Here is a 72,089-nt window from a genome sequence, read left to right on the forward strand (position 1 = left end):
ACTGGCATCTGGTGCTGTCCATCAACAATATAGCACTGTTGAGCTAGAGGCTGCCCCAGTTCAGGGAGCAGAGGGTCACTGAAGGTCATTTTATTTTAGAACTGTAAAGGATATAGACACTGCCAAGTTCACGACCTCATTTAGAACCAGGGCATTGAAGACCCAGCACCAGAGAGATCTCTCCAAATGAACATAGTGACTCACTCAGTTTGGGTTTGGTGTCCGCTGAGTGACCCCGGAGGTGGCGGCTGCTTCCTGCCTTTTCCGCTTCCTGCTCACTGCTGATGGCCTGTTTTGCTCCCCAGTTGGGAGAGGGCTTGGTGAGGCTGCAATGGGACACAGAACTTGGGCTTTCTCTCATTGTCAACCTCTGGAACCTCCCCAGCCTCTGGCTGTTCACTGCTGCCCTCCTGAGTGTTTCTCAATCTTTACAAGCAGAGGAAGGCTGAGATGAACTTTACTTCTACTAGGGACTCTTTGTAAGAAACAAAACTTCACTGGAATCCATAGCAACAGGGGCCGTGGTAACCTGGAGCCCTAGACAGGTTCTCCAGAGGTAAGAACCAACATGATGCAAACCTTTTACAGGAGACCTGTTAGACTGTCCTAAACAACACAGGTCGGGAAGTCCAACAATGACCATCTGCTTAGTTCATGAGGCTGGTGCCTCAGGGGTCTTGACACACTATCAGAAGGTGACAGGTTCCCTAGAGAGTCACTGATTAGATTGAGCTGAGGTTGGGAGTCTGAGGAGGCTGGAGGCTGACTTTAGCAGAGGTTGGAGTAATGGTCTCCAGACGCAGGCGAGCTCTGCTTCTCCCCCAGACCTTGTCACATCCCGGCCACCCTTTGGAGGATGTCACCCACTTACAAAGTGTCTCTTCCTGCCTCAGTTAACCCATTTGGAAGTCACTTCCCAGACCTGCCCAGAGGTGCTCTCTTCAGAGACTCCAAACTTTGGCCAGTGCCCATCAGTGTTGCCCACCACACCTGGGAGGTCTCCAAAAACTTTCATCTCCAGCTCTGCAGCAGGAAAACCTGGGAGCCACAGGCAAGTCTCACCATGCAGGTACGTATGTCTGTCCATCCCAAGACCCCGGTGAGCTCCTGCATGTGTCAAGAGATCCCAGAACCAGGAAAGCTTCGATCGTCTTTGCTCCCGTGGTCTGCATGCTAGCTAGCTCTGTGTCAACTCAAAACAAGCCAGAGTCAGCGGAGGGAAGGGAGCTCCATTTTAAAAATGCTTCCATGAGATTGGGCTAGAGACAAGTTGGTGGAACATTTTCATAACTAGTGATTGATCTGGGAGAGCACAGCCCGTTGTGAGTTCTATAAAAATAAAAGCCGGTTGAGCAAGCCTCGAGGATCCAGCCAGTAAGCAGCGCCCCTCCCATGTCCTCTGCATCTGCATCAGATCCTGCCTCCGAGGTTCAGGCATGCTTGAGTTCTTGTCCTAACTTCCTCCAACGACAGATAGTGAGTAATACAGAAATGTGTGGTGCTCAATAAATCTGTTCCATCCCAAGATACTTTTGGTGCTGGTGTTTCATCCCAGCAATAGCAACCCTCTTAGAGACATATGAAGGGTGTCCTGCTGGGGTCCTGTGGGGGACCGCCCTGTACTGGGGAATGTAGGGGAGAGGTGTCTTGAGTGCTTCAGGAGGCTGTGGGGTGAGGGGAACTGTGTGAGTGAGGTAAACACGGGAGAGAAGGCACTTCAGAAGACAGGTGCATGATCGGGGGCAGGACTCCGGGGCAGGAGTGGGGAGGCTGTGGGTAAGCCTCCCGTGTCCACTACAACAGAGCACTGCCACTCGGGCACTGGGAAACAACTCAACTTGCGCTGTTTTCTCTCCTGAAGCCAGAGTCCAAACCTGAACCTCCCAGCCCCTCCCAGACTCATCAGGAGAGTCAGTGCCGAGCTTTGTCTAGCTGAGGGTGGTGCTGCCCTTCCTCTGGGCAGCCTTGGCTGTCTCTGCCCTGTGGTCACTTCCTCTTCTTTCTGCCCTCGCCCTTGCCCTCTGCACCTTGTATGAAGACATGGGAGATAGTGGAAGCTCTGAGAGCCCCCTCCTCAAACACCTTTCCCCCAAATCAAGCCATAGTTTCTGGAATTAGGGTCTAGCACCTGGAGACATTATTAGCCCAGGCCAAGATTCATGGGTGGGGCCAGGATGATAGGAATTGGGCGGGGCCAGCTCAGGGCACATGCAGTCTGGGGTGCTGGGAGACTGAGGCAGGCAGGTTCCAAGATCTTTAAGGAGCAATCTGGTTGATCCTGCCCTGAGCAAGCACCTGCCCTCTGGGATGTTGTTACATATCTAAGGACAGGAAAAAGATTTATTTCTTCAGGGACATTTGTTTTTAGCCAAAAAGTAACTTTCTTTCAACCTGTCCTTTTTCAGCGTGCAATGCAGGGATGACTCCCAGGTCAGACTGAGCCGGCAAGAGCAGATCTGCTGGCTTGCCGTGCTCTAAAGAATTAACCTCTGAAATAAAGAGCAGCCACATGTCTTGAGGCCACTGAGGAGTCTCTGGGATACTGCTTTTCCTGCCCGTCCCTTCTGGGGCCTGGTCAGCTGCAGGCTTGACCCCAAGCAGGATTGTCAGACACTTCCCACTTGACGGGAGGGTTCAGACCTTTGGAATACAGTCATCGGCTGTTTCATGGTGGCTGGGAGCCATGTTCCCTACCCCTCATATCTGCCCCACACTCCCCACATACAAAGGCTACAGTCTTTTCTTTCTGTCTGCCAAGATGCTGTGTACTGGGCTGAGGGGGTGGGTCAGTTCAAGTGCTTGTCTGGTGTGCAGGAATCCCTGGGTTTGATGACAGGTGCCTCATGTTCAGTTCCGATAGCCTGTTTTTGCCCCATACCATGGAGATCCTGAAGCTTTGGATCCACAGGACTGGCCCTTGTATGTGCCCCAACCATTGGCAGACATTATAGATTTTGGAGTGAGCCAACTCAGAGCCCTGGATCAGGACCTGGGTGGCCGCTGAGCTGGTCCCCCTCGGGGTTTCCCTTATCCACACCACCGGGGTGCGCTCTCCAGCTCTGACTAGGCCACTCAGTGCTGCCACCAGCAGGAGGCGGGGTCAGCTCTCCCCTCCTGTTAGGGCAGTCTCTTAAGGGAATTCCACTTCTGTCCTGGGATGTCCTAGAAGAAGCAAGGCCTAGATTAAGTATGTGTGGCCATCCATGCCAAAGGACAGCACCAGAGACACCATCACGGTGGCACAGAGCAGGGGATTTGTGAATGCCAGGAAGAAGAGCAACCAGAGTCAGGATCCAGACGTGGCTGCAGAGGCGTGCATCCTGAGTGGAGTGGACAGCACACAGATGGAGGGTGGGGATCCTAACACCCCGCAACCCCGTGCAGAGCCGCAGGGCAAAGTCAGGCTTGGTTGTCATCTGGGAAATTCTGTGGCTTAGCTGTGCCCAGCCATGTTAATTCAGGAAGAGTGCACGTGTCAGAAAGGTAGTGTCAAGTATCACAAGTCCTCCTCCCCCTACTGTGAGCCGGCAATGCCAGGCCCCATACCACCCTCCTTTCTGCCAGGAGGAGTCCTTCACTTGGGTGTTGGGCTCCTCCTAGAAAAGAGACAGGGGTCTTCAGGCTGGGACATTTAAATAAGAAGATATTCTGTTTCTAATTTAATGACATCTCTGCCAGTAATTCTGAAACCATCATTGGCTCACACCGCTTCTGAAAGGGCCTCTCAAAGAATTTAAACCCACCATTTAAAATTCTCATTAAGGAAAGGAAATGATCCCTTTGGGGCCCAACCATTTTTTCCTTTGGTTTTCTGGTCCCTCCAGGTAAGGATTTCAATTTAGAGTTTTCCACATGGAAACCCGGAGCTGAGCCCCTTGCAGGTGGCTCCCTCCCCTGCAGTGGGGGGGGGGGGGAAAGCTGGGGGGGGCACCCGAATTTCCACATTTGATGAGAGCGAGAAGCCATTTATCACATTTCTGCAGTGTGATGTGTAGATTTTGTGCAACAGGCAGCTAGAAACGCGCTCTGTGTACATTTATTGGCCCGTCTCTGCATCTGTTGAAGAACATCAGGACCAGCGGGGACAAACTTTCTCCAAATATGCAATGTGCAAAACAGCCCAGGGCCCCTCACCCATCCCCAAACGGTGATTGCTTTCCTCCTTGGGAGACATTCACTTTCAAATGATCTTGTTAGATATTGTTAGGAATCTATCCATTTGCATAGCATGAATGTTAAAACTCAGAAAATACTCAACTGCCAATTAGCACCATCGAGTCTTTCCCTAATTAATCAGTCACGACCCCGAGGTTCCAGGTGCACTCCTCTAGCCGAGCACCAGCCAGCTCTTTGGACTTTGAGATCTCCAGAACTTCTCCAGGGGGTGGACAGCCAGGACCACGGCTGAACTCAAGCCCTCAAGCCAGTGTCAAGCCACGAGTCCCTGGGATGGCTGAGCACATTACTTCCTATTCTGTCTCTACCTCCTGACTCTTGAACGTTAGAAATTGCTCAGGGCCCAGCAAAGTCCAGCAGCTGGGCCTATTGGTGACAGACCAGCGTGAGAGTGACAAAGAGAACCTCACTCCATGGCTTCTGTCTAAATACTCACTCAGTGCACACACAGGACAGTCTGGTCTAGGGCATAGCTCCCTGCACAAGCGCAGGAAGGCAACAAGGCTTAGTGCTTCTGAGGGAAGCCTGGAGGAGTCAGGACACAGAGAGGAGGGAAACCAGGGAGGGGGGAACCCAGAGAGGGGGGGAACCCAGGGAGGGGGAAAACCAGAGAGGGGGGAAACCAGAGAGGGGGGAAACCAGAGAGGGGGGGAAGCCAGAGAGGGGGGAAGCCAGAGAGGGGGGAACCCAGAGAGGGAGGAACCAGAGGGGGGGGAACCCAGAGAGGGGGGAACGCAGAGAGGGGGGAAACCAGGGAGGGGGGAACCCAGAGAGGGGAGAACCCAGGGAGGGGGGAACCCAGGGAGGAGGGAAACCAGGGAGGGGGGAACCAGAGAGGGGGGAACCCAGAGGGGGGAAACCAGAGAGGGGGGAACCCAGAGAGGGGAAACCAGAGAGGGGGGAAACCAGGGATGGGAGAACCCAGGGAGGGGGAAAACCAGAGAGGGGGGAAACCAGGGAGGGGGGAAACCAGAGAGGGGGGAAACCAGAGAGCGGGGAACCCAGGGAGGGGGAAACCAGGGAGGGGGGAAACCAGAGAGGGGGAAACCCAGAGAGGGGGGGAACCAGAGAGGGGGGAAACGGGAGGGGGGAAACCAGAGAGGGGGGAAACCAGAGAGGGGGGGAACCAGAGAGGGGGGAAACCAGAGAGGGGGGAACCCAGAGAGGGGGGGAACCAGAGAGGGGGGAAACCAGGGAGGGGGGAAACCAGAGAGGGGGGAAACCAGAGAGGGGGGGAACCAGAGAGGGGGGAAACCAGAGAGGGGGGAACCCAGAGAGGGGGGAAACCAGGGAGGGGGGAACCCAGAGAGGGGGGAACCCAGAGAGGGGGGCACCCAGAAAGGGGGGAACCCAGGGAGGAGGGAAACTAGGGAGGGGGAACCAGAGAGGGGGGAAGCCAGAGAGGGGGGAACCCAGAGAGGGGGAACCCAGAGAGGGGGGAACCCAGGGAGGGGGGGAAACCAGGGAGGGGGAAACCAGGGAGGGGGGAAACCAGAGAGGGGGGAAACCAGAGAGGGGGGAACTCAGGGAGGAGGGAAACCAGGGAGGGGGGAACCCAGAGAGGGGGGAAACCAGGGAGGGGGGAAACCAGAGGGGGGGAAACCAGAGAGGGGGGAAACCAGAGAGGAGGGAAACCAGAGAGGGGGGAACCCAGAGAGGGGGGAAACCAGAGAGGGGGGAACCCAGAGAGGGGGGAAACCAGAGAGGGGGGAAACCAGAGAGGGGGGGGAAACCAGAGGGGGGGGAAACCAGAGAGGGGGGAAACCAGAGAGGGGGGGAAACCAGAGGGGGGAAACCAGAGGGGGGGAAACCAGAGAGAGGGGCAGATTCTGTACTCAGCTTCTTGCACAGTGAGTCCAAATTCCACGTAAGGAAGTAAATGTTTAAAAAAAATGCTAACCGAGCCTTTAAGGATTCCAAATGGACAGAGCCAGAACTTTCTCGCTCCCCAATTCATGTCTGTATTCTGAACACAGGTTGCACACACTTGTCACCGTAAGGGAGCAAAGAAGGCTGCTTGAGACACCTGAGCTCAGAGAGCAGGGTGCCGGGAACTTGCCGAGTTTCTGTTGTCCGCACCAATTTTCTTTGTTCTTGCAGAAACATAATGGTTTAATTACAGAAAACAACGGCTTTCAATATTTTCCTACTGTCGTTTCTCAGCATGTAAGAATCGAATTAGTATCTCTTTGGATTAGATTGTGTTAGAGTATTTGATTTCAAAAATGGATGCATTGAGCCTCTGACTTGAGTCTTGCAGGGAATCATTAAATGAATTTTGGATTGGAATTAGGATAGATTTTTCAACAGTTTCTGAAATGGCCCTAAATATCCATCTTTGTGTTAGCTTAGAGTGCCATTCTCTGTATCAATAATTATGAAATTCAAATATCTATCAATTCTGAAAAGATGTCAAGAATCTATGGCCTGAAGTATCAAATACCCAGCAAAGAGACTGGGGAGTTAGCTTTGTGGCTGAGAGCTCTGGTGCTCTGATCCAGGTTCATTCCCGGCACCTACAGTGTCCTGGAACTCCAGTTCCCATGAGATCCAAGGGCCTCTCGTCTCCTCAAGCACCGGACACATGTGGCGCATAAATATACACCAGGGCAAAACACTCAGACACACAAAACAAGATCATTTTTTTAAAAATCCGGCCAAAATTTAATTCTTCATGTGAAATTAAGCAAGAACCTTCAATTCATTCTTACACAAATCTGTTTTTGTCTTTAATATATGGTAGAGATTATAAAGATATGCAGAGACTTGTTTGAAAGTTTATGGTTTTTGGTTTTTTTTTTTAATCCATTTTATATATCTGTATCTATATGTTTGGGTTGCCTAACTTCTCAAGCACGCAGTGGTCCCAAGGAACCTGACTAAAGCATGAAGCTTCCAGAATAGAAGCCCAAGGTAAATGCTCAAAGAATTCGCTCAGAGAAATGGGTGCTGTGCAGATGGGCGAACATTGACCTCTGTGCACCTGAAATGGAAGGGAAGGCATCAGTTCAAAGCATAGGTAAGACCCCTAACCCCCTTATCCTCAGGTGAGACACAGGCCCAACTCCCAACCACCAGGACTCTACTGTCCGAACAAGACTTTGCCCCCAAGCTGGTGTCCAAGATTCTCCTTCTGCTGCTGGCTGAAGCTCCTTCCTGACACCATTTGTACCCAGAACCTGTCTCCAGCTGGGTCTGACGTTAAGGACTTAGGTCTTTGGCTGACTCTGTTTGTGTTCAGAAGAGGAAGTTTGAACAGATGGGCTAATTGGTCATTGTTCCCCAGAGACTGGATAAAGAATGAGCAGTCCCTTAGTGAGGCCTTCCTTGAGGCCCAGCAGCCCACCCTCCTACAACACCCAATTAGTGGCTCCTGCCCTGGAGCCTGCCAGCTGGGCGGGCTTAAAGTTCATTAAGAGTTTAAATAAACCCATTCATTTCTGTGAGCCTTAAAGAGTTTCCTGTAACCACCTTCATTACGTTTTAAAATGAGATCGGGGAGGGCAGCAATTAGAAAAATGTGGGCTTCAGCCAGGGGCACTGCACAGGAGTGCACAAATATGTCACCCTTTGCCCTCCTGTAGGATCTGGAAGAGACTGAGGTGTGAGCCCAGGCTAGGCTGTCAATCACAGCCTGTGGGGACCCAGAGGCCTCAGGTTCAGAGAGCTCTGGAGAAGGCCCAGTAGCTGAAGAGGAAGCAAAGCTTCTGCAATGGCCCCAGCAGCGTCTGTTTCTTCCCAGTCTGGACCAGGTATTCCGTTATGTTCAGCCAGTATCGCTCCTGGCCCATCGCCACATATCACTACACTACCACACATGGCCACAGTCTGTGCCCATGAAGATTGGAATATCGGCGACACAAAAACTTCCATTAGGATTCTTGGTGACAGATGAAGATACTGGATAACTGTCGCATTCTTGGCCTAGTCTTCGGAAGACACAGTCAATAATATTCCAATGTGGTTAGTTTAGACATTTCATTAAATAGGATATTGTCAATGGAATTCAGAAGACGGCACGCTTTTGCAAAGACAGTAACGGATACAACTTGCTTTTTAAATGCTCAGCAATAAAACCCCGCATGTCACTGATTCTGCCGCAGAGGCAGATAGATTCTTATTTGCTTTGAGTTCCCCAGCATTGCATAATATGTGCCGTAAACTACTTTCTAATGAAATCTGCAAATAAAATTTCCGACGGGGACTGCCTGCTGCGCACAGTGGAAATTTCCTGAGCTTTGGGGTTCGACTTTTCCTAGCTTCGACTTGTGGCCCTTCGGTTTCCTCTCCGGTGGATTGGGAAGCAGGCTCTGTAGTGCACAGAGGAAGCTCCCCAAGTGGTCCCTGGTTGCAGACTCATGGAACTCTGTATCATGGCCTCAACTCTGCATCTCTCGCACAGACACAGACTTCGAGAAGCGCCCTGCCCTCTGTTGATTTTGTCTTCCACTTGGGAAGAGTCTGCCTGTCCTCTTCAAATCCAGTATTCGCATATCTGAGACACTGAGGGTAACGCACCACATAGCTGAGTGAGGGCAGTGCCCCACCCCTGGGTGCCCCCAAGCAGATCACAGTGGAGCTGTGCCCTGTCTCCATGCACTTGGGATGTGCCAGCTTTTCTGGGTTGCTCAGAGCATGGCTTGAACATTTCCTTTCCTTAAAGGAAAGACCATGGCTGGGTGCTCTTGAAGCAAGCCACTAACAAGCCCCCCACCCCACCCCCAGGACTTTCCAGTCGACCTTATCCCACTGAAGAGCAGAGGAGACTGTCACCACATCCTAGGTGACAAAGCATCACCATGTCTTCTCTCGGGCTCATTGCACCTCATAAGCCCTGGATCTTGACCTGAGAGGCACTGCTGAGGAGAGTGACATAGAATGTGTGGGGGTGGTATTCTCTTTCTGTGAGGCTCAAGGTTCGAATCCCACCTCTTGAGAATTTCACCTCCCACAGGAAGGGGCTCTGAGCACAAGACTCTGGACAACTCTGCTGGGCTTGCCGCTGGCCGACCACTCTGGGTGTGCTGGCTGGTTTTGTGTGTCAACTTGACAGGAGCTGGAGTTATCACAGAGAAGGGAGCCTCCCTTGAGGGACTGCCTCCATGAGATCCAGCTGTAAGACATTTTCTCAATTGGAGATCAAGGGGGGAGGGCCCATTGTGGGTGGTGCCATCCCTGGGCTCGTGGTCCTGCATTCTATAGGAGAGAGGCTGAGCAAGGCAGGCGAAGCAAGTCAGTAAGTAATGTTCCTCCATGGCTCCTGCCTCCAGGTTCCTGCCCTGTGTGAGTTCCAGTCCTGACTTCCTTTAGTGATGAACAGCAATGGAAGTGCACTGGGCTAGCCCCTGGACGGAGGCCACCCACTGGAAAAGATCAGGCTGGATTCTTATGCAAAGCAGGAAGCAGATTAGGGCAGGAAGGTGGGAGCTAAGACTGTGTGTGGTGAGAGAGGGTGATGAGGTCCCTGGGCAGTTAGACAGGTAGGTAGGCCCCGTGTGTCTTCTCTGAAGGTCACAGAGAAGACACCCTGACTAACCATCTTGTATGCTAAGCTTGGAATGTTTTCAGAGACTTTTCAGATATCAGCACCAGCGTGTTGCCAGCTCTACATGACCCTTCTGTTCACAGGATAAAAATTCCCCATCTTTGCTTTACCGCCCTGGTCAGGTAGGGGAGCAAGCCCATGGCGGGCGACCGACAGTCTGCCGAGCCTGCAATCCCTGTGATTTAGGGTGATTAGGGCTTGGCTGTAATGAGTGCGTATTAAGCCTTCCTTCAGAGCCTACAGAACATTTGATTCATAAACAAATTACTCCGAGCCTGTAATGCAGGGGAAGGAAATAGCAGCTAATTTAACCAGTGAATCAATGGAGACAGCTCCCTACGCCTCATGCATTTCCGAGTACAATGGAGAAAATGAAAGTAATAAGAAGTGTAAAGCCTAATGAGCTAGGCCCAGCCCATGCCCTAGAGCCAGGACTCCAGGCCCAGCCCAGTCTCTCAGAGCCAGGACTCCAGGCCCAGCTGTGGAAGGCACCAGAACACGGGGTGACACAGTCAAGACAGAATTTGATTGTTCTGGAAGATGGTGGGCAGAAGAATCCAATGCTGGAGGAGGACAGAGTTGCTCATAAGGCCTCAGGACTGACAGAGACCCTCAGCAGTGGACCCTGCGGTCTTTCCTTTAAGCAACTGTGCTGGCTTCCTGCACTGGTTTCCCTCCATGGTGCACTGTGTTCTGTGAGATACACATGTGCTTCCCTATGTTAGCATTGGTAAATATGGTGATCACAACAGCAGAAACCAAACTAGGACAGACATCGTAGGACAGACGTCATTAAGAGGGCAGGGTGTCATGTTGATGGACCTAACCGTGTTGATTTGTGGGAGGAATGTGCGGGAGGCCTTTGGAACTTTGAGCTGGAAAAATCCCATGAATGCTCACGGCTCAGTGTCTGTTATCAGGAGCTGGGAAGATAAGAATGTTTGAGAGAAAGGCAGATGTTGGGAACCTGGAAGCACTGATTCTGATTTGAGGGAAGGAATTAGCACCGGCAGCAACAGGGGAAATCAGCTAGGGGGTGAGAGGAGGCGGGGGCGGGGGCGGGGGAGGGGGGCTGTCTTCCTTCTGCTGCTCCTGTTTTATCTGTCTGCTAGCAGAAGGTGTTACCTGTTGTTGGGTTGGGACTTCCCACATAGAAAGGCAATCAGCACAACCCCTCAGCTGAAGCTCCAGACTCAGTTGATTCCAACTCCTGCCAAGTTGACATTAAAACCAACCACCGCAGGTGTCTTTACACTTGTAACGATTATCAAATGTCAACTTATCAGAATCTAGAATGGCCTGGGAGAGGCTCCATCTTAGTGGTGCGTGGCCCTACTCCTGAAAGAGGCGCTTTCTGGACTGTTTACGATGGAGAAAGCCAGGTGAGCGCATCATCTGTTGCTCTCTGCAGATACAATGTGATCAGTTGCTCTCTGCCTCCAGAGTATGGATACAATGTGACCAGTCAGCTTCTGCTCCTGCCAACAGGACTCCCCTCCCTCCCTTCTTCTCCACTAGGTTGCTTTATCAGGGTATTAGGACCCCAGCAATGATACAGTAACTAAGACACTATTGAACGAGGAACCTGGGCGGTCCTGACCAGATCCAGGCTGTCAGTGCCAGCGGCCCAGGGTGGACTGGCAGACTTATGTCCTATGGAGAGCTTGAACGGTTGGCAGTCAGGCAGAAGTGTGGACAGGAGGTCCTTCCCTGCCACTGTGGGCTCCTGGGCAAGGACGGCACTCTTCTGAGCCTCCAGTGCCGTTTCTAGAAAATGACTGAAGCACCCACTGGGTGAGGGAGGGGCCTGTAAATCTCTGGCAGCCGCATCTAGAATTAGGAGCAGTCTCAGTTGGGTGCCACTTGGATGGCTACCCAGGCTCAAAATGAGCTGGTGGAAGGATTAACAGTACAGGGCCGGGCCTGGTGCACAGCAGGTCCCCTCCTCCACGGCTGTGACTGTTTCCTCGTGAATTCTGAACAGAGATGCTACATGGTACTTCAGGCTCATCCTGGGGACACCCCAAAATCCAGTGTGTTGCTGCACACTGCTCCTTGATGGTTGTCTTTCCTATAAATTAGATGTTCCTGGGATTTTGAAAAATGATACCTTTGAATCTCAGGACATTCACATGATTTGGTGTTTTGTTTTGCTTGTTTTTTGTTTTGTTTTGTTTTGGTGCTGGGATTGCATGCTGGACCTCTACATCCCCAGCCTGCTTTTTTAGCTTTCATTTTTACTAACCTGCCAAGGCTTGCTTTGAACTTTTGATCTTCCTGATGAACCTCAGCCTCCTGAGTGGCTGGAATTACAGTTGATGCCACCAAGGCTGGCCACAGAAAGTTTTAAGGAGCCCATTCCAAGAACATTCCCTGTTATGTGTGAGTCTCCCAAAATGACACAAGGTGAAAGAAGGGTCCCCTCCCCATGCACCTGCCCAGCCCCCAGAGGGAAGACAGCACTTAGCAGGATGCTGTTTCTTGAAGCATGACAGAGCCTTTTCTGCTCTCTTTGATCTTAACTTGGGGTGTTAATCTCGCGAATAGTCAGTGTCCACCAAAGCCACCCTGAGCTAGTGGTTTCTGAGTTTCTTATGAGCCCAAGAAGAATAGGAGAACATAAACAGAGGATGAACAGGTCATAGATTGAGTGTAGTTTGTCAAGAAAAAGTAAGAGAAAACCCCCTAGTGCTGGAGGGGCTCCCCGGGGAGCGATGTGACCCTGCTACCTGCCCTGGGGCTTTTACAGTCGTGGAACTGGGCTGAGACAAGGTCATCTTTATGGAGGTTTTTTTGTTTTAATAAAAGAAGGTATTTAGGGGTCTGCTCATGGCGGGAGCATGGCAGGGGTGGCATGGCAGGTGGCAATGGTGGGATGGCATGGTGGGGGCATGGTGGGGGGCATGGCATGGGCATGGTGGAGGGCATGGAGGGGTGGAATGGCAGGTGGCAATGGTGGGATGGCATGGTGGGGGCATGGCAGGGGCATGGTGGAGGGCATGGCAGGGGTGGCATGGTGGGGGCATGGTGGGGGGCATGGCAGGGGCATGGTGGAGGGCATGGCAGGGGTGGCATGGTGGGGGCATGGCGGGGGGCATGGCAGGGGTGGCATGGCAGGTGGCAATGGTGGGATGGCATGGTGGGGACATGGTGGGGGGCATGGCAGGGGTGGCATGGTGGGAGGCATGGCAGGGGCATGGTGGAGGGCATGGCAGGGGTGGCATGGTGGGGGGCATGGCAGGGGCATGGTGGAGGGCATGGCAGGGGTGGCATGGTGGGGGGCATGGCAGGGGCATGGTGGAGGGCATGGCAGGGATGGCATGGTGGGGGCATGGCGGGGCATGGTGGGGGGCATGGTGGGGGGCATGGCAAAGATGGCATGGCAGGGGTGGCATGGCAGGTGGCAATGGTGGGATGGCATGGTGGGGGCATGGTGGGGGGCATGGCAGGGGCATGGTGGAGGGCATGGAGGGGTGGAATGGCAGGTGGCAATGGTGGGATGGCATGGTGGGGGCATGGCAGGGGCATGGTGGGGGCATGGCGGGGGGGTGGGCATGGCAGGTGGCAATGGTGGGATGGCATGGTGGGGGGCATGGCAGGGGCATGGTGGAGGGCATGGCAGGGGTGGCATGGTGGGGGCATGGCGGGGGGCATGGCAGGGGTGGCATGGCAGGTGGCAATGGTGGGATGGCATGGTGGGGACATGGTGGGGGGCATGGCAGGGGTGGCATGGTGGGGGGCATGGCAGGGGTGGCATGGTGGGGGCATGGCGGGGGCATGGTGGGGGGCATGGTGGGGGGGCATGGCAGGGATGGCATGGCAGGGGTGGCATGGCAGGTGGCAATGGTGGGGGGCATGGCAGGTGGCATGGCAGGTGGCAATGGTGGGATGGCATGGTGGGGGCATGGCAGGGGTGGCATGGTGGGCAGCAGGCATGGCTTGGCATGGAGCAGCAGCTGGATGCTGGAACCCACAAGTAGCAGGGAAAGCTGATGGTCCTCTTTAATCTCATCTGGTGTTAGGACAATGAGGAGCGAGTCCCCAGGTCCTGTGCAGGCTCCAGCAGCCCAGAGGGAAAGTTATTCACCTATTATTCAAGGTAAGAAGAATCACATGCTCTGTGGACAACTCCTGATCTACTCTGGGCCCCTCCTGTACTACTGAGACTTCTGCTCGAATGATGAGCAAGCTGGGAGACCCAGGATTCATTTCCTTTTTGACTCACCATCCCAATCTTGCCCCAACCCCAAGCCCAAGTCACCTGACACAGACCTGTGCCATCCCAACTTGACTCAAAGTTTCTCATCTAAACAACAAAACCCAACCAACCAACCAACCAAAAAACCTGGAGAGGACGCTCCTTTCTGACAATTGTATGCAAATGTCTGTGTACCAAAAATAGCTTTCACAATTCCGAAGGGCACGCCAGAACATTCCATCACATTTGCTCAACCTCTAAATCAAAATTTTATGATGCCAACCCATTTGCTCAGTCACCAGTCTGGTGGTTTTTATGGGCTCCATTTTTTTGTGAAGGGACAGAGGGAGGTGAGATGGGCGTCATTAGCCTGCGTTTCGGAGGGTAAACACGGAGAGCCAAAATAAGATGCACAAATGCTTTAAAGGTAAGCACGCTCACTGGAAGCCATCAACTATGAAAGAATAAAGAACAGGCGCTCTTCACCAATGTCAACCATGTCCAGACGGCTGACTCAAGGGACTGGCTTGCTGGCTTTTTAGTTAAAGATCTGCAAGGAGGTATTTGTGGGAGTGCAGGCGACGGGAACTCCTGGGAAACAGGAAGAAGCCTTGGCATGTTATTCTCTTCCCAGAAGAGACAAGAGAGAGGTGTTGACTTGGGACATCTACTATGATTCCCCTTGAGGAAGATACAAGGTCAGGAGAGCTGTATTGGTACCCAAGCCCCTAGCACACCTCTCTGAGCTTGGCCATTGGAGGAAACCATGGGAAGATTTAGTGGGGGTCAGGACAACTGGGCCACAAGGACAGATCTGAATGAAGAGTTGGGAAGACAATGGGGCAGCCACACTACAGCATTAGAGTCTGAGCCCTGACACTCTCCCCTGTATCCTAACAACTGTTCTTTCCCACTACCTCTGGTGGGTGGTGGGCTATATATATGCCTGCACAAACCCTCAAGACTCAAGCCCCCTGAAGAAGCATCATGGCTGAACATATGTTGGCCTAGGTGATTCCCACCCATGACGGCATGGCCTGAGGACACCTGAATCTTGTTACCCCATGGCTGCTGGCTGCTGGATGTGTTCTACCACGATGCTTCATCATAGGGCTTGAGAACTGAGGGTTTGTGCAGGCATATATTTTTTACAGCCTACTTTAATAAGGGTTCAACCTCCCCTCGATCCCACCACCCACCAGAGGTAGTAGAAAAGAAAGGTTACTAGGATATGGGGAAAGTGGACCTGTTTAGAAATAGTTCTTTGGGGTGATTCCAATCTTCATTGTTCTCTGCCAAGTCCACTAGCAAACACTACATAGAGATCAGCAGCTGCAGTCTGGTCCACTCAGCAGACTCCACACGCCAGGGCATTCAATCCAGAAGAAACTGCAAGGCTCACCAATCGCCTGAGTCTGCAAAAAACAGCAAGAAGCTACAGGAACCTCAAGAGAAGTTCTTTGGCGAGTTTCTCTCTATGACGTCACCACATGTGAAGCTCAGCAACGCAGTGTAAGGGGAAGTAATACATGTGTGTTGTCAGACTAGGGAGGCAGAGCAAGGCTGGTACACTGGCACCAGCTCCCACCGTCTGTGAGGCATACTTATATTCTTTCTAAACATCATGAGCCCTTTCACGAGCCTGCTTTAGCAAAACATCCTTCCACCTGTGTGCCCTAGCAAATCATCATTTGACACAACTGACTTTTCAAAGAAACCACAAGTTTCTACTTGAGTTGTGTCTTGCCTGATTTAGGGTTTGTTTGTCTGATTTGCAACACTGATGGTTAAACCTAGGGCCTCGTGCACGTTAGGCAAGATTGTACCACTGAGCTGTGCCCCAAGCCCTAGATTTTGGTAAGGCTTGTGAGCTCTTCTATCTTTGTGGCTCAACTTTAGAGCCTGTGCTAATTTGATCTCTGTTGTTGTGATAAAACACTATGACCAAAAACAATTTAGGGGAGAACAGGGTTTTCCTGGCTTACACTTTCAGCTCACAATCCATCATTGAAGTAAGTCAGGGAAGAAACTCAAGCAAGACTTAAGCAGAAACCATGGAGAACTGTGACTTGTTGCCATGCAGGCTCCTTCCTTCCTCCCTCCCTCCCTCCCTCCCTTCCTTTCTTCCTTTCTTTTAGATTTATTTTATGTATATGAGTACGTAGTAGCTGTTTTCAGACACACCAGAAGAAGGCATTGGATCCCATTATAGATAGTTGTGAACCATCATGTGGTTGCTGGGATTTGAACTCAGGACTTCTGGAAGAGCAGTCAGTGCTCTTAACCACTGAACCATCTCTCCAGGCCAAGGCTCCTTTCATATCTAGTCCAGGCCCACATGCCTAGGGAACAGTGCAACAGTGCTACCCACAGTAGGCTGGACCCTTCCATATCAATAAACAATCAAGACAACAGTCCCCCCACACACACACACACACTCTCACACACAGAGAGAGACATTCCTACAGGCTAATCTGATCTGGGCAATCTCTCCATAGAGGCTTTCCCTCTCAGACACCTCTAAGCTGTGTCTAGTTTACAGTTAAGGATAACAAGGATGAAACCAGAGCTCTTCTTTTGAGCTCCTGATTCTATCTAAATGAAGACTAGCAGGAGAACAACATTCCCCAAATATGACATTTGCAAACTCCTTCCTACAGGAAGCAAACCTTTTGCCACCCAAGTATTAACTATCAAGACAACACAAAGGGTGTATTTTCCTTGAATGTACACTTAGTTTCAAATTTAATTCTCCTGTTCTCATTTCTTGTTGACTTTGCCTTAAGATTAAGTTAAGTAAATACTGTATTAGCTACTTGTTGTTACAAAGTAACTGATAAAGAAGTAACTAGAGGAATGAAGGGGACTTTATGTTTGTTTTTCTGTGTCTTTTGCTTGTTGTATGTCTGTGGATCACATGCATGTATTGTCCATGGAGGCCAGAAAACGATGTTAGGTGCCCCAGGAGCTGGAGTTAAGGGCTGATGTAAGTCACCATGAATGCTGGGAATTGAATCTGGGTCCTCTGCAATAGTAGCAACAGTTCTCTTAACTGAGTCAGACATCTCTGTCTGTAGAAGGGTGTTTCGGCTCATAGTTTCGGGAGGCACCATCCATCATGGGAAGCCATGGCTAGTGATGTTACATTGGAGACAAACACTGACTTTCGTCTGGGTTCTTCCCTTTCCTCTTCTTACACAGGATGCTGGTACTGAGAGACGCCAACTTGAGATTTTTATATAGTGCAACTTAGAAAATGTCAACCTTAAGATAGCACTCCCCCCAGCCCCCAGCCCCCCACTTCAAAGCCTAGCACTTCCCTGGGCTTCAAGGACTAGCACTCCCCACCCCAGCTTCAAGGACTAGCACCCCATCCCCTCTCAAAGTAACTGTGTTTGCCCATGATAACCTATAACCATCCGCTGAGCCATAAATTGCCGCTGATTTCCCCATTCCTTATGAACATCTCCTCCCCTTTTTCTCTATAGTCTTCTTCTTTAAAAACCCCCAGTGGCAGCTGTGCAGGGTCTAAACTCCTCTGCCCTTGGGGGACAAGAGGGTGGGCCCCAGTGCACTGGAGAATTAAACCTCATATGTTTACATCAAGAACGGTCTCTTGTGAATTTTTGGGGGCATCATCCTACCCCGAGACTTGAATGAAGATTTCCTGGAATACAGGAGTCTTTCAGTACCTACATCCAGGGAAGTTTTTTTTTTTTCCTCATTTAAACTTCCAGGTATCATCCTCGTGGACACACCAGAGATATGTTTCCATACTGACTCTAAATCTAGTCCTCCTGACAAAGTAGATTAACTGCCAAATCTATAATGACTTTAAACCTAACACACACACACACACACACACACACACACACGCTGTGGCTTACCCGTGATCTCCATGGATACTTTCAGGGAAAGGGTTTGCTTCCTAAGGAAGCTCAGAGGGATCTCTGCTCTCCGTGCTCATCAAGCCGGTGACAGCGGCCCAGGGTAAATACCTTTATGTTGACAAAAGCAAGCAGAGCAGTGGAGACCGGATGATAAATCCAAGAGTGTGGCTATTTATAAAAGGTGATAATGATCGCTTTTATTAGTACTGACAGCTGTCCAGCAACTACTGTTTCCAGCACCTAAGCACAGCCAAGCACCACACGCCCTCTTCCCTAACCAAGGCAGACCCCACAGCTGCAGCAGACAGCATCTCAGGGCGGGGCAGACAGGGACCCCCATGGATCCAGATCCCTATACCTCCATGGTTCCAGACTTGTTCAGTGGCGAGGAAAGAATGTGGCCAGGTGGGTTCTGCCAACGGAGCCCTGACCTGCGCACCCTCCCAGAGTTGCCAGAAGTGGCAGAACCCTGTTTAAGGGGTGGTTCACTTGCTTGTTTGTGAATAGAAGCTGGGATCTGGGCAAGGCTGTAGGAAGAGAACAGTGGTCTTGTGGCTAAGGATAAGTACATGGCTCCCAGATACTGTCCTCAAGGTGGCACTGACTCTAAGAACCACCAGCCTCATTGACCCCCTTGCTCAGTGCCAAAGCCACACCAGGAGCAGACTCAGCCACACCAGGAGCAGACTCAGCCACACGAGGAGCAGACTCAGCCACACCAGGAGCAGACTCAGCAGGAACTCATACTGCGCCCAGGTGTGGCCCCTGCTGTCTCTGATACCAGATGAGCAGACAAGGGTCCAGGGCTCAATAGCTCTTTCTGGATGGGACACCCAACATCTCATTTTCAAGGGGGATCTAAGGGAGAGTCTCAGAACCCCACATAGAATTCCAACATGGTCACCACACAGGGGGCCAGACGTCCTTCCGAAGCACTGGGGTTTCAGAAAAGACTCAGAGAGAGATAGAGAGACAGAGAGAGAGAGAGAGAGAGAGAGAGAGAGAGAGGGGGGGGAGGGAAAGAGACAGAGAGAGACATAGAAAGAGACAAAGATAGATTGACAGAGGGAAGAGAGCTCTGGAAAATGATACAGGGAAGGGGAAATGGGAGGGAAAGCCAAAAAAAAAAAAAAAAGACAGAAGGAGAGAACAAGGAGAGATAGATACAGACGGACAGAGAGACAGAGAGATACAGAATCAGGGAACCATGGAGACAAAGAGAGACTGGTAGAAAGACAGCCAGAGAGCAGGAGAAAGGGCTCTGGGTTGGAATGAGCCCCGTTTATAGAAAGCCCCTAGCCTCGCCTGAGATCCGAGAGAGATTGCTGTGTAGGAGTCCCGGTATTAATATTGATCTTTGCCTCTCCCTGTGGGTAAGCAACTGCTTGGACACAGCACTGTCTGATTACTTTAATATAAAAACACACAGAAAGAAAACCGCCCTTTTCCCTCCATCTCTCTTGCATGGCTGTGAAGGGCCCAGGCAGGTCAGCAGCACACACAGACAATTTTGTTTGTTCTAAAAAACAGACCAAGAGCCCAGCTAGCGCCTCAATATTCTGCAAAGGCTCTATGATCACCGGGTCTCAGTTTCCCCAGGAGAGGCTAACAGCGAGGGCTCTAGCTGAAAGTGTCTGCTGAGATTGCAGAGCGCTGGATCCCAGAGATGATGCGATTGCTGTATTCTGCTTTGTGCATGTCCATTAAGGGGCCAAGGACTCCAAGATGTCCTCTGGGAGAGGTGTGGCTTCTCCTGAAATCTTTAATCTGGAAAGACACATGGATTGGAACAACTGCTGACTTGTGTTCGCTGCAGTCCCTCCCACCTGGGCTTGGCAGCCATGGAGACCCTGTAGCCCCTCCCACCTGGGCCCCTACAGCCCCTCCCATCTGGACCCCTGGAGCTCCTCCCACATAGGCCCCCTGGAGCTCCTCCCACCTGGGCCCCCTACAGCCCCTCCCACCTGGACCCCCTACAGCCCCTCCCACCTGGACCCCTGGAGCTCCTCCCACCTGGGCCCCCTGCAGCTTCTCCCTCCTGGGCAGCTAAGGAGACCCTGCAGCTACCCTAGAGTGCAGAGTGAAGCCAGCCACTCCTCTAGTAAGGGTCTGGCGCCAACAGAGGCATTTTCTTCCTGTGATACTCGTTTATTTAACGTGTGGGATTGAGAAGGAGCACAGTGTTGGCAGAGCCTGCCCCACTGATGGGTAGTGATTAATACTAAGGGGTTTAGTGATTAAAGCTCATTTTCACTCTGGTATGGGGAGGACAGCACTGTCATCTGGATTCCGGGACAGCCTTTTCCCAGGCATGAGGCTGTGGCTGGGGACCACTCAGGGCTCCCCTGATGTAATTGTTTCCAGAGAAGTTTTGTTTGAATTGACTGCCGCTGGTGGTCTCAGGAACACAGACTGGGGTCATCTCAGTACCCCAAAATCTCTTCTTCTCCACTGAGACTCTGAGACAAAACTTCCGCTCCACACGTCTTCCAGGCATGCAACCATGGCTAGCGCCACCGCACCGCACCACAGGACAGCCCTGCCACGCTCAGGGTACAAAGGCCCTCCGGCTACCTCAGGTCTGCTTCAGCTAATGGTAGATTGTGGAGTTGAACGGACATCAGGAGAGACATATTTGCTATGGAGCTGGGTTCTAGAAAAGTCCCTGTCACGTACTCTATGGTTTCCTTGGGACAGAAAGGATCTCAAAGTGGCATTTTTCTAGACAGACATAATCCAGGAGGCCTGTAAGGACTGCTGTTTTGGTGGGTCTTGGCTAGTCTTGCCGATTTCTGGACCCAGTACCTGCCTGAACTTCCACGGGTCGAAAGTGGAGAGGCCAGAATGTGCAGGTCGGTCCCCTGGGGCCTCGGCAGCGCTTGGCATTTCCCAGATCCAGACGTCCTTCGGTGTACAATGTAGGAAATCCTGAAGTGGGGGTTACACTCCGGAGAAGGAAGCCAGCCTGCTGGGGAGAAGAGGAATTGGAAGAAGCTCATATGGCTGGGAACGCGCTAGGATGGACTGAGAGCAGCCAGGAGGCTGGGAGACCCTCCTGGAGAGAAGCCCCTGTGGCGAGAACAGCTTTTAGAAAATGTTCCACACGCCACACCAGGATAGGAAGGAGGGCAGGAGACGGGGGGATGCCAGGTAAGGTTCATTATAAAGCAGGGCTGGAGGACCCAGGCAGGAAGGCCAGAGGAACGGAGGCACTTGCCCAGGGCAAGCCCTCTGTAAACTGTGGACTGGTGGCTGGGGTTCAATGCCCATCCCTATCTTCATTCTCCTGACAGGTGGAGGGCGGGGCGCAGCATCTGGGCTGAGCATGATGGGCTTGTTCAAAGGAGTAACACTGTGTCTCTCCCTGAGGTTAAGAAGAATACCTTGACCCCTACATCCCATAAATACTCAAACACCTGCAGAGCTCTAAGCCCTAAGGGGACTACAGCCCAGGTCATAACCTCTCCACCAGCACCGCTAGATGATGTGTCCTTGGTGATTGCAGAGGGACCAGGAGGCACACAAGATGTGAGATCTGCCTAGCACCCAGGAAGATGCCAGAGAGAGGGGGGGGGGGGCGGCGTGAGACATGATCACAATCAGAGAACTTAAAAATGAACAGGAAGTGGGGCCAGGTTTTAAAACCCCAAAGCTGCTCTGAGTGAGTCACTTCCTCTAGCGAGTCTCCACTCCCTGAAGGTTCCACAAGCTTTCCAAGCAATGCCATAAATTAGGGAGCGATGCTCAAACCCATGAGCCTGTGGGCGACATTTCCTATCTAAACTGTCATAGAGCATGTTCACCCAATCTTGTGGGGGACTGAACAAGTGTGAGCCAGGCTTCACTTAAAGGCCCCGCCTCTTAACACAGATGCTTTGGGGTGGGGGTGTCCATGTCCAATGCATGAACTTGGTGGGGACACAGTCAGAGCACAGCCTTCCTGTCTTAGTCAGGGTTTCTATTCCTGCACAAACATCATGACCAAGAAGCAAGTTGGGGAGGAAAGGGTTTATTGAGCTAACACTTCCATGCTGCTGTTCATTACCAAAGGAAGTCAGGACTGGAACTCAAGCAGGTCAGGAAGCAGGAGCTGATGCAGAGGCCATGGAGGGATGTTTCTTACTGGCTTGCTTCCCTTGGCTTACTCAGCTTGCTTTCCTATAGAACCCAAGACCACCAGCCCAGGGATGGCACCATCCACAAGGGGCCCTCCCCCCTTGATCACTGATTGAGAAAATGTCCACAGCTGGATCTCATGGAGGCATTTCCTCACCTGAAACTCCTTTCTCTGTGGTAACTCCAGTCTCTGTCAAGTTGACACACATAGACCCAGCCAGTACACTTCCCTATCCTCTCACCCAGGTCCCCCTCATGTTGGAGAACCCCAAAAGGTGCTTCTTAGCAGCCCACCTAGCGGCTGCTCTCACTGGCTGAGATGCCCTCCGCAGGGTCCACTGTGAGTGCCATACCTTAGTCCCCATCTCTCTGTGAGAAGAGAGACCTCAGTCCCAGGCCAGGATCTGCCAAGGAGCCCTGAGCGGCAGGGTCCCCAGAAGTAGTATGATTACGACATCAGTATGGCTAACACCATTTAGTTAAATTAAATCTACTCTTCAACTATGTTTGAAAGGAATCGATACTCGGCACCCGTACCTCTCTTGCTGTCCCATCTTATTCCTTTCTATTTGGGTTCATTTTAATGATCCCGTATAATCAGAAAGGAAATCGAAAATGAAAGCTGCCAGGATTAATTTGTCACGGATCAATTTCCTTGTATTTGGGAAGCTCACTAATGCTTCGGAGCCTGCCCACCTTTTCACTCAGAGGTTGTCATAATGGACTCCAGTCGATACGACTTTTGATGGTGAGACGCGCCCCCCATGACCCCTGCCTGGTCTCTCCTGTCATCCTGTCTGCGCTGAAGACGGTAAATGCTTGTGATAAGCTACTTCATTCTCTTACACGTGTTCTTTAATCTGAGATGCGTTTGTATCCCCGGAATTCCTGCCGTGGAAAGAGAGTCACTCACTGGTATTGATTCATCAACAGCAAACCTTCTTCTACGGCCTGCTCGGGATGCTGGAATGACCGAGTCTCATTTGTGCCCTCACGGTGGCCAAAGGGTGACCTGGTCCCAGGGTGGAGCGTATACTGATGTATCCAGCGGGAGTGTAGAACACAGAGGGAGGCTCTGACACGGTGGAGGGAGGGGGCTCACACGCTTGTGGTTTTCTTGAGTCCTGGAACCTCTCAGTGGCCATCCGATAGATGGCTGTTGGCTGGATACGGTGAGTTCTGGGACGTGTAATGGGCTGTGAGGATCTGTAGCTCAAGTTCAAGTCTATACAACTAAAAGGAATCTTATCCCTGATCCCAGTACCCCACAGGGTAAGAACTCCATTCCTGGGTCTCTGGTGAGCAGCCAGGGAACAGCCCCATAGCATAGCCGAGGCTGAAGGTAGGTAAGTTTGCCCGTGCGGCCTTGTACCCTGTGGATACTTGCTCAGAGACAACCAGGTATCTTGGAGGAACAGATATCTTTGCCTGTGTGTAGATGAAGCTCTACATTTGTCATTGCTGTCCCTCCTACGCAACTCTCCTGCCATTTTGGAAAACCCCAAATGGGTCAGGACTTCTGCCCCATGTGCCCTGCACAGCGGTCCACGGTCCACGTAACCCAGAAGAGCTGAATCAGCACTCACCATCGGCTCACATCCCTCATTACAATAAGTGACACTGGGGTCTGTAGGGGCGCTGGCAGAGCTGGGAAAATGTTTGCAGCATAAATATAGGACCTGGAATTAAGTTCCCAGAATCCATGTAAAAAGGACAGGTGTGATCATGCACATCTGTGATTCGGTGCTGTGGAGGCAAGGGTGGTGAGGTCGTTAGCTGGTCAGTCTACACAGTCTGGGAGCTCCAGGTTCAGTGAGAGATTTCATCTAAAAAAATAAGGTGAGAAGAGATCAAGGAAGACACTTGACATTTCACCGGTACACATGCTCACACACACATACATGCTCACACATACATGTATGTGAACACATACATATAAACATTCACACTTTTTATTTAATAAGAGTAACACACATACTCACATATACACATACATGTTCCATATACACATACATTCTCACACATACATACATCTCACACACATGAATATGAGCATGTACCCACAAACATTCACGCTTTTTATTTAATAAGAAGAGTAACATACATGCTTACACACAAATGAAAATAAACATACACACAAACATTCACACTTTTTATTTAGTAAGAGTAATATACATGCTCACACACACATGAAAATATACATACATACAAACATTCACACTTTAATAAGAAGAGTAACACACATGCTCACACACATGTTCACACACATACATGCTCATAGTCATTCATATGAACACGTATACACAAACATTCACACTTTTTATTTAATAAGAGTAACACACATGCTCACACACACATGCATATGAACATGTACACACAAACATTCACACCTTGTATTGGTCTACAGAATGAGCTCCAGGACAGCTAGGGCTATACAGAGAAACCCCGTCTCCAAAAAACCAAATCTAAAAAAACCAATAAATAAATAAATAAATAAATAAATAAATAAATAAATGAAGAGTAACAGAAGAACAGGGGCTGTATCATATGCCACAAGTGCCTGTGCCGTGCTTACTTGTGAGTAGAGAGGCCTTGTCCCCTGGACCTGGTCACTTGCAGAGTTGAGCAAGGCTAGATGCTACCATCAATAGTCTGCTGAGCATTTTAGGAACAAAGTCTCCGGTCTGAAGAGAATAATATTGCCACTGTCTTGGGGAAGCCTTAGTGAGATCTAAAGGGTCCAAGCAATTCCTGAGTCCCACACCCAGTTCGTGTGTTCTGGGCCCATGTCAGTTGCTGTCACACCACCCTGTAGACGTCACCTCCGCTGTCCGTAGACCTCCAAATGTCTCCAGGCTAACTCAGCAATGTGAGCGTCTTCAGACCCAGCCTCACTCTCTCTGAGTTAAGGAGACGCTTGTTCCAGACTTGGAACACCCTGGCAGAGGGGAGCTTCCCTGTCATGCCCAGCCATGACGGCCAGCGTCACCATGTGATGGGAACTGGAACTGTCTACAGGTCAGGCCTCTGCATACACGTAGGAGGGGCTGGTTAGATTAGGTCCGTGTCCTGGTTTGCCCTCTGCTGCTGCAATGAGCATGGGGACCAACAGCAACCTGGGAAGGAAAGGGTTCGATTCATCTTACAGTTCACAGGGCATCACCGAGGGAAGAAGCCAGAGTGGGGACCTGGGGGCCGGAACAGGGCAATGGCTCTGAAGGAACACTGCTCAGTGGCTTGCTCCCATGGCTTGGTTAGCCTCGTTCTTATACATCCTAGGGCAACCTTCACAGTAGTGGTGCAGCCCACCTTTCCACGCCAATTGATGATGGTGATGATGATGATGATGGTGATGATGATGATGATGATGATAAATTGTGGGCATCAGAAACTGGCTTTATGGCCATCTCTGAATCGAGCAACGATGTCACCCCCTAGGTGACAAGGGTTGCCATGGCAACCACCGCACATTCCCAGCGTGCACCTCGCCCCACTTCACCTGCAAATGGAGGTGCACATGATTACATCATCATGGCTCGAATAAAAGGCAGAGACCCCCCCAACCCTCACCCCTCTTCTTCTTCTTCTCCTCCTCCTCCTTCTCTATCTCCTTCTCTTCCTCCTCCTCCTTCTCCTCCTCCTTAATCCTCTTCACCACCTTCATCCTCTTCTCTTCCCTGTTTCCCCCCAATAAACCTCTTCTCGTGGAGCTGTGCTGGCCTGGTGTCATCTGTCCGGATATGAGCTGCATAACACAACAATATTAATGCCCCTAAGTCTTACCACATGCCAATCTGATGGAAGCGTTTTCTCAGCTGGGATTTCCAGATGGTTCTAGGTTGCGTCAAGGTGACCAAAATCTAATGAGAAAAGTCAACCTCCAGGCATGCCTAGGAAATAGCGTCTTAACTAGTTTAATTAAAGCTGAAAAATCAACCCTAAAAGAGGTGGCAGTACTATTCTCTGGGCTTGGATCCTGGGCAGAGAAGAAAGGAGACACCCAGAGGGCAGAGGGTGCTGCTTTCCTCTGGAGGCTTCCCCACGGAGGCTCCTCCCACTCTTCCTGCCTCGGCTTCCCTCCCGCTGAACTGTAACCTCAAGCTGTGAGCCACGTTCCAAAGAGGAACTAAGACACCAAATGAAACCTGGCCCGGGGACTGGAACACCCACACGGAAATGCGCGGGCTTCGGTTCTCGTTCGCTCAGCGCCTAGCTCGCTGACAGTGAAGTCAGATCTCGAGCCCTCACCCTCTCCACCTGTGGCCTTTTCTAACCAAGCATGGTGGTAGGATTTCTTTTATTTTTCAATTTCAAAAGCGATTTTGCAGGGTGAGCCACAGCCAACCTGCTTCTTTCTGCTTCCTGCTGTGTGTGTGTGTGTGTGTGTGTGTAGCTTTGGCTAAAACTGAGAGTTCCGGCCACGCCCTGTTCAGAATGCAGCCAGGGTTCTCCGACTTTCTTAAAGCACCATTGATACATTCCCCTCCTCCCAACACTCAGGACTTTTGCAAAAATGAGAAAGATTAAAATTGAAATGGACCCTGGCAAATTAAAAATGCCCAGCTTTAGCACCTATTGTAAATATGTCCCTTACTTACCCAGCAGATGGCCCCGGGTGTCACGCTCCAACATTTGATTTTGGTAACGGGCATCTTGGGGGCTTCCTAGACCAGGGGACTCACATTTGTAAATGCTGTCTGCCGGCCTGAACAGTCAGCACCCCCCACGCCTAATTTGCAGGTTACAGGTTCCCATCGTACCTGGCAGCGAGGCTGTTGAATTCTCCTACATCGTTAGAAAGAAACTCTGCTTGCTTTATCCATTATTGAGAGATGGAATGCAAAACCTCCCAGCGGGATGGGGGGGGGGCTCATCAGTCTCTCCCATAACTCTATCAGACAATGCTTTACATATTTTGAGACAATTCTATTAGGCGAATACAGATTGGAATTGTGTCTTCCTTGGAAATTGACCCATAAATCATACCACACCGACGGTCCCTGCTAATGACTCCTATTTTTTTTTTTTTTTTGTATTGCAGCCTATTTTTGCCTGATATTAGCACACCGATCCTGCAAAAAGTGGTTAATTACGTGGCCTACTTTCTCCCATCCCTTTATGTCTAGGTGTGTCTATCCTTCCACATACAGCTGGGTCCCTCGTGCAATGGGGGATTGCACAGTTTTTACCCCCCGGGTATTGCCAAGTGTGTGTGGAGCCTGGTTGAGCCATCTTGCCATCCCGCGTCGGATGTACTAATGGCATGGCTTCGTTTTCAAGATTTGAAAGTTTGTACTGGTCAGTTCCTCCCGTTTCTCGGGACATCTAACCTGTAAAGATAACCGCTTTTATACCAGAGAGCATCATAGGAACTAAACCTGTGACCATTTGATAACGAAATTTTGCAGAGCCAGCAGATATCATAAGCATTGAATCTTGCATTTTCTCATGCAACCGCTAACAAGATCAATCTTGCCCACATCAGGGAGGCCAAGTGCACAAGCTAGGGGTGGAGCCTCGGAGGTCCTCCCTTAAGAGGTGGAGTCTCGGAGGTCCTCCCTTAAGGGGGTGGACTCTCGGAGATCCTGCCTTAAGGGGGTGGAGCCTCGGAGACCCTACCTTAAGAGGTGGAACCGCGGACCGCTCCATCATCTGTTCTGGGGTTCAGAGGCCTGAATGTGGTCTGGTGTTGTGAGATCACAACAATTTTGTCAATTCCAGAGACAGCGGGTCACCACATCTCTCCTCAGCTCCCCTCCTCATCCTCCAGCTCTTTCTCCCCTCTGTAATTCCATATGGTCTGTCATGGTTTGTCGATTGAAGTCTACTCTGCAGCTTACCACTTTTTTTCAGTTAGATCCAATTGGCTTTTTAATTTTTTCTTTTACGCTTCTTTTTATCTGTTATTATTATTATTATTATTATTATTATGTTCCTTGAGAATTTTATACAGTGTGGTTATATTCTCCCTCCCCCCAGGCCCCTCCCAGATCCACCCCTTTCCGACTCACCCAATTCTTTATCCTCCATTTAAAAACCCATCAATACAGTTGGTGCTGCCAGTACTTGGATGTGTGACCTTCCACGGGAGCGTGGCGAACCCACCCTGGGCTTCACGCTTAAAGAAATCCAACTTGCCAGAACTCAGTGAAGCAGTATTCGGCAAAACCAGAACGGGGAAGTGGGAAGGGGTGGGTGGGAGGACAGGGGGAGAGAAGGGGGCTTATGGGACTTTCGGGGAGTGGGGGGCTAGAAAAGGGGAAATCATTTGAAATGTAAATAAAAATATATCGAATAAAAAAATAAAATAAAAAAAACCAAAAAAAAAAAAAAAGGAAAGAACACAGAAAGGAAAAAAAAAAAAAAAAACCAACTTGCCCTCTTCCAACAGCTATGAACTGCTAGCAGCTGCTCAGCTAGGAGGTAGGACTTGGTACCTCCCGTCTCCATGCTGGGGTTTGGACTTGCCCAGGTCTTGTTGACGCTGCTTTCACGGATGTGAATTCACATGCACAATGGCTTTATTGTGTCTAGGAAGATACAACATTGTTTCTTTATAGTTACTTATCCACCTGGACTTTCAAAACAATCCCCAGACCTCAGGAAGGTGGGACGAAAGTGGGAAGTGTCTTCCTCGGAAGATGAGCAGTTTAAGGCTGAGCAGTCTGCGTTTCTTATCCTCTGTACCTAGACCAGTTGCGGGTCTACTGCAACAAAACAAAACAAAACAACAAAAAACCATTCTGAGGTGGGTTTGATAGATGTATTAATCTATGAGTATAAGAATGTATCGGCCAGTTTATTACTATGTAAATTCAGTACAGGAATAGGGTCAGGTTCTCTCCTAAGGCCTGCGGCCAGTCTAGTCACTGGTTCTTGGTGGTATCAGGTATGGGTTTCATCTTGTGGATCAGGATTTGAATCCAACCAAAAGGTGGCTGGCTACTCCCAAGGCAGCAAGCCACCATTACACCAGTGGGCGTGTCTTTCCTTCCGGGCCAGTCATCTGGAACTCAGGATTCACAGCTGGATACTGATCTGTACTTACTCTCCTCCACCAGTACCATGCATGGCGTCTTCCTTTCTGCCTTTTAGCCCGTGCCTGTGCCTGGGCTTTTCACGATAAATACACTTCTCAGTCGGAACGTTCTGTACCTCTCTTTGCTGGAGTCTGTCTGTAGCTCCCTCATCCTTTTCCTGCAGCTCCATTTTCTACTTTGTAAGTGTTCCTCTCTGGGGTTTCCTGCTCTTACTATAATCAGTCTCTTGGGAGAGGAAGTCAGAAACGGTTGCCCCTGCTGACTCTAGCTCCTGGCAGCCCATTCTGGCCAAGACTGAATTCCTGGGGCAGAGGGGAGGGGCCTTTGCTGTATGTGCTCACATGGAGAACACTGTCCTTCCAGTGGGGTGCCCAAGCATCATTTCTGCCTGCCGTGACTCTGGGGTAGGGGCCTCCCCACGCTACTCTAGCTCCTCTGCATTCCCAGTTCTGACCTCTGGTAGCCAGGGTTTCATTTCCTTCCCTCCAGTGAGATGGCACCCCAAAGGTTGTTTTGCCAACTTCTGGAGTTCATAGCTGGGCAGGGGGAGGGGCCTGACTAGTATTTTGTGTTCTCTTTTTAAGGCTGCGTAAAGTTTCCCACACTGGCCAGCGAAGCAGTCAAGAATTATGTTTTATGCAAGAACCAATTGTTCCATAGCAGGAAGCCTTCCCAGGGTATCCCACCACTCATGGTTGAAATCATCCTCAACCCGGCATTCAGAAAAAAATGCAATCACGGGCTCCATGCCAGTGATAGAGAGAGATGGGGATGCCACCTCCATGATTCTGGAAGTCGTGTGCTGCCACTCTCTGCTCACGGTGTCACAAACCTGTTAAATATCCCCACAGCCATCTGAAGGGCGTCCTTGAAGATCACATCCCCTGGGAACAGCCAAAGGAGAGAGAAAGTCTCTTGACTTACTTCTTGATGTTCTCTCACTATATGAACGGTTCAGCAAAGGTTTTCTTTAGATCCCTTTACTGACTGCATGATAGCTCAGTTGACTTCCCCAAGACCAGAAGGAAGTAAACCAGAATACGCCGTTCCACCATCCATCCCACACCACAGGCACGGTAGTACCGAAGAGAATGGAGTGAGCTGAACATTATCCAATCTCTTCTTGACACTCGGTATATGTCCCTGTGATGTCTGTAAGCTGAGCCTAACCACTGGAGGGAGGGAGGGAAGAAAGGAAGGAGGAAGGGAGGGAAGGAGGGAGAGAGAGAGAAAGAGGGAGGGAGGGAGGGAGATTAGAGGAGGAGGAGGAGGAGGAGGAGGAGGAGGAGGAGGAGGAGGAGGGCCTGTCTGTTGAGCCTGTCTCCCAGGGAACATCTTCTGTGAAGAGTCTTCTGGCTCCTTACCTGTTTTGAGGTCTCTCCTCAGGATAAGAAATGCGCGTGCCTTTGCATCAAAACCACCAATGGAAATGTTAAGGCACAAATCACCACCTCAAGGTCCCACTTAGTGTCTCCCAGTCAATACATCAGTGGAAGGTCTAAAAAAAAAAATATCCCAGGCAATCACGTTCCTGGGAACTTCCGGCCAGAGACCACACTGAGGAAACTCTTGAGGTAAGCAAGTGTAGGAATAGCTTATAACCCAGAAGCCCCCTTGTTTCAGGTATACAAATTTCTTTCTTGACACAGCGGGATACAGCCCCACTCTAGAAGTCTCTTTTCTTATTACTTTACCATCAAACACACCCTGGAACTAGAAGCAGTGAGCCCATCCAACCTGAGCAGGTTGGGGTACGTGAGCCTAAGGCCTCTTGGAGTGACCCTTTAGGGACAGCTTCTATTTGCCATCCATGACAATCTGTACTTGTTACAGGAACTTTCCTGTAACATTACATCTGGGTAGAGAAGGTTTGTGATTGGACAAGGAAAATGGGGGTGGAGCTAGGAGTTGCAAAGGAAGAGGCGCAGTGCAGGAGTGAGGAGAGAGGTCGCAGCAGGAATTGATGAATGATGGCTTGTGATGTTTTTTTTCTCTGTGTGTTTCATGAGGTTAGAAATATTAGGATAAGACTTTTATCATTGTAAATTGGCATCTTGTAATTGTGAGTTTAATACACATAAATCTAATTGGCTAACTAATTAAGCATTAAAAGTTTTGACTTATATGGTTACTGGAATCATCCAAACACAGGGTCTATGGCAGGAAGGGAACACAATGAGATTCCGTAGTGAAAGTGGTGGCTGTGAGAACCCTGCTGAGCGGGACCCCACCAGGACTTGGTGCTGAGGCCGAGGGGCAGGAGAGTTGGCAGGGAGTTCTTTTTTAGTATTTCCCACAACATGTATTCACAGTCAACTTGACACAGTTTGGAATTACCTGGGTGTGTGTGTGTCAATGACTAGATCAGGTTGTCCTGTGGACAATTGTCTTGCTCATGTTAATTGATGTAGGAAGACATGGTCCACTGAGGGCGGCACCATTCCCTTGGCCCTGGACTGTACAATAGTAGGGAAATTAAACTGAACAATAAGCTATGCATGCATCCCCCTCCTCTCCCCCCCCCCCTCTCTCTCCTCTTGACTGTGGATGTCGCCAGCTATTTCAGGCTCCTGCCTTGACTCCCTCATGATAAATGACCATGATCTGGAACTGTAACATAAAATAACCCATAGCCCATCCCCCCTTAACTTGCTCTCTGTCATGGCACCATGTCACAGGAACAGGGACAACAATTATTCCTATACACAAATGGCATACATATGATTAAAATCATGGAACACACAACCCACATCTCCACAGGAGGCCCAAGTTCTCAGATACTAATCAAGAGTTTATCAGAGCAGAACACCACCAAACCCATGCCTCTAGAAACCAACATGTCTTCTTCCAAGACCTATTAGAGGCCACGTCAGAAGTCACCCAGGGCTCTCAAGTCCTCTTGCCTGTGCCTGTTGGTCCCTTCAGTGTGTCTGCCTTGTGTTTTTGCTTCTAAATAAAAACCTTCGCTATGTGTGAACACGATTCCAATTTTTTGAATGAACCCTCTCCCCCAAAAAAGAAACTTGAAGCAACAACAGCCAGTTCCACCCCTATCTTGCCCAGCTCTTCCCCGTTTGAGGGGCTCCTCCAATAGGAACCTGAGGATTGTGTGATTAGGAGGAGGAGACCTTGCTGCATCTGCCCTGTTCTCTGGCATGAGGGCACATCCACACCCCTCGCAGGTCTTGGCCAGGTTGTTGTAGTGTTCTCCATCAGCCCGGGACTTACGGAAAATGCACTTAGAGAGGAGTGCCAGCAGGCGAGGCAGAGGCGGGCATCGTGATGGGTACAAATTGCGAGCTCTCATATGCAAATACCTAATAATCAGCTGTCTCGGCAGCACATCTTTTATCCCATCCCTTCTGGAAGGATGACATCTCCCGCTTCCTTGTCCCTCGAAGATTGATGGCCTTGTGCGGGACTGCGACAAAGGCTCTCCGTGTTCCTTCCCAGCTACCCTCATCCCCTTGCTCAGCCACTGCTAATAAATGTGTTGTAAAAGATGGGGGTGTCAGCATAATTAGTTCTCCAGCAGCAAGAAAGCTGATGATTTATGGGAGGGGGTCCATGTGTCCCTTTGTTCTTAACCCGAAGTCAATCACAAGACGAGAGAGTCCAACAGAGACGTGTGGACAAACCAGTTTAGTTGTCTCATAGACAGAGAATAACCTATCAATATCACATTATTAACGTCCAGGAGAAGAGAGATATTAAGAAAATTTGAGCTCATTTTTTTCCCCAGACTGTTGATGACATCTGATCCCTGAATCGTTAGCATGCGACTCTGAAGGTCCAGCTCTTGTCATCTCGTCCCCCAGGCCTCCCTTTCTTTCCTCAGATTGAAGAGCGGCCATACACACTGTCCTACCCCTATACTATGATTTAATATGTTGCCCTGTAACCACCAGTCCCCCAGAGCCAGGATCCACATACATCTTCTGTTCAAGCAGGGTGGGCAACAGGACTCTCTGGTTGAGAGGGAAAGGAGTTTGAAGAGCAGCAGAGGGGCTGGGACCACAGCTCAGCTGGGAGAGCGTTTGCCTACCGTGGGTAAGGTCCTGGGTTCAATCCCTAGCTAGTACCCCATAAAATGTGACATGGTGGTGCCTACTTGTAATTCCAAGATTTGTGAGGTAGATGTAAGCAGGCAAGTCAGGAGTTCAGGGTCATCCTCTGATGCATAAGAAGTTGAAATCTAGCCTGGGATACGTGAGAACACAGCTCAAAGACAGAACAGCATGGGGAAGCCAGGCCCGGCCTCTGAGCAAGTATGAGTTTATCTCTTTATCTGTCTTGTAGCCATAGCTGGGGCTATGTGACCCAGCCATGGCTGAGACCAAAGTTCACTTGTTTTCTTCAATTATGGTTCTAGAAACCTTTTTATAATTAGCAAAGCGAATATCACATAATGTGGTTCAGGGTGTAGGATCGGTGAGTGTCCTGATTCTCAGCCCCTCTCCCCACCCCCACCAAGGAAGCCTGTGGATCGTGAGCCAGGAGAGAAGTGAGGCCAGCACTGAGCTGTAGCTTTTCAGCCACTTCCTATTCCCACTCTGACTGACCCATCTGTGAGTCTGCACTCTTGCCCTATGACAGGAGCCCCGGCTGGCGGATAAGGAGTCCTAAAGCCTGGTCTTGGGACAGTTGTGCCTCCTCGAGGTTCCTGCTGCCCTCACTCAGCCTGAGCGTTCCTCTCAGAGACCAAGTCTAGTGAGGCCTCACTCAGTCTGTAAGCCCAGCCCACCTGCTTTCTCTCTGAAAAGAAAACTAAGAAAAGCCTTTTGCCCTGGTCATTGTCCATGGGGCTCTGAAGAAAGAGTTTATTCTGCTCTACAGTCTGTGTTTAGTAACCCCAGTGTGATGCATGGAATGATGTCCTCCTAGTGTGGCCATTCAGAGCAGCTGTGGTGCGCATCAAAGGTCAAGGTTTGGCCTGTTGACACTCCCTCATAGAAGGAAGGGATCCGGTGGATAGTCAGACCATCACCTGAGATTCCTGTTACTAATTCTTACAGGTCCCTCCCAGCTGGATGCAATTCTCCGGCAGCTGTAAGGCGTCTTGGTAGGTGCTATAGAGGGTAAGAAAGGTTTACTGACGGTAGGATCCATCTATTCAGTCTGAGGGACAGGGACATGGGCATTCACACTGGGTGGGATTTTACATTGAGGTGGTGCTCTGGGGTCAGTGACACTCCCATAAGTAATCCCACCGCCATCCATGCTCTGTAAGTATACTGGCTGGTTTTGTGTGTCAACTTGACACAGGCTGGAGCTATCACAAAGAAAGGAGCTTCAGTTGGGGAAGTGCCTCCATGAGATCCAGCTGTGGGGAATTTTCTCAATTAGTGATCAAGGGGGGAGGGCCCCTTGTGGGTGGTACCACCTTTGGGCTGGTGCTCTTGGGTTCTATAAGAGAGCAGGCTGAGCAAGCCAGGGGAAGTAAGCCAGTAAGGAACATCCCTCCATGGCCTCTGCATCAGCTCCTGCTTCCTGACCTGCTTGAGTTCCAGTTCCTTTAGTGATGACCAGCAACGTGGAAGTGTAAGTTCAATAAACCCTTTCCTCCCCGACTTGCTTCTTGGTCATGATGTTTGTGTAGGAATAGAAACCCTGACTAAGACAGTAAGTAAGCCCAGTAAAGTCACTGGTGTGATGTGCTGGACTTGGGTGAATTGTCTGTCCTTGGTGCCCCGTGTGTGTAGAACAGATATTTTCTCATAGCTCCCCAGGGAAAGTTCATCCAGTGAATGTGAACCCCCAAATGAAGACAAGCACTTCCAAGAGGCCAAGGGATGGGGAGAGCTCAGAGGGAGGCCCTCCTTCCCTGGGTGACAGGCTTGTTGTTAGTATTCTGTCTAAGCTCCATCCCACACTTACCTGGCAATAGCCAGGTATGCCCCGCCCCATAGACCTGGCCCACTATAAAAGGGGCTACTTGCCCCTCCTCTCCCTCCTCTTCTCTCTCTTCCATCCCACTCTCACCTACTGCCCCTTGGACTCTCCTCCCCTCCCCCTCTTCACGTGGTCGTGGCCGGCCTCCACTACTCTCTTCTCTCTCTCTCTCTCTGCCTTTCTCTACTTAGACTATACCACTAACTCCCAACCTCTACCCTGAATAAACTCTACTCTATACCATGTCTGTGTACATGTGGTCTCTCAGGGGGCAGAGGTGCTTGGGCAAGGGCCCGCCTGGGCACCCCCTTCCCCCACACCGCCGTGCCACACTCCCTTAAGCCCCTTCTCTCTTCTTAAGCCCCCTTCATTGATGCATTGGACTTTGAGTTGTAAGAAGCCACAGAGTGTCTTCCTCGTTCTCCTGAACAGTGAAGACCGGATCCTTCTCCTGAATGTGGTCTGAGTCACTATGCTGCTTCAGAGGCATCCGGGTCTCTGCAGTGACCACCTGGACTTAACTAGTGCAGGGCCATATGTGTCTGCTCTGTTTCAAGCATTTCATGGGGCTGCTTTGGAACAGGGGAAGAACACAACTCTACCAGAGACCTCTGCAAGCATTGGCTGGAATTTTGAACAGAAGGGGTTTCTTCAGTCCTCTCTCGAAGGCTCACCATGAGGTGGAGTCTTGGTTGGGGATTCTCTGAAGTGGTGGGTGAGGCCGTTGGGTGGGCACCGAGCCCACTAGACTGCTTCAGTCTAACCCTCTCCTCACCTGCTTTTCCTCCTCTCCTTTGTCTCTGCCGCCTCATGGTTGTCCAATTCCTCATCCACACAGCCCTGAAACTCCGCAGTTTGTTCAGATTGCCTGATGGATTTACATCTTTAATTAAGACAGCACTTCAGGGAATGCCTCAGTTAGGCTGGGGAGCAGATGTACCCCAGCACTCACCACAACCCGCTCATTCCGCAGCCCCTTTGATTACAGCCCCAAGGGCCTCAGTTTCTGTGATGGCTGTGCCATCAGCCTTGGGGTCCTCATTGCACAAGCCTGGTCTTTGCTTTCCTTGCGGTAGAACGTCGATTGGCATCCAGTTCCTGCCAGATTACACGCAGGAGACCGTGTGGGTCGCTCCCCAGATAAGTAACACATCTCCATATTTAAGTACAGCCGCATGCCCAGTAGCTAGTTGTGGTAGAAGCTATTCTAATTAGGAGCTTCTTTTTGACTGATCATAACTCATTCTGAAAACAGCTTGAAGGCCCAAATCATTTCCTGTTGGTCTTGGCTGGAAAACAAGTCCTTTCTTTGGGTCTTTTAGAAGGCTTTTAGAACTCCATCCATTTAGCCATCACGGAGATAATGAAAAGCCACAGGGGGAAAAAAAACCTCAAAACAATGGTCTGATTTTGCTTAGTGTCTCATGACTCAAAACCATCACAACCTGTCACTGCTGGTGCTGAAGGAGGCTCCTGTAACCATCGCTCGGAAGGAACTGGGGACAAATCCAGATGGAAAATTACACAGCTTTCCCCTGAGGATTTGAAATTACTCGGACATCGAGTCACTACATGATAAACGTCTGATCTTGCCTTGCCCGGCTCTGACCAGATTAATTCCTCACTGAGATCAGGGCCTTGCGGCGGCCTCAGAAGAAGAAAAAGCAAGAGCTTGCTCTAGTCCTCCATGGGTTGCTTAGCCTTCTGCACGTGCTGCGGACTCCCGTGCCCGGCTGCGGGTCCAATGTTTGCATCTTTGTTCCAGCTGACTTATTTCTTTCTCCTTTAATTCTGTTCCACATGACTGCATTAATGTGTGACGGCATTTACTTTATAGATAAGACACTACCCATGCTGCTGACCAAGAGGCGAACCTATTTTAACTGCTACTCTGAGGATAAACTCCCAGGCTTTGCTGGCTGAAATTCAAAACGATGGCCCTGTTCTCAGTAAGTCCAGGCAGGCACTGCGGAGACTCAGACGGCTCTGAAGCAACAGAGTGACCCAGACCCCTTTCAGGAGAAGGATCCAGTCTTGATAATAATTCAAGGGCCTGGCGTGGACTACGTGCTTGGGCTGAGGATATCCCCAAGAGGCCAAGAATACCCCTGCTCTGCAGAGTTAAGAGTTGCCTCGCTCCTTGTCTCTGCCTGCAGGTGAGCTCAGGACACTAATCCTAGTGTACAGCCCCAGGTGAGCTTTGTTTCCATGACAACAGGGAATGCACTGAAGCAGGATGCTTACACTTCCTCTCTGTAGCATTTGCTGCTCTGAAAAGACACACACACACACACACACACACACACACTACCTATGCACACACAGGGTGGCATATACACCAGAATTCACATGTATGCATATACACATACCCAAGCACACGTGCATTTATATAAAGCATATAGCCTTACATTTAAGTGTGCCTATGCTGACATGAACACACTCCCATATACACATGCTTACATGTACTTGCAAATAGGAACCCACTACACACTTTGAGCATACACTGACACACATGCCTTCATACACATGCATTCACTTGCCCCAGCTGCTGTTCTTTCTTAGGATAGTATTACTGTTACTTTGTTGTTGTTGTTGTGAGTACACACTTATTCAATGTCATGGTAAATGTGGTCAGAGGACGGCTTCCAGGAGTCAGTTCTCTCCTTCCACCGCAGGTTCCAGGGATGGAACCCCGGTTGCCAGGGGACCTAGTTTCTTTCCTGATGCGGTGATAAAATGCCATGACCAAGACAACTGATGAAAGGGTTTGTTGCGATGGTGACTCCGCGAGGACAAGAGCCAGCCCCATCACGGCAGGGCCAGAACAGCTGAGCGCTCACACCTTTAACTTCGAGCAGGAAGCAGAGTGAGCAGAACTAGTCATCTGGAACCTCAAAGCCAGTCCCCTGGGCACACTCTCTCTGGCAAGGCCGTACCTGCTAAGCCTCCTCCAAACAGCCACCAGCTGAGAAGCAAGCGTTCAAATGCCTGGATAATGGGGGAGGGGATCTCATCCAAATCACCACAGCAGGCTCACAGCCAGTGCTTTCTCACTGGCTTGTCACTGCTATTCTTGTCACTGACCCTGGTCCCTCTTGCCCTTCCCCCCCAATAATTTTGCTGTCATGACTCTTCACTGTTCAAAACAAACCTTCACAGGACCACTTCCCACAGACCTTACAAGATGCTTGTCACGGACCAGCGCGTGTGAGGTACAAGGTGATTCTGTTGGTCCCACGTGCTTGTTTGGGGTAGCTGCCGAACACTGGGATAGCCAGCTCTCTGCCAATCCCTTGCCTCTAACTTACTTTAGTGAGGATCCTAGTCTAGCGGATGGGAAGCCAGCCCAGAGCCATTGGTATCCTGAGATCCTGTTCTCTCTCAGAAATGGACAGGGCTCTGTGAGTGTGCCGTGGGAGGCAGAGATGCCTGGACGGCAAGGAGGGGGAAGGCAGAACTTTCATCCCAAACTATTTGTATCTTGTTTAATCTATTATTAAGCACTTAACACTCTTAGACTTCCCATAGGCTGGAATTACCATTGTAAATGATTGCAGAGATCAAAGCAGGCACACGCAGGCCGGAGTGTGTGAAGACCACATCTCACGAGTTCTGTCTGATCAAAAGTGGCCTTAAGCATGCATGCTGGGAGGGAGAAGGCAGGGCAGGCACAGATGTCAGAATCATCTGGAGGGAAGAAACATGGTTGTGTAGGGCGGAAGATGCAGAAGAGCGACACACGGCAGGGTACTCGGACCTCCGCCTACCACTGACCACAGTGTGCTCCACCTGGGGCTTTGCTGAGTAGACGCCTATGGGGAGCTGGTGGCTGCCAGCTGGGTATCAGCGACCTGTCTGGATTTCCTGCCCTGGGGGTCCACTCTTACTGCTTGGTCTGAGAGTGGCATGACTGCGGGAGGTGGTGGCACCTTTGGGATGCTTGGCCTCAAGAGACATCCTCATGTCACTGGGAATATAGCCTGGAGCACCATGGGGCTCTGTCTGTCTATCCTCTCTCCCCTATTTCAAGATGTGATCGTCTGTGTCTACATACATTAGTCTGTGTCACCGTCATCAGAGGCCAAGCCAATGGGCCTCTCTAATCTTGTAAAACTGCCACCTAATAAACTGTCTTAGTTAGTTAGGGTTTCACTGCTGTGAGCAGACACCACAGCCAAGGCAACTTTTGTAAGGACAACATTTAATTGGGTTTGGCTTACAGGTTCAGATTTATGTAGGCAGCTAGGATGAGGGTCTTAAAGTTCACACCCACAATGATATGCCCACCCAACAAGGCCACGCCCACTCCAAAAAGGCCACCTCCACCCCAGCAAGGCCACTCCTACTCCAACAAGGCCACACCTACTCCAACAAGGCAACACCTCCTAATAGTGCCACTCCCTGGGCCCAGCATATACAAACCATCGCATAAAACTTACCACTCTATAAAGTTAGTGTCCTTGGGTATTTCCACACAGTGGTGCAGAGCTGACTAATGAATAGGTTTGGAGAAGCAGACTAGAGGAAACCCAGAACGCCATGAGAAGAGCATCATGGCGACTATGGTCAGTGGGTAAGTGTTCCGAAGTCCAAGATGCTCATGGACTATGGGCTCTGAAGGCCACAATGCTGACGTCTCTAGGAAAAATATGGACTCTGTTTAAAACTGAAGGAAAGGTCACTCCAGCTACAGCATTGCAGAGAACTTGAAAGAAAGCATCTATCACTGAGTCTTTACAGGGAGAGCGACTTAGAGGGTGACATCCCCCTGAGAAAGAAACTCTCAAATCAACAAGAGTTGAGACAAGAGTCTTGCTGTGGAATGACCACTGCTGACTGCTTTTAGTCTTCTTTACAGTGAGATTCAGGAGCAAAAATAAATAAATAAATAAATAAATAAATAAATAAGGGGAGGGCCAGGGGGATACGGTTGTTGGAAATTAACGCTAGTATCAAGGAATCACATGGCATCTTGAGGTTGAGCTTGGTGGTAGAAAACTGGGGTTCTATCATCATCCCTCAAAACAACTCAAATGCCTCCACAGGACACTAGGAGAGACATCGTACAGACAGCTCAGGAGTCTTCAAGGCTCACCCCACTCTCTCAGGCAGGGTTCAGAAGTTTAGAAGTATAAATATGCAAATGTGTGGGACCAGGGATCGGGCTCTGTTGGTAGAGGTCTTTGCGAAATGTGCTCAAGTCCCTGGGTTTCCTCTCCAGCACTGCATAGTGTGCGTGCCCCGGGTCCTGACACTAAAAAGGTGGAGGCGAGAATATCAGGGGTTCATGGTCATCCTCAGCTACAGAGTGAGTTGGAGCTAGCCTGGACTACAGGAGACCCTCATCTCCAAGACAGAAGAGCAGGAGAGTATAAATTGTTTGTGTATAGACTTGATATCTGCTTCGTTCTCTTCCTCAAGTCAGGCCGGGCCCTCCTATAACTCTCTCTGCACAGAGTTTATAAACAACCTATGCTGTGATCTCATAGCCGTCAGAAAGAGCTGAGATCTCTCCCCTTAATGGCTGTAGGCTCAGTGTTGACGGTCAGACACAAGGATAACTCATATCTAGTGCATTCCTGTACGGCCCCTGAGTTGTAGGGTGGACCATATGATATGAGTTCCCTCCCCCAAAAAACCCCACATTAGTGAGACATTTCTTGAGTTCTTCCTAATTGAAGGGACAGGATGCATTCCTTCCCCTTCAGTGGCATGCCATGGCTGTCCGTGGTACACGACGGCTCTCCTAATTAGGCTCTTTGAAAGGTAATTGGTACCAGCTTCTTCAGCAGTACCACTTACAACAGTTCTACTTTTATCTAACACAGAAGTGTTCTGAAGACCAACCAAGGCAGACTCCCTTCAGGAAAGAGGTCCTGTGCAGTGAGGACCACACTGGGCTTCATGTCCATGCAGTCAGCCAGCATAGCACCCCAAAGCTCCTGCTAGGAGCCCAGAGGAGCAGAGAGTCGCCCACCATGCTGCAGACTTGGTCTATGGAGTGTCCTGTTTTTGAAGACATAGAGAAAGCACGAGGTGTTGTGGTCATAAAAAGAGAAAGAGGTGTGAGAATATGGTCTACGCGGTGTGGGGGAGGGGTGCCTCAGTGGGCCCATGCCAAGGCATCCCTTCCCCCTGAGGGGACAGCCACACAACGATATAGCATAGAATAGAGTTTATTCAGGGCATGGGGAGGGGAGTTAAGGGGGTAGTAGAGGCAGAGAAAGGCAGAGAGAGGGAGAGAGTAGAGAAGCAGAGGCCGGCCATGAGAGAGAGAGAGAGGGGGGAGAGATCACGGGGAGAGAGGGGGGAGGGGAGGAGAGCCCAAGAGGGGTTGAGAGAGAAGCTGAGAGTAAGAGAATAAGGAATGCAAGAGAGAGAGGAGGGGCTAAGCATCCCCTTTTATAGTGGGCCAGGCCTGCCTGGCTGTTGCCAGGTAACTGGGGGATGGAGTTTAGACAGAATCCTAACAGAGTTCACTGTTGGATGTTGAGGGTCCTTGTAGAGATTCCTCAATGGGGGAATCAAAACAGAGCGGAGATCACAGTGCTATGTGGAGCCCCAAGGAAGGCAAGTGCCAGCTGTGGGCCAGGCTCTGCGTAGCTTTAGGAAGCTCCCAAGGCTTTCCAGGAGAGCAATCATCTACTCTGGCCCGGAAATGAAACCTATGCTTTTCTAACATCCAAATCACCTCCCAGGTGATCGAAGTGACCCTTCCTTCTCCTGTGAGACCCAGCTCTCAGTAGACGTTCTCAGGGGCTCTGAGGAGGAAGCCACAGCTCACTCTTGAACACACTATGCAGATGCCTCCTCGGGGCTCAGGCGCCTGAAAGAAAGTTGCCTTTCCTGGACTCCACAGCCGTTAGGTACACGAGTCCCTTTGGAGAAAGCTGATGATGGAGAGAGGGAGCCTTAACCGGCAGAGGGGAATTCCTCCATTTAACAGGATGCATCAGCTGCCGCTCAGCACAAAGAAGTCACAGCTTGTGAGCCCAGCCGAACACTAAGTCGCAGAGGCCTCTCTCGCGCCAGCCAATGAGTCCGTGAAATGACCCTCAAATTTCTAATTAGCAACAGTGTCGACAAGCCCGCTGCTTAAGATGCCAAGAACAGAAATGCTTCTTTCTCTGGAAGCTTATGAATCCACGGTCAGTTGCTAATCCAGAAGGACCGATGCTCACCAGAGCCTTAGCTCCTCAAAATGTGAGGCTCCCCATTCTGCAGACATGGTGGCCTGTGTGAGGAGCTGATCATGAGCGACATATGTGCTCCCCACAGGTGGGTTTCTAATTATCTGTTGAAGATACCGTGAGGGAGAAGGTGACATTTCGGTGAAGTTCATTCACAGGAGGAGAACAAATTGTGTCCTTTGTCACTAGCTGCAAGATAGTCATGTGCATCTACCTGTCTGTCTCTAGACACTGTTCCAAGTCAGATGAAAGGTGGCCTGAAGATTAGCTGTATTGGAATCCTCTATAACTGGAGAGGCCACCCAACTCCCAGAGACCACAATGACTACAGAAGAACCATCTATGTCACCCTGGGTGAATCATAGTACTTGGATGTCCAGCTGAGTATCAGCCTAGGTGTGTCTTGGGAAGATCTGGTTAAACTGTGATTAACATCGAAGTCGATAACGAAGAAAGGCAGGCTGTCTTCCAACTGGGTGTTCTTCATACCTTCCACGTGTGTGTGCCTCACACCTTCCACACGTGTGTGTGCCTCACACCTTCCACACGTGTGTGTGCCTCACTCCTTCCATGTTTGGCTCTCACATCCATGTGTGTGCCTCACACCTTCCACATCTGTGTGCCTCACACCTTCCACGTATGTATGTGTGCCTCACACCTTACACATGTATGCACCTCACACCTTCCATGTGTGTGCCTCACACTTTCTGTGTGTGTATATATGTATTACACCTTACACGTGTATGTGTCTCACACCTTCCACGTGTGTGTGCCTCAATCTTTCCACTTGTGTGTGCCTCAGACAATCTATTGAAAGCTGTGTCAGTTTCTGTTGCTACGATAAAAACACAAGCAAGGTCATTTATAGATGAAGGAGTCTATTTGGGCTTACGGTGCCAGAGGAACAACGGTCCGCCATGACAGAGAGGCGTGGGATCAGGAAACGGAGAAAGCAAACCTACTGCAAACCCAAGCCACGGAGAGCAAAGTGGAGCTGACGCCAAGCTGCAAATGCTCAGAGCCAGGCCCGTGGTGCACTTCCCCCAGGCCACCCCTCTCCACAGCCTCTTTAATGACACCACCACCTAGGGACCTCACGTTCAAAGGCTTGGGCCTAGGAGGAACTATCTCACACAAAGCCAAGGCCTCAAGTGGAAGAACTGAAGACCCTTGGGAAGGAAGGACGACTCCCCACATAAAGCCCTCAGCCCCTGTCCGTGTCTTCCTTTCTTCCCACCCCATCTGCAGCCGACCTTGATTCCCCTATGAGGACTTGCCAGCCTTTCGGTTGTGTGAGCCAATGTCTTAAACTAAGTCATCCTCTTTACTCTCTCTCCCCACCTCTCAGACACAGATGGACATATGCAGGTACAGGTGTAGATGGGGGTTGCTATGTACATTGTATGTAGTCATACATACAAGCCCTTCTGCTGGCCATTTCCTGGATAGACACTGAGACTTTCCTTGGCATTTCCTGGAGTCCATTTGTCTGAGATCCCGTCAACCAGCTCCCGGATGGCCTCCCACCCTGATGCAGGAGATGCGTATATGCTCTGGCTGCAGAAAGTTCTCTGCCTTCTGAATAGAGATCAGAGAAAGCACGAGAGGCTGTGCAGGAGGCTGCTCCCCTGCAGTGTGTGTATGTGAGTGTGTATGTGCATGCATGTGCATGTGTATGTGTGTGCATGTATGTGTGTGCATATGTATGTGTGTTTATGTGTGTGTATGTGTGTATGTATGTGTACATGTATGTATTTGTGTGTATCAGCATGTGTGTGTATGTGTATGCATGCATGTGTGTTCACATGTGTGAGTTCAGGCATAAGCATGACGTGACACAAGTGTAACGATTAGAGAACAACCTTGGGTGCCAGTCCTCACCTGTCACCTTGTTTAAGACATGGTCTCATTGTCAAAGTAGACTACAGATTATCTGGCCCACAGCTGCCAGAGACTCTCCTGTCTCCACCCCTAATCTCATCATAGGAGCACTGGAATTACAGGCATGTGTACCGTGAGTACTGGCTTTCTGTGGGTTCTGGGGTTCTGAACTCTGGCCCTCACCCTTGCTCAGGAAGTACTTTACCACTGAGCCACCTTTCCAGACCCTCTCCCCAAAGGCCATCAGCAGCCAGAGAGAGAACCCTCCGTACATGTACACATGAATATAATGTCCATGGCATGCCCATAATGTGTTTTATTACATAGTATTTAATGGCACCATCTTTTCCTTCAAGCAATATAGTGTGTGTGTGTGTGTCCATATGCACATGCAATGGTGGTGTGTATACATGAACACAACAAATACATATGCACACACACATCAATTACTTGCATACTACTATTGTTTCAGTATTTGATCAAAATGATTGACAGACCTATGCAAAAATAGACTAATTGATAGCTGTCTTGGGTAGACTTGTCAACTTGACTAGACCTAAAGTCACCTGAGAGTAAAGCTGTGATGGAGGAATTGCCTAGATCAAATTGGCCTGTGGGCATGTCTGTGGTGTATTACCATGACTGTTCATTGGTTTAGGATCTTTGGTCCACTGTGGGCAGCACCATCCCCTAAACAGGTAGCCCTGGGCTATAAAAGAAAGTTAGGAAAGTATGCTCTCGGTGGGAGCAGGCCCTCGAGCATTCTCCATCTTCCTGCTGTACTTCTTGGCTGTGCAGTGAGCTCCTGGGCTGGAGGTAATGCTGTGAGGAATAGCAAGCAGGCCAGCCTTCCTGTTCCCGCCTTGACCTTCCTCAAGGACAGCCTGCAAGTTGGAAGTGTGAGGCAGATAAACCCTTTCCTCCCCTAAGTCGCTCTTGGTCATGGTGTTTGCTACAGCAACAGAAATCAAACTAGAGAGGAATTCACAAGCACCGCTGTTTTGCCCAGGAGTCCCTTGGAGGCCACTTTTCTGCTCAAATGTCACCCACCAGGAGCCCAACGGCGAAGCTTCTGCTGCTCTGTAAGCCCCAGTTGTCTCCGATTTGCAGCGCGGCTATAAATCTCCCTCGTCCCTCAGCCATATGTCGGCGGCTCCATTTGCAGCATGCCTTGGCTGCGCTCAGTCAGATGTGAGGCTCCGTCCAAATGGTCCATTTGGACGCGTCCATTGCCCAAGCAGAAGACCGTTAGGCTCTGGGATGGGGACAGGGGATGGAGGATAGATGGACTAAATTAAACATCTGATTCGGAGACATGTTGCTGAACCCAGTCCAACCACAAATTAAAGCTCATCAGAGCCTGTATTTCCTGTGCCAAACTGAGGATGAGGCAGCAGTGGAGGGGTGGGGCAGGGATTCCGGGACTTAGAGCTGTGCCCTCAGGATAGACAGGGCCTGGGCATTTCCTGGGGAAGGCTGCTCCACCCCCACCCACTAGGATTGTCATGAAGGAGAGCTTTTTGTGGGGCAGAGAGATGGACCCACAACCGATACCAGATTCAGAAATCTGGGCAATGTCTTCCCAGGCGTCTTACAGCTGGGTGAGTTGGGGATGAATCCTTTAGAGGTGGGAGGAAGGGAGGTCACCTCTGCCTGTCTCACACTTGGAAGTAAGTCATCTGGGTAAACGTTCTGCCTTCTGCTTCCTCTTCTGTCAAACAGGATGGGGAATGCCCACCCCACAGACATAGGGACAAGTCAACACTGAGCCAGAAGGAACCTTGCCTGCAGCTGGCACGTGACAGACACACAGTGGGAAGATACAATATGCTGCACCAGGAAGAGTCTGAGGTGTGCAGAAAGCCTTGCAGGGACTTGATGCTTCCACTCCGCTGAGCCTCCCCAGGCTTGGAAGGATGTCAGGTGCTGAACCTAACTTTGGGCTCTGCAGATGGTCCCTAAGGTTCTTGATGGTGTGACCCATAGCTCATTTTGTTTGCAATGGTATGTGTGTGTCTGTGCATGTGGTCACACACACACACCACAGGGTGCATGTAGAGATCAAAGAACAATGATCTTGAACAATGGTTCTAACCTCTGCCTTGTGGTAGACAGGGTACAGAGACTTTGCTGGCCCCTGCTGTGTTTGTCAGGCTGGCCTCAGAGCTTCCAGGAATTCTCCCGTCCATCTCCCAACTGCCTGTAAGTGTACAGGGGCTGACAGCACATGCCACCACACCCAGAGTTCACATGGATTCATGTGTTTAGCAAGCGCTTTATCTAGCCATCCATCTCTACAGCCTCTACTTCCCCCTCCTGCTGGGTGCCCAACATATCATCGCCTGACTCAGACATATGACTCACGACACGCTTGCTTGGTGAATAATTAGAGATCTTCTCAAGAGCTGGTGGCGGAGGAAAAGGCAGAGGAGCAGGGACCCATGGGCTCCTCGGGATGGGGGATTTGTCCTGAAGTCAACAGACGAGTGTTCACATCTCAAGAACCAGATTTTTCCACGGAACACCTCCTCGCACCTTGAGGGAAGGGAGAACAAGACGCATGAAGGAGTTGTTAGAAGCAGGAGCTCTGTGGTGCCAGAACCCCCAAGAACTATCCTCCTCGATGTGACCTCTGTGACAGGTACGCCCTGACGACTAGCGTCTGCAGTGTGGCATTGTGAATATGCACTGTGCCACAGTAGGCTGGCAGCAAGGACACATCCAAATCCTTCTGGGGCCTGACTCAAGGTCTCTCTCTCTGCAGAGGGTGTTCTTGAAGGATGCTCACATATGGCTATTGGAGCCCTTGGTAGGGAGTTTTCAACCACTGTCTTCTTCTAAGCAGGTCAGAACATCCACCTGCTCACTTACAGGTACCAAGATGAGGTACACGTACGGGCTCTCCCCAGAGTTCTTGCAATTAGCAAATCCATCTGAAAACACTGGAGTTTCACGCTGGCATGGGGTTCCAGGTAGCAGGTAACAGTGGGCGAGTCATTTGTAAAGCACGATCCTCCCTGTTCCCCCACACCTCCTTGGGGACCCTCCTAGTGCTTTCTAAGAGGACACGGAGTGGGAGGACAAACTGAGGTGTCACTGTGCAGAGTAAAGTGGGCATGGTCTGTTTTAAGAGGGAAAGGGGCGGGCCGACAATCTCTACGGGTCAAAAGTTGGGCTTTCTGCACTGTGCCTGTGTCTCCCTGGGACAGAGTCTCTGCTGGATGAGGAGACGCTGCTCTGGCTTGATGAGGGCTGGCTGTGTTTCTCTACCATGGCCCGTCCTCCGATGTGTGAAACTGCCCAGGGGCTGCCCGTATCTAAGCAATTCTGTCCGTGTCAAACACTCACTGAACAGTGCCAGGTAATGGCTGGCATGTTACCCGTGTGGCCAATCTGCTCATACTAAAGACCCGGATTGCTATGCCGTTAGTTACACGGAGGCAATGAAAGCCCCTCACGGAGCGTGAGGCCGAGTTCAACATGAAGAATTTAGTACCGGGTGGGAGGGAGACGGGACAGAATTACAAATAACGCGCTAATGTAAACCACAGTGTCTTCCCAGCCAAGTCCCAGGCTGTGCCTCTCGCGGATCCAAATTGCGAAGTTTCTCTGCTAAAACCCAATCTGCATTCCACCTCCCTCCCGCCTTCTCCCTCTTTGAGGCCTTAATTTTATGAGCGATTGCTTTGAAGAGGGGGATCATCACTGGTTTACTGAGAAGTTGTACAGTTTCTAATTGCCTTCTCAAAATTTCTCCTCCATTGCCTCTAGCAATATTTTATGCTGCCACGGTCATTAGCCTCTTCTGGCTGCTTTTCCCCTTCTCAACCACGGAAAGCGCCCGCCCCACCTCACCCCACCCACCCCTCCCTGACCGAACTCCAACTCACCCCTCACCCATTCCCAACCAGCCAGACACCAGCTCCTCCATCTTTTCTATGATCTTAACCCGCCCCCAACCCCCACCCGAGAACCGCAGCACACGTGCGCACTACTTTCCAGAGGTTTCTTTCTCACCGCTGCTCCTGACCCCCCTCCTTGTCCTTTCACAACTTTTAAAAATGGCCACTGAGTTTTTTGAGCATCTGTTATGTACTCTGCTAGAATATGGGTCACTGGCAGGTGGCCTCGCCACTGAAGAAAATGTTTCCCCTCCCGTAGCTGACACTATCTGTCTTCACGCGCGTGTGCAGGGCCTGTCACCATTGGCTAAGAAGGAAGCACAGACCGAGGACCCCTGCTTAGCACACGGTCTGCAGTCACACAAAGGCGGCTAATGTGTTTCGAGCCCACGGATATTCCTTTAAAGCTGGGGTCTTCTCTCGTCGCCTCTGGTGATTTTCTGATCCACCTTGCATGGTCGGCCCTGAAGACAACGTGCAGAAGGCCAATGGCATCTGTGTGTCCATCGGTGTCTCTCTGCGAGCTCACTGAAATGCACATCTGCCTGTCCATTATATGCAGTGACTCAGCTCTGCTGATAGACCCATGTACGTCCACAGGCTCTCACCTTCAGGCACTCACACCTCCACACACTCACACCTCCACACGCTCACACTCCCACATGTTCACACCTCCACACGTTCACACCTCCACATGCTCACACCTCCTCCTGCTCACACCTCCACAGGCTTACACTTTCAGGCACTCACACCTCCACATGCTCACACCTCCACACGTTCACACCTCCACATGTTCACACCTCCACATGCTCACATCTCCTCCTGCTCACACCTCCACAGGCTTATACCTTCAGGCACCCACACCTCCACACATTCACACCTCCACATGCTCACACCTCTACATGTTCACACCTCCACACGTTCACACCCCCACATACTCACACCTCCTCCTGCTCACACCTCCACAGGCTTACACCTTCAGGCACTCACACCTCCGCACACTCACACCTCCACACACTCACACCTCCACATGCTCACACCTCCACATGTTCACACCTCCACATACTCACACCTCCTCCTGCTCACACCTCCACAGGCTCACACCTTCAGGCACTCACACCTCCACACACACCTTCACATGCTCACACCTCCACATGTTCACACCTCCACATGCTTACACCTCCACACGCTCACACTTCTACATCCTCACACCTCCACATGTTTACACCTCCACATGCTCACACCTCCACACATTCATACTTTTACATGCTCACATCTACACATGCTCACATCTCCACATGCTCACACCTCCACATGCTCACACTTCCAAATACTCACACCTCCACATGCTCACACCTCCACATGCTCACACCTCCACACGCTCACACTTCCACACGCTCACACCTCCACATGCTCACACCTCCACATGCTCATACCTCCACATGTTCACACTTCCACATGTTCACATCTCCACATACTCACACCTCCATACACTCACACTTCTACGTGCTCACATCTCCATATGCTCATACCTCCACATGCTCACATCTTCACATGCTTTGATACTTGCACCTCCACAGGCTCACACCTCCACACACTCACACCTCCACATGCTCACACCTACATATGCTCACACCTCCACACACTCACATCTCCACATGCTCACATCTCCCCATGCTCACACCTCTACATGCTCACATTTCCACATGCTCACACCTCCACATACTTGTACCTCTTCCTGCTCACACCTCTACACACTCACACCTCCACACACTCACACCTCCACATGCTCACACCTCCATGTGCTCACACCTCCACATGCTCACACCTCCACATCCTTACACTTCCATGAGCTCACACCTTCACACGCTCACACCTCCACATGCTCACGCCTTCATGTGCTTACACCTCCATGTGTTCACACCTCCACATCCTCATACCTCCACGTGCTCCCCAGTGCATTGATGTTTCATGGGTTGGGAACTGTCAATATCAACATTGATCATCCCTTCTATGGCCACCTCTGCCTCCTCAACACGCTCCTGGCTGATTTTAAGCCATCACAACCCAGATCTTGCCCACATGAGGCTCCAGCCTGGGCTTTCAGCTGGAAGCTGTGGGCGGCTCACCTGCTTTCCTCTCCCTCCACAATCTGCTCTGCACGGCACTAAGGGATGCAGCCAGCTGCAGCAGCTGTCAGCTCACATGGCTGCCAGCAAACCCCACCCTCTTCCCTCTAGAAGCCACTGCCTTCCTCCTTGACCTGACATGGGGGAAATGTGAGCCCAGCTGGGGTTCCCTCCTCACTCCCATCAGAGAGTGTGACTGCCATTTCTTCTTCTGCTGAAGCTGGTGCTCTAAAGTTGACAGAAGAAGAGAGTGCACTCACTGTGTGCTTTCCTAAGACCTACTGTGGGTGCCATGGGAGTCTGGAATCCATATGAACACTGGACTAAGCTGACAAAGAGGCTGGAGGAGGATGGGTGTCATTGAGGGATGCTGGCAACCAAGGGAAAATTCTGTCAGCGACAGGAAGACTCTGACAGCCATGAAAGGATTCTATCACCCACAGAGGAACTCTGTCATCGATAGGAGAACTCTGTCATTCATGGAAGGGACCTGGTGCTCATGGGAGGATTATGTCACCTACAGGACTCTACCATCAATAAGAAGACTCTGTCATCTGTAGGAGGACTCTGTTACACATGGGAGGACTCTGATGCTCTTGGGAGGACTCTGTCATCTATAGGAGAACTCTGTCATTTGTGGAAGGAATCTGGTACTCATGGGAGAATTATGTCATCTACAGGACTCTACTATCAATAGGAAGACTCTGTCATCTGTAGGAGGACTCTGTTACACATGGGAGGCCTCTTATGCTCTTGGGAGGACTCTGTCACCCATAGAAGAACTCTGTCATTTGTGGAAGGTATCTGGTATTCATGGAAGAATTATTTCATCTACAGGATTCTACCATCAATAAGAAGATTCCTACCACTGTCTCTGTGATCCACAGGACGACTGTGCTATCCATGGGCGAGGGGAGACTCTATCATACACTGCAGGTCTTTGCAATCCACTTGAGGTCTCCAGACACGTTGCTGCAGTGAAGCCTCTTAGCCTAGGGAAGATCAGGCCTGGATTTGAATTGTGCTGAGGAGAAGTCACATGGAATAAGAGGGCAGCTAGAGTAACAGTGAGGAATAGTATGTCAGCAGAGCGGCTGGGTTAGGGCCGTGGCAGTGTGGAATGGACCAGAGCTCTCGGAGGAAGGGCTTGGCGCTCAGTGGTAGGGAGGAGCCATCACCTGTGGTCCATTCTGGGTCTGAGGGTGACACAGGTCTGCATCTTCATCCTTCACGTCTCTCAGCCCATGGGGAAGCCTCATCCTCATCCAGGGTGCTGAGCCAGAGCCGGCCTCCTGTCCCTAAGGCTAGTCCACCTCAGAGCTCAAAGGGGGCTTACCCTGCTGGAGCCACAGTCACCCTGCAGGGAGAATCTTGGTAGCAGAAAGAGTTCCCTGAGTACTGCATGGATGCTACAGAAGAACGTGGAGGGTCTCTCCCACCAAATGCACTGGGCATCTCTGTTTCCAGATTCAGAAGACAGAATGTGGCCATCAGGGCTGCTCTTCAACATCGCAGTGATGAATGTGAATCATGCTGTTAAAAGGGGGGGAGGAATGAATGGGAAGGGGAGGGGAGGAGAGAGGGAAAGGGAGGTGAAAAATACCATGAAAAACAGCACACGCATACCTATATACACATGCACACACCCCTGTATACACATACATGCACACACACATATGCACATACCTCTGTATCCACATGCACACACATATATACACACATGCACACACACATGCACACACATACACACACTTGTACACATATGTACACACACATACACACAAGCACACACACACATATACAAATGGGGAGAGAAGAAAAAAGAGAGAGAAAATGAGTGGGAAGGAAATTGGAAATGAGAGAGAGAGGAGAGAGAGAAGACAAAAAGGAAGGGTAGAGGAACCTAGGGAAGGTGTCTGTCCTAAGAACGACCCATGTCCTGTGCATGTGTCCTGGGTGCTGGTGATATCCCTACTGTGGCTTTGCTCCAAGCTCCCTGAAGGTCTGAAGAGGAGAGTCCTGTCACTCTCTGGTTCTGTCCACCTGAGCTTTTCCAGACTGCCAGCTGTAGGGACCAGAGCTGCCAAGCCCTCCCCAGGGTCCTGCCCTCTGAGGTGTTATTCCTGGGTGCTGTGGAAGCAGGATGGAGCAGGGCTGATCACAGATGTGGTCTGGACACCTGCCTGTGAGCAGGGCCTTCGGGAGGCTTCCAAGCTCAGGGGCAACCCGTCTTCCCAGTCTCTAACAGCTGAGCTTGCTCCTGCCTGCTTTGCTTTGCTTTTAAATTGGCAAAGGCTTCATTCTTTTGATAGAAATGTTCTTTGTGAAAATGTAAATCCAACGGATAAGCAAACAAAATATCTCCCATAAAGCAGGTACTGTTTTGATTCAAAACATAAGCGAATTCCCGCACCTTTGGGGTTTGATGGAAACAGGGTTGGAAGGAGAATAAAAAGGCAACCGCCATGTCTGTGAACAAGGAGGGGGAGGTGTTCTTACTCCCCCTCCCCCACTCTCCTCCCTCCCACGGTCTGTCTCTCCCCACTCACTCCCAGCTCATTTCCATAATGTGTCTGTCCAAGTGTATCCTTATATGTTTAAAATCTTTTTATGTCTGATACATGTGTGTGCATGTGTATACAGGTGTGTGTGCACATGCGTGTACGGGTGTATGTGTGCATGTGTGTACAGGTGTGTGTATGTGTGTATAGGTGTGTGCACGTGTGTGTGTGTACAGGTATATGTGTGCATGTATGTACAGGTGTATGTGTATGCATGTATAGGTGTGTGCAAGTGTGTACAGGTATATGTGTGTGTAAATGTGTGTACAGGTGTGTGTATGTGTGTGTGTATATGTATACAGGTATGCGTATGTCTATGCAGGTGTGTGTATGTGTACACAGGTGTGTGTGGATGTGTATAGGTATATGTGTATGTGCATGTGTGTACAAATGTGTATGATATGTGTACAGGTGTGTGTATGTATGTACAAGTGTGTGCATGTGTGTCCAGGTGTGTGTGGGTGTGTTTATGTATATACAGGTATGTATGTACAGTTGTGTGTGTGTGTATGTATGTGCGCGTGCGTGCTTGCTTGCTGTGCAGTGCATCTGTGGAGGTCAGAGGACAACTTCAGATGTTGATCATTTTCCATTTTGTTTTTCATGGGATTTCTTGTGTGCAGTGCATGGGCCCAGCTAGATGGTCAGTGAACTTTGGGAACTTCTCTCCTCTCTGCCTCTGTCTCTTCATAGCAGTGCTGGATTGCAGTATGTGCTTTTATGTGCAGCTTCACGTGGGCTCTAGGCATTCAAATTCAGGTCCTCACACTAGCATGGCAAGTGCTTTCCTGCTGACCCACACATCCTGAAGAACAGCCTTCATTAGTCTCCCACCCAGAGCTGACCACTTCCCATGAGTGGCCAGAATGCCTGGCCTCCCGGATGAGGGGTGAGGACTGTCCTGCTGCGCCCCCCCCCCCACCTCAGTGCTGAGCGCAACAACCATACCTGCTCAGACATCACATTAGCTTTAGGAGGAGGTGGTGCAAAGATGTCTCTTGGATTTATTGCTGTTAATACAGTAGAATCCAATAACCACTGTTCCTTTAATAAACAGCATGTCTGCTTAACTGGGCCAACGGCCAGGGGACAGTGCAGGCGCTCTGCACAAGCTGCTTTTGATGAGTCCACTCCCTTTCCCAGGGAGGGTCAGCTCCCCACTTCTTCCGGCCTTCAAGTGAGGGGGTGCAGCCTAAAGCTTGGACTGCAAGATCTGCTGAGGTCTAGCCCAACACCTACACAAAGGCTCAAAGTAAGATGGGCAACTATCACTACACCAGGCTGTGCGAGGCGCTTCCGTGGTCTCAGAAACCGGAATCTCTACCCAGCCTTCTCTACCTGGGACTTCCTCAATAACTGGGAGCCTAGAAGAACTTCAGCGCTCAGTTCACGGTGCCAGAGTTGAAGCCACAGACTGAGATCATGTCCACTGGCACAGGACGTTGTCAGTAGGACTCGAGATGCCCTGCCCACCATCATTAGACCCACGGGAGCCCCACCCCCGCACCCTTCCAGATCAAGGGAATTCACTGCAGAGCAAAGAGCTTCTTCTGGCCTGTCCGTCAGTCTAGTGAGGGGGGAAGACGGTAATGAATGAGCTGTCAAGTGCGAGGTGGGATTTTTTATTTTCTGAGGCAAATGCAAAGCAGATCAAACATTCTTTATTTCACTACCATTTCCCAAGTGAAAGAACTTTAGCCCGAAGGGAGAAATCAATGTTCAAAGCCCTTACTCATTTTTTTTTTAAAGATAAGCGCTGTGTTTAGTACATAATGGAAGGGCTTCTCAAGAAGCCTGCTCCGGGAGATGCGAGGCAAGGAGACGACTGGTGGAGGAGGCAGAGGCCGCTGAAAGAGGTGGAAACCTTGTGCATCAGGAGAGCCTGAGAAGAGGCAGAGATGGGGGCACTTGTCAAAGTTGCTGCTGACTTCCAGTCTGTCAGGATAAAGCCAGACTGCTCCCACCCAGACTGCTTCCATCCACAGTTAATTTGCTCCCAGATGGCCGAGTCCCTCCTTAACACCAAGTGGACCTTGGTGGAGGCGTTGTTCAACTACACTCAAATCTGCCTGAAGCACGGGGGAGCCTTGGTAGGGAGACCTTTGGCAGGCTGTGTGTGTGCCGGCCACATGTTCTCTATCTGTGTGCATGCATTCACATGAGTATGCGTGTATGTGCCTCTCGTTGACGGCAGGAAGAACTAGGAAGAGCCCCTGTTCTCTCCAAGCCTTCCCGCATTGCCTTTAGGTCAGCAGGATTCCCTTTGCTGGCTTCAGCATCTCTGCAAACGCTCAGCTCCTTCTCAGCATCAGCACCGTGCAGTGTGTGGCTTGGGACGGGCTCTCCCAGCTCCCCCGCCTTCCCAGGCTTGCTCTGCCCTGCTGAGATCCGTACACAGCTCTCTTCCACCCTTCTGAGAACACTCCTGTCCTCCAGCCTGCAGAGGCGCACCCATGGCCTGGGGCTGGTTGACCGGGCTGCAACTGCTCTCTGCAAAGGAGAGGACACCCTTGTCTTCAGAAGCCTTTGTGACTAAGAACTGGGTCCCAGTGAAAGTCCTTCAGACCCGCCCTGAAATTCAGTGCAGGCTGTATGCCCTGGCTCCACCCAGGCCCTTCATGATGAATAGGAGTGGTTCCCCTCCAGGCTCTGAGGAGTTTGAGCTTTGATCTCCACCCCTGCCCTGCCCCACCTCACCCCAACCCCCAAGGGCACTTTGTAAGGACAGCAAAATCTGCTTCTAACAGTGACCTTCACCTGACTTTGAGGGCTTGTCTCATAACTAGGATGGAAAGAAGAGACTCGGAGTGCCGTCCCTAGAGTCTGTCACCCCGCTTTGCAGAACATAGTGTCATTGTCCCCCTCCATTGTCTGCCTCAACATTTCCTTGTCCAGTCACTAAGGATGTGTGAGGAGGAAGAAGTTGATCTTGGATTGTGGATGGTGATTAGACCAAACTTCCCAAACTAGCTGCCGCCTTCGCGCAAGGGCATAAGCCACTAGGCGCACAGAGTAGTGGTGCATCAGATGAGGGAGACTCTCACAAGGAGACAACATCTGGGGGCTGTGGGGAAGCATGTGTTATGCTGCAGAGGGCGTGCTACAAAAACCGTAACATAAAGACGAAAATACAGAAAGGAAAATGTCACTCAATAGAAGCAGCCAGTGGTGCCTCGACCCCGTTCCCGAGGTAGGGGAGACTCAGTAGAACCCCACTAAGCACCCACTTCTGACTGAACCTGCTACCTTGGGCTTCCTTATGTAGTGAAAAATGGGAGAAAGGGTTCTCTCTGCAACCCACAGGTGTCAACGACGCCCTTGAGGAATGACGGGGGTCAGGCACGGGGAGCTGGTAGGTGGATCCCATACCCAGACTCAATCTCACAGCTCCAGAAAGTTAATTAGCTTTCTCTGCTTTCTATGGAGACTGAGAGGCAGGCTGGCTGGAGTCCACGTTGAATAGCGTCCACCGCATTCCTGTGTATATTCAGCCCTAATTTAATTGTGAAATTACGTCGGGGAGATGTGTGAAAACACCAATTGCCAGGCATAATTTAGAAAGCCCCACTGTCTGCTCCCTGACGGCCAGTAAAGAGCGTGCTGACCGTGAAGGCTCTAGCCTTGCTCCGAGATAGGGCTGATTCTCTGAGGTCCCTGCCTCTCTGGATCACAGTGGCTAAAGGGAAGAATTTGCCTACAAATAGCTGTGAGGTGTCCATTGATCTTAGCTGGTGGAAGAATAATCCTTTGTTAGAGAGAAGTTGGCTCAGAACGGGAGCAATCGTGCTAGGTCTCCTTCCACTTCCAGGACATGCCTGCCTCCTGTGAGCCCCGCCCCAGCCACACTGTGGGCAGAGCGGGACTGGCTGAGGCAAGAGCTGGCTTCTAATTATTTACTTTGGTTATCATTCCTGCTCCTAGGATTTATTGCAAACAAGTTGTCAGGCTTCGGAAGGCTTAGATTTTGCAATATCAAGTCTCAGGGTTAAAATATTAGGGAAGAATGGTTTATATGTTCTCATCATGCTACACGGGGGCCGTAATTCACCTGGTGTCGATTAGAATTTCAACAAATCAAGCTGGGAAAGATACCAGATGACCCACCCCCCAACCCTCGACACACCACCTCCATTGAATCTCCAGCCCCAAACCCCTTCTGACCTCCAGGTTGATGGAGTCCATTTAAATAAAAGTCGTTTCTGTGCACTGCCAGGAGTTGATTAGAAGTACCTTTCCCCATCAAGGAAAAAAAGTGTGAATATATATATATATGCATGTGAATACAAGACTGCCCATAGAATTCTAAGTATTTTAAAAAATAATTTTTAGTCACTAAAATGCCAAGTGAGGCGAACTAATTTACGGAATAGATATCGTCCAATGAAGTCGGCCATAAACTGAGCATCTGTATTTAAAGCTGTGGTTTCCAAATACCTGTGTAATGAAATCAGACTCAGGAGCGGGGGGTGGGGGGGGTGGGGAGGGGGAAGTGTCCACAGCAGACCTGGCTGAGGGGCGTCCCCTTGCTGAGCCTCTCATCCACCCAAGTCTTCCTCCCAGAGAGTCTCGGCTTTTTTCACATGTTTCCATAACCATCCAGCCTCTCAGATCCCTGAATGAGTTCCGGGTTTCAAAGAGCCCCATTGTTGGTGTGTGAGACTCTATGGGAAGGAAGATGAAGGCCAGAGAGATGGCTCAGGTATTAAAGATGTCTGCTATCTAGCTTGAGGACTCCAGTGCAATCTACAGGATCCACACGAGGAAAGAGAGAAATAACTTTAGCAAAATTTGTCCTCTGGCATCCAGGGGCCTATTGTGAAATGGGACACATAGGGGAAAGAAAGAGAGACAGAGAGAGGCAGAGAGGCAGAAAGATAGACAGACAGAGATAGAGATACAGACAGACAGGTAGAGACAGGCAGAGACAGGCAGAGACAGAGAAGAGATAGTGAAGTCCAGATTCAGCAGGACCGTGGCGGGGGTGGGGGGGTGGGGACAGCTATGATACATGACAGGGAAACATGATTTTATTTACTTCTTAAAAATGGTGCTCTTCTCCCCACTGGGCTGGGAACTGCAGCAACAGACAGCTGTGAGGTTGCTCTTCACCATGGAGATCTCCTACCTCCAACCCTTGTCCCTTCAGTGCTGGAGGAAAGAAAGGAGAGAGGAGGGGAGGGGCAGGAAGCAGGGAGTATGAGGATTTGAGAGGGTCCCTTTCCTTCTTTGGTGTCCAGTGGGCTGGATGGGACCTGCCACATTGTTGGGGAGGATCCCCCCCATCTCAATTTACAGATTCACTCTCCAGACACTCCCAGAAATAACATGTCATCAGCTCTCTGGGAATCTTATAATCCAGTCCAGGGACATCGCATAGGCGTGTCTCCTCCTGCCCTTGTCCCCTCTCCTCTCTCCTCACTCATCCTTCCAGCTTTCATCCTCACAGAGAAAACGCCCAGTATCCAGGTTCTCAGAGGATGAACTGCTGTGCTCGCGAGTTCACACTCCAGAAAGGATTCTGGTGCAGTGCCACACGGTCAGGGGAACTACCTGCAGAACCTCCTCTGGCTTCTGCTGCAGAAGCTCCCTGGGTCTCTGGACTTGGACCACAACATGAATCGTACCATTGGAGTCCCTGGCTCCGCAGTTAGAAATTCTGGAACTCTCAGGCCTCTGTCATCAAAGGGTCAATTCCTCAGCAATCAGTTTTCTGTGCAAACAGTTGTATCCACCTGAATAGGCCTTGGGAAGGCCACAGCTTCTTGAGGCCGCCACAGCCGGAGGATCCCAGAACCTTCTACTGCAGGAACACTGCCCCATCGCACACAGGTGGGACCCTCAGGATCGTATCCCGGATCCGAGCCCAGCTCAGAAGCCATGCTTGCACTAAACGTTGATGCTGTCCCCTTTCTTCCAGAAGAAGGCTGTCACGGACTAAACTGTGTCCCCAACGACCTGTGTCAAAGTCTTAACACACAGCACCCCAGAATCTGACTTTCGGGGAATGGGATCTCTCAAGGGACCACTGAGTTAAAATGAGATCAGTAACCTGGGCCTGATTCAATGAGTGTCCTTGGAGGGGGAGGACAGGGGACAGGAAGATGGCTCAGTCAGTCAAGTGCTTGATTTAGAAGCATGAGAACCTGACTTCAGGTACCTAGAACCCACATAATGAGGTGGGCCTGTGGCACTGGCCTGTATCCCCAACGCAGGAGAGGCAGAGACAGAAGGGTCCCTCTGATAGGCTTTTTCCCAGATTAGACCAGATTAAAAGTAGATAAAGGCAGGTTTATCAGGAAGTAGCAATCAGGTAGGCACAGTGACCTCACAGGAAGAGGTCAGTAAAGTCAAATATCCAGGCTAAAGCTCTGGAGTTTTGTCAGTCCTGGGTACTGAGTGATGCTGTATGAGCTGGGAGCTGGGGTTATGTCCATACATGGTCAAAAACCCTGGGCAGGCACTGTTGGGTGGAGACAGGGAGAGATGACAGATCATCCACAGTTCTCTCTGTGTGGATGGGGTTGGAGGAAACAGGGCAGACAGGGTTTCCCAGCTTGTTCAGAGGATGAGCAGGAGTTCTGACTTCATACCCTTAAGCTTAATGACCAGACAGTCTGGCTAAGTCACTCAACTACAGGTTCACTGAGAGTCTGACACCAATGTCAGCTCCTTGCCTCCACACACACATGGACACATGTGTGTATACCAAATGATCACAGATGCACACGCGTACACACACATGCACACTGATGGGCTTGCTAAGCTCCTTCTCATTGGGGTGTGATGCTTGCATCTTTCACAGTTTGTTGCCTGGGTTGCAAGCTCATGCCTGCACCAGCAGACAGCCAGGCTAGTTTAGCTCAGTTTTCTGCACAGGGAAAAGTTTTCAAATGACTCCTGAACAGAGTAATTTGATTTGCTGCGAAGTAGAGTTAAAAGTAAATTGCGCTAAATTAATATTGATTCAAATTAAGCCATTTATCTCTTTATGCATTTCAACTCCACATCAAATACAATCATTGCTCCAGCTACCCCCACAGCAAACAAAATTACCAGTTAAATCGCATCATGTGGTGGTTTTCCTTGTCTGGGAAAGGAACACACTGGGCATAGTTGCAAGGACACACGTACACGCTCACACATGCTCACAGGCATCCAGAACCCAAAGCCGAGCCAGCTGTGGTTTGCAGCTGTCTGGAGCAGAGGTGGAGAATAGGTTGACATTTCTTCATGGCCTGAGAACTGCAAGGGGGCTGAGTTTCTCCTTAGGACAAATGCTTCTCTTGATCACTCTGAGGTTGGCTTCTGGGTTCTAGGGGGACTCCCAGAGTTCAGTTTCATTTCAGGCATGACGGGAAGATGCTGAGAGGAGATAATGGTGCCTGTGTTCTTTATGGATGGTCCAGGGACACAACTCTGCTTTTCCTGTGTTGCCATGACAGATACCAAAGCCAAAAATAACGTGGGAAGGCTGGGGCGATGGATCAGGGGCTAAGAGCACTGGCTGCTCTTTCAGAGGACCTGGATTCAGCTCCCAGAACCTACAAATCAGTCTGTAAATCCAGTTCCAGGTGATCCAATGGCCTCTCCACGCTTCTATGAGCACCAGGCACATATATGGTGAACAGACACACATTCAGGCAAAAGACACATACAAATAAAGTGAAATAACTTTAGGAGGAAAGGGTTTGTTTTCTTTTATACCACCAGGCCACCAGCCATCATTGAGGGAAGTCAGGGCAGGAACTCAAGCAGGAAATTAGCAGAAATGGCAGGATCTGTGTACTGGATCTGTGTACTGGATCTGTGTACTGGATCACTCTGTGGGTGACTCATACGTCCTGGGATTATCTTCTTGTTCATCCTGGGACCCTCTGCCGAGGGATGGTGCCACCCACAATGGGCTGGATTGCCCTCACATCAATCATCAGTACAGACAGTTATAGACATGTCCATCCATGGGACAATCTGATGGAAGAAATGCTTCAATTAGGGCTCCCTGTTTCCAAAAGGCTGTAGGCTGTGTCCAATTGATTCAAATATTAACCAGCGTAGGCCTTGTGCCCAAGAGCAGAGAGACAGGATCCACCCCCACCCCACACACGCCCCCCTGCTTTGTTCCTCATTGAGGCAGGTGTTTGAAAAGGACACAGCTCTACAGGGGACACTGAGCCCCAGGACAAGGGTGCCTGATGAAGGATCTCATGTTTGGCATCGAGCATCCACATGGGTGCTCAAGCATACACACTGTGTCTAGTCTATGCTGCTCCAAGACTTGGGAGATGGACTGGTTTTTCTCCTTGTGGCTGTGGCAAAGTTACCAATAAAAGTGACTCCAGGAAGGCAGGTTTTATTTTGGATCATGGTTCAGAGAAATACTGAGGCTGCAGAAACCTGCATCTGCAGTTAGGAAGCAGGACGCTGGTTCTCAGCCCACTTTCTTCTCTTTATTCAGTCCAAGACTCCAGCCTACAGAAGGGCACTGCCCACATTCAGAGTGGGCTTCCCGTTTATGTTAACCCAATCTAGAACTCCCTCACAGGAATACCAGGAAGTGATTCTGGATCCTGCCAGGATTGGTTATGGAGATTAACTATCAGAAGAAGGCATTAGCAGCACACGGTGTCAGGAGCCAACGCCAGGCCGGCCGTCTGTGACTCCTGGAACCCAGCCAGCTGTGGACTCCACGTCCCTCCTCGCTGATGAGAACTTTGGCAGTGTGTGATGCCTGTTGGGCTGACAGGAACTGTTAGTTTTGACTGACAGCTTTCCAGATCTGCAGAAAATAAGACATGATTCCCTTAGGAGAGGGAGGGTTGCGCCCCATGGGAAGAGCAAAGATGTCGGCCACCCAGATGCCCCAGGGCTCCCAGTGACTAAGCCATCAACCAAGGGATGCACATGGTTCCAGTCAAAAGAGTGGCAGAGGAATGCCTTGTTGGACATCAGTGGGAGGAGAGGTCCTTGGTCCTGTGAAGGCTCAATAGAGGCCCCAGTGTGGGGAAATCATATGGGGGTCATGGGAGTGGTTGGGTGGAGGAGCATATTCTTGGAGGCAGGGGTGGGAGGATGGGTTGGGGGTTTTCAGGGAGGGGGAAACTGAGAAGGGGTATAACATTTGAAATGTAAACGAAGAATATATTCAATTAAAAAAGAAAGAAAGAAAGAATTCTCTCAATGAAACAGCATGGTTTTCCAGGGATGTCATATCCTCGGACCTGTGAGAACTCCAGCCCAAGAATCCCCCTGACTGTGGTGATGGTAAGGAGAGGAGGCTGGAGGCCCTGATTTCCCACCAAAGCCCAGAGCTGAGAGCATCCAGCTCCACTAAGGTGCAAGCCACTTCCGCCAAGCTGGGGACTCGGGGCTGAGGCTAGCTCTTCCCTTTCATGGGGTAGAGTACATTAGTTTTGCTTCCCGAAACAGGCACGGGGCAAATACTGAGGGCTGGGAGTGCCGCTCAGTAGGAGAGCACTCCCCTGGCTTGTACAGACCTACAGAGTCAATCCTTAGCCCCACCAAAAAGCCACAAACAAACAAACAAACAACGTGCTTGGAGGCAGGCTTGGCGGCTCACACTGGCCATCTCAGCCTGTGGGAGGTGGGGTCAGGAAGACCAGACTTTCAAGACCAGTGTCTGCTACATAGTACACAGGCTAGCTTGGGCCCGGAAATGTTTGTCCCAAAGGAGGAGAAAATGGAAAAGACTGGGGTAAAAGGGTAGAAGGAGGAGGAAGAGGGAGAGGGGATGGAGAGGAGGGAAGGAAGAAGAAGAGGAAGAGGAGGAGGAAACAGAAGAGGAAAATGAGGAGGGGGAAAAGAAGGGAGTAAGTAGAGAAAGAGGAACAGGAGAAGGAAGCAGAGGAGGAGGAAGAGGAGGAGGAGGGAGGGGAGGAGGAGGAAGAGGAGGAGGGAGGGGAAAAGGAGGAAGGGAAGGAGGAGGAAGTCTTTGTCTCAAAAGAGGAGAAAATAGAAAAGATTGGGAAGAGGGGAAGGAGGAGGAAGAGGAGGAGGAAGAAGAGGAGGAAGAAGAGGAGGAGGAGGAAGAAGAGGAAGAGGAGCAGGAGGAGGAGGAGGAGGAGGAGAAGGAGACCATCTGCACTGTAAGGAACATTCAGAGACAAAGACTAAGATTTCCACTTCAGCCATTACCTTCCAGGACAGGATGAGGCTGTGCACAGGAGCAGTGTGAGGAAGCCTTGTCTGTCACCCTAGCTTTCCCTTGACAAGCACTAAAATTACTCAGTGGCTGTGTTTCCCTTCAGGGCACTCTCTCTCTCTCTCTTTCTGCCCCCCTTCCCTTCCTTCCATCCTTGTAAAATGAACTTTCCCTGGCAGCAATAAGAAAGAAACACATCTAAAGTCAAATACGTTCGAATCTATTTTTTATCATATGAGGCCAAAGAAGAGAAGGTCAGAAGACAGGAGGCAGAAGGTTCTGGAAGGTGGGGTTTGATGGTTTGAGGGCAGATGTAGAAGGAATGGTGACACGGAGATACTGAAGGTCGGCCCTATTCTTCCTGAGTGAGCTTTCCATCTATGACAGACCCTTCAGTAGATCAAGCCCATCCCCACGGACACAGGAAGACTATGTGCCATGGAAACAAAGTGAGTGAGCAGCGCACGGCTCTCTCTTCTCATTCTGTCTGTTTCGGAAGAGCCCTGTGCTCATGCCTGGGCTTCCCTTAGGAATTCAGGCTGACATTCTCCACAGCAGAGGTCAGAGAGCAAGCTTGCCCAGGTGCTTTCTTCAGAGGCTCCTGGGTGTGCTGGTGGCCAGTCCCACCTATCTCAGACTGTCTGTCTGTCTGTCTGCATGCATGCATTACATGAGGATGCATGTATACATGTATGTGTGTATGCATGTATATGTGTATGCATGCATGTATTACATGTGTATGCATGCACGCATACATGTATTACATGAGTATGTATGTATAGAACTATATCATCTCTCTCCATTCCTCCTTCAAACCCCTCCCAGCCACCATCCCTCAAACCCTTCCCATTGAAAAGCATTTTTATAATTTTTGACAGTTCTGAGGATTTCACACAATGTATTTCCACTGTATTTATGCTCTGCTTCTCTCTCTAACTCCTCCCACATCTGCCTCCACCTCCCCACCAGTGCTGGGATACATGAGAGTCAGCTGGTGACCTCTCACCCAAATGACCTCACTTTAGCTTAGCTCCCTCTGTACACACACACACACACACACACACACCTTCAAATCCACTCAGACTCTAGCAGTCTTGAGAGCCTGGAGTTAGGACGCCATCACACACATTACACCACGCAGCCTTTGCTGTCTGCTTTCTCTGTTGAAGGACCTAACTGCAAGCTTTGACGTCCTGCCCCTGAAAGATAGAACATGGTTCGCTTTTTACAACCTAACTGCACATCCAGGACAAAGAGAATTCCAAAATCTACTCCTGTGGAGTCCTGGCTACTCCACGCCCGACACCGGCACTGGACTCAGTTACAAAGATATAAAGTCATGTGGTAGGCAGACACCCTTCTTAGGTCTATTCTTTGCTGACATAAGGTCTCCTCAGAAGGACGAAAGTGGCTGCCAAGATTGGTCAGTTACATCTGTTGTGGGCACATCACAGGACAGTGGATCACACTTTCTGAGGGTCCCAAGACCAACTTATTCCAAGTCTTCTATACCAGCTGACAGTCAGAGTTTGGAAGTTGTCTTAGTCAGGGTTTCTATTCCTGCACAAACATCATGACCAAGAAACAAGTTGGGGAGAAAAGGTTTATTCAGCTTACACTTCCACACTGTTGTTCATCACCAAAGGAAGTCAGGACTGGAACTCAAGCAGGTCAGGAAGCAGGAGCTGATGCAGAGGCCATGGAGGGATGCACCTTACTGGCTTGCTTCCCCTGGCTTGCTCAACCTGCTCTCTTATAGAACCCAAGACTACCAGCCCAGTGATGGCTCCACCCACAATAGGCCCAACCCCACCTTGATCACTAATTAAGAAAATGTCCACAGCTGGATCTCATGGAGGCACTTCCCCAACTGAAACTCCTTTCTGTGTGATAATTCCAGCCTGTGTCAAGATGATACACAGAATCAGCCAATATGGAAATGGTTCTACATGACAAAGTTGGAGCTAAGTTCTTTGAATTCAAACTCTTAACTTATTATTGAATATTCCTCTAGAATATTCAATGATGGTCGGCCACTCATGAGATCTGTCAGTCAGGGTGTTTTACCAAACCTTGACATTCTGGGGATTTCTGCCACTCAAGCATGAAAGGACGCCAGCTTGTTCAGACCTGCTTCCCTCCTACCCCCCCCCCATCTTAGCTTTATGAGTTACATGGAGAGTATGATGTTTAATGTATTTCCCAGACTGGGACCAAATAAAACATGATTGGCGGGTGTGCCTCAGGAAGCTTCCGGAACAGACTGGTGTTGATACTGATGCGTCCAATGTATCAGGTCAGCAGATCACACACTGGAGTCTGATGATTCAAACATAAAAATTGAGTTTGCCCATTGATTTTTTTTTCTTTTTTCTTTTGGAAATGTGACTAAAGAAGAGCTTCACAGACACTCTTGGATTGGTGCGCTGGCCTTCTTCACTGTAGTGTAGAGACAGCACTATAGAAAGGCACCTCAGGGCCGAGAGCAGGTCATTGGATGAAGATCCAGTTGACCCTCTCGCTAAGCTCCATTACCCCAGGGGATGTGCTATCAGAGCGTTAAACACAGGTTTTTACTGGGACCACAAGGGTTGGATGCTTTCCATGGTCAACGCTGGGTTGGTTCTTGAAGGATGAGCAGAAATCCCTCATGCAAGGAAGAGAAAGGAAAGACTGGAGCAGGGGGATGAACAGAGCAATGCTCCGGGGAAACACAGTTCCTAAGAAACTGGTCCGTATCCCAAGAAGCTGGGGAGGGAAGCCGGAGCAGAGAAGGGTCAGTGGACAGACACCTCAGCCACTCTGGGTCCCAGGCAGTACTAGCTTTGCCTCAGCTACAAGTTCATTCTTTCTCCAAAGCCATTGTCTCTCAACAATCCTGTTACTTCTGGATGATTCATGACAGGGAGCTGCCTCTCTAGTCAAGACTACCAGTCCTAGTAACTCACAGGGACTCAGCACTCGACCAAGCCTTGAGTATAATGGTGGCGTCTCATCACAGCAGAAATGGACTGATGAAAAAAAATCAGCAGAAAGAAAAGCCAAAGTGGATGAAGGGTGTGGTGGTTTGGCTCTACTTGGCCCTTGGGAAGTGGCACTTTTAGTAGGTGTGGCCTTGTTGGAGGAAGTGCGTCACTGGGTCATGCTTGACTTTTCTTGCCCCTTGATCTAGTTAGGCGGGCTTTGAGGGCTCTTAGGGCTCAAGCTCTGCCCAGCATAGCTAGAGATAGATCCTCTTCCTCGCCGCCTTCAGATCAGGATGCAGAACTCTTGGCTTCTCCAGCACCGAGTAGGTCTGCATGGTGCCATGCTCCCCGCCATGACGACGATGGACTGAACCTCTGAACCTGTGAGCCAGCTACAATTAAATGTTTGCCCTTATAAGAGTTGCGTTGGTCATGGTGTCTCTTCACAGCAATGGAAACCCTAACTAAGACAAGGCCCATGACAAGCCAGGCAGGCATGAGGCTGCAGGTACCTAAAGATCACTCTGCCCTCCAGCTGATGATGGAGGTGATCACGACCACACATGATGTTGGTCAGCCACTCGTGAGATCTGACAGTCAGGGTGTTTCACCAAGCCTTGATGTTCTGGGGGTTTCTGCCACTCAAGGCTGAAAGCACGCCAGCTTGTTCAAACCCACTTCCCCCCTCCTCCTCCTATCCCCCCTCCCCAATCTTAGCTTTATGAGTTACATGGAAAGTATGATGCTTAATGTATTTTCCAGACTGAGACCAAATAAAACATGATTGGCGGGTGTGCCTCAGGAAACTTCCGGAACAGACTGGTGTGGATGCTGATGAGTCCAATGTATCAGGTCAGCAGATTGCACTGGTCAGCGGGGAAGCTTCATCTGATCATTCAGGTCTTGCCCAGAGATTCAGAAAGAGGAGAAATCCCACTGCCCTCAGGAAGTTCTCCCTGTCCCTTCTTACCTGGGCAAAGGGGGATGTGGAACTGTTTAGAAATAGTTCTTTGGGGCAATTCCAATCTTCATTGTCAGCAGTCCAACTCACTAGCAAACAGCAACAGGAATCAGCAGGGGCAGTCTGGTCTATTTGGCAATCACCACTCACGAATCAGCAATGGTCATTGATCCCAAAGAAACTGTGGGACTCCTTCGGTCAGCCAAAGTCTGCAAGCAGTAAGAAAATGAAGAAATATCATGAAAAGCTCTTCGTGAGTTACTCTCTATGAAGTCACAACAAGCAAAGATCAGCAATGCGGTGCAAGGTGGACCAATGCCAGAGCCTCCTCCCACTGCCCGTGGGGTCATATTTATATTTTTTTCTAAACATCACATGTGCTATCACATGTCTGCCTCAGCCAAACATCCTCTCAACTATGTCTGTTCCAGCAAAACATCATCTGACATAACTGAGTTTTCAAAGAAATCAGAAATTTCCACTTCACCAGTCTCCAGTCACCAGTACTCTGTAGTTCAAATAAATAATCCATGGCGTTGTCTAAACTGGCTGAACACAGGGCAGCTCGCTGTAGCCTCCCCTCCCCCAGTGAGGGACAGCTCCCTGTGTTTTTCTCCTCTTTTTCCTATTCATAGGTTAAGGCTCATTTCTTCAGAGGGAGCCTTCACAAATGACTACTGCTGTGGTGATAAAACTCCACTGCTGAGAGCGACTAAAGGAAGACATCTTGTCTCAGCATAGGTTCCAGAGGGATAGCGGCCATCATGGTATGAAGGACAGAACGGCAGCAGCAGAAGGAGGACACTGAGATCACATCTCAGCGGCACACAGGAAACAGCACAGGAAGCAGGGGGAAACGACAGACTCTCTGAGCTTGCCCTTAGAGACATACTTCCTCCATTACGGCTATGCCTTCTAAAGGTGACGTAGCCTCCCCAAACGGAGACCAAGTGTTCAAAACCGTGAGTTTGTAGGGACAGTCGCATTCAAACCACAGCAGTGCTTCTGCAGAGGAAAGCAAGACCAACCCTGCAATCCATGAGCATGGCTGACCATCAGGGAGGGCAACGTGATATCTGAGACCCACACTCCGTCAATCAGCTGGCAGAGATGCATCTGCCTCTGCCTGCCCTGCTGGACTTTGTTTTCCTCACAGGATGCCTGACTGATCCACCCTCTCCCTCCTACACAACCCTAACACCACCTGGAAAGGGAGCAGACACAGTGTCCCAGTCTTTCTGGACCAGAGATCATGGGTGCAAGGAACCCCCCCTACACACACCTGCAAAGAGGTGACGGAAGCATGCCCTCAGGCTGCAGCCAGGAAGACCAGTTGGCATGCAGTGCTAAAAGAAGCTAAGGCTAACGGGACAGCCCTCCTCTTCCCTGGATCAGTGACTCTGGGGAGATTATGCTAGAAGACACACGGCTGAGTCTTGTACCAGGCCATTCCAATAACTGCATCCCTGCGATGCTTTTCTGGGTCACAGTAATAATGTCACAAGGATATGACTACATGCCTGAATGGATGGTTAGAGGGAGATTGGAAATGGCCTGGGAGGGGGGGCAGAGCTACGTGGGTGCTGAGAAGCACAGCCCCCACTGGGCATACGAGAGGGTGGGCTTCAGAAAGGCTTTCTATGCAGAAAGCACATGGGGGGGCACTCAGGAGCCACCTTCGGGGATATGCAAAGAAGGAAATTACTTCTCAAAAGAATAGGACAAGAAACTAAGTAAGCTGCCCACGCTGTCACCCTCTCCAGGTCAGCCGCCAAGCATGCCCCTCCCATAGCACGATGCCCTAGAACTTGCGAAGCAGCTCAGCGAGATCGGGTTGTTAGGAAGTGGGACAGCTCTGGCCTAAGCTGTGCGGCCACCATGCCATCAGGCAGCAGACACAGCCTGTGGCGCCATGCACGCTGGCTGACGCTCAGGATCCAGCCACAGGCCACATTCTTCACTCGGTCCAAGCCGTCAGTGCACCTGCCACAGTAGATCATTCCAGACTTGCTGGCTACAAAGTAGCACTGTTTCCCCGACACCATCCTGGGGCCCAAAAAACAAAACCATTCTTTTGTATTTTATTTGTTTTATTTTGTTGTTGTTTTCAAGACAGAGTTTCTCTGTGTAGCCCTGGCTGTCCTGGAACTCATTCTGTAGACCAGGCTGACCTCCAACTCAGAAATCCATCTGCCTCTGCCTCCCAAGTGCTGGGATTACAGGCGTGGGCCACCATTGCCCTGCAAATAAATAATTAATAGCAGGTAACAAAGTATCTGCAGGGCTGTGCCCAGTATTCTCCAAGGCATTATCAGGAAACTCCACTTCTCAATTCTGGAACTGCTTTCCTCCAGCCTAGGAAACACAATGGCCTTGGCCGCCCTGACCTTGTCTTCCTCTGACTGGCTCACGTCGGTCCTCAGCTGCCTGGAGGCCAGGCCAACAGCCAATCTCCACAGTCTTACTTAAGCACCCTGCAATATCCCTTCTCCTGTGTGTAATAGGGTTTATACAACCCAAGGGCGGGACACGGGGCCTTCAGGACTTTCACTCTCTTCCTAGAACCTCTTGACTACAAAAGCTGACTGAGCAGTGCAGGAAAATGTAGACTTTATTCTGGGAACAAGGACGAACCTGGAGAGATTACTCAGGAAGAGGAAAGCCAGTCCTTTCGTGACCACAGGAGGCGTGGACTAGGAGAGTCTCTCACAGGTAGTTGGGTCCATCCTGGAGAAAGGGGGCCACCTTCCTTTAACCATCATAGGCACTGGTTTCATTCTGAGTTCAAAGCTAAGTGGGCCAAAATGGCGCTGAGATGCAGGGGTGCCACCAGGCCGACGTGTTGCAGTGGGACAGAGGGAAGGTGGGAGGAGTCTGGAGGAACAACCTAAGGGCCTAAGGGCGGAGGGGCCGTTCACATCCAACAGGAACTCATCCTGACCGGCAGCTCAGTCCACCACAAGGTAAGCCACAGAGCAGAGAGTAAACAGGAAGGAGCCAAGGAGAACAGACTCCCGAGGCCCCGCCCCCAGTGTACAGCCTCCAGCGAGGTGGCGGCTCGTCTGAGGTTTTCAGATCCCACAAAATAACACCGGCCACGACCAAGCTGTGGACAAAAGCCTGCAGGGGAACATTTCCCACTCAAACAGTGACAAGTGTCTTTCCCCAAACAAGAGAAATTCGGAAGACTAGTTAGTACTAGTTAGTACCCGCTGAAGAAAGGACGCCTTCCCTGTGTGTCAGCGCTCGCCCCGTGGCTCCATCCTGTAAAGAGTCCCTTAATTCCCTCCTGCCTCACTGGAGGTTCAACCTGGATCTTCTCGGTGTCGAAATGATTTCCCCTGAATGCCCAGGCATAAAGAACGACCACAGCGCTCTGCCCTGCTCCCGAGAGCCATCAGACCAAGCAAAACTGCACCACAGAACCACAGGGTCTTCAGGAGGATGACCCCCAAACCGCCCTTATAACATAAAACCAACGAAGAGAACCTAACAGCCACACAGGCACCATATCAACAAGGAAGCACACAAGCACAGCTGCAAAGGTGGCATCCGCCTTAGACACAGCCTGGAGCTGGTCTGCTCGCCTGAGCGCAGGGCTGGGGGAGGTCGAGACTCACTGTGATGGAAGGAGCTACTCTCAAGTGGAAAGTTGTCTACGATAAACATGATTATTTCAAACACGTTCTGTTGTCTTCGTTTTCCAGCGGGCTCTCTCCTTTTCCTCCAGCACAGGTATGGCTCATAACTTACATGGTGGCGGAAGCTGTGAGTACAAGTTGGAGGAGCACGTGAGTGTCCGCGCGTGAGCGTCCGCGTGCTCCTTGGGGACTCCAGCCGGCCAGTGCAGTCTGTGTATTCGCCTACTGTTGCCCGAGTAGTTAGTACTCCTGTGCTTTTGCTTCCGCCAGTCAGAACCGCACTGAAGCAAACTCAAAATTTGGAAATGTATTGGGATTAAATTGTTCCCTGTTTCCGGAGCCTGAAGTGGGTGGAAGGAGGGGGTTGATGAGTCCCTTCCTGATCTACGTATGGACCTGTATAAAGAATCCCTCAAAGTCAGGACTGTGGGAGGGGGCTGGCTGTATGTTCAGTGGGGAGGCTGTGTGCATTAACACACACACACATACACACACACCTGCACATATACTTACACACACATACACACATACACACATACACACACCATGCATGCACACACACATATAGACAAATGTATACATGCATATGCACACACCTACACACAAACCCACAAATATACATACCTACACACATATGCACACATATATACCCCCACACCTAGACACACAAGCAGACCTATACACACATGTATCTACCTAAACACACACACATACACACACACAGACACACATATATAGACTTAGACACATGTGCACATACATCTATATGTATATATACCTACACACATATATAGACTTATATATACAAACACACATATATCTACATATACATACACAGAAGGAACACACACATACATATATATATACATACATACATATAGATTTACACACACATATGTATATATACCTACACACAGACTTACACACACAAACACACATATACCTACAGACACATATACAGAAGGAAGACACGCACATACACACGCACACACACACACACACACACACACACACACAGAGGGAAGAGGCCTGAAGCTTCCATCATCCACCTGGCCCTACGTCCCAAAGTTGTGGGCTTGCTGGGCTGTTTCTTGCTCCACCTGCCTGTCAACTTGTTTCTTTTCCTCTTCCTGTGCCCTGGAGGGGCGTGGCCCCGCACTTCCAGAATAATATGCGCCACCTGTCTGAGCAACCCGGGCATCAAAAAGTGCAGTCAGAGCAAGAAATACACGCAGAGTGGAGCAGGGCACGGCCCAGATAGGGAGGCCAGGGCGATTCAAATGACCAGTGCGTCAGGCACAAAATAGGAGCGCCTGACATCGACCGGGCGTTGGGAGTCGGCCCCTATATCACTGCAGGAAATGGGCAATTTTATGCCAAGCGGGAGCAGTGCATCTTGAGGTAATGGTGAGTGTAATTCATGTCATTTGCAACAGCCTCAGCTGCTCGCAAAGGGAGCTCACCCTGAGCTCGGGTTTCCTGGGCTGTGAGGGTTTAAAGTTGGACCTTTAAAGAATGTACTTAAAAGAACGGTAAAGCATTCGCCTCGGTCTAAGAGAGACTAAGCATCCTCCAGCCTGGCCAGACAGATGGCCGCTGGTGACAGAGGCTCATTCCCAGCTACAGCTCCCTTCCTGCCTCCCGGAGCGCACACATGCCTCACACACCCTCAGTACCACACCCTCACACACACACACACACACACACACACACACACACACACACACAATGCCATTCCAAACCATCGGCCTCTGCTGACTGTAACGTGCCCGAGGTGCCTCAGGGTGCAGAAACCGTTGGAAGCCTGGCCTATGGGAGGGAGCTGACTGTATGTTCAGTGGG

At 50.4% G+C, this 72,089-nt stretch overlaps 2 long non-coding RNA genes across 5 annotated transcripts; one reads left to right on the forward strand and one right to left on the reverse strand.

Annotated features, from left to right (window-relative positions):
- Window positions 1–21,548: 21,548 nt before the first annotated feature.
- Window positions 21,549–27,825, reverse strand: LOC127681732 (uncharacterized). 4 transcript variants are annotated; one of them, XR_007977158.1, is made up of 4 exons: window positions 26,524–27,825; window positions 25,709–25,815; window positions 24,501–25,424; window positions 21,549–23,751 (listed from the first exon to the last, which is right to left on the reverse strand). It is a non-coding gene; the product is annotated as an uncharacterized LOC127681732 (long non-coding RNA). The 4 variants fall into 4 exon arrangements; XR_007977159.1 differs by lacking the exon at window positions 26,524–27,825 and having other exon boundaries at window positions 24,501–25,041; window positions 25,235–25,424; window positions 25,709–26,026; XR_007977157.1 differs by lacking the exon at window positions 26,524–27,825 and adding an exon at window positions 24,316–24,390 and having other exon boundaries at window positions 25,709–26,026.
- Window positions 26,013–31,312, forward strand: LOC127681734 (uncharacterized). The gene is made up of 3 exons (XR_007977160.1): window positions 26,013–26,210; window positions 29,550–30,098; window positions 30,352–31,312. It is a non-coding gene; the product is annotated as an uncharacterized LOC127681734 (long non-coding RNA).
- Window positions 31,313–72,089: the final 40,777 nt, after the last annotated feature.

This window comes from Apodemus sylvaticus, chromosome 3 (assembly GCF_947179515.1).
Source record: "Apodemus sylvaticus chromosome 3, mApoSyl1.1, whole genome shotgun sequence".
Lineage (NCBI taxonomy): Eukaryota > Metazoa > Chordata > Mammalia > Rodentia > Muridae > Apodemus > Apodemus sylvaticus.